The 71,628-nt window shown below is 35.4% G+C and overlaps 6 protein-coding genes across 8 annotated transcripts; 4 read left to right on the top strand and 2 right to left on the bottom strand.

Moving 5' to 3' along the window:
- Window positions 1-310: 310 nt before the first annotated feature.
- On the top strand, window positions 311-4,317 carry LOC109002938 (catalase isozyme 3-like). The gene is made up of 8 exons (XM_018980865.2): window positions 311-612; window positions 1,561-1,657; window positions 2,132-2,409; window positions 2,534-3,310; window positions 3,418-3,507; window positions 3,597-3,664; window positions 3,774-3,867; window positions 3,968-4,317. The coding sequence occupies exons 1-8, from the start codon at window positions 598-600 to the stop codon at window positions 4,025-4,027; spliced, it is 1,479 nt and encodes a 492-aa protein (XP_018836410.1). The 5' UTR covers window positions 311-597; the 3' UTR covers window positions 4,028-4,317.
- Window positions 4,318-5,043: 726 nt separating this feature from the next.
- Window positions 5,044-10,657, top strand: LOC109002940. The gene is made up of 4 exons (XM_018980867.2): window positions 5,044-5,253; window positions 8,106-8,498; window positions 8,616-8,699; window positions 10,306-10,657. Exons 2-4 carry the CDS (start codon window positions 8,132-8,134, stop codon window positions 10,404-10,406), a joined length of 552 nt encoding a protein of 183 aa, XP_018836412.1. The 5' UTR covers window positions 5,044-5,253; window positions 8,106-8,131; the 3' UTR covers window positions 10,407-10,657.
- Window positions 10,658-14,590: 3,933 nt separating this feature from the next.
- Window positions 14,591-19,052, top strand: LOC109002939 (catalase isozyme 1). The gene is made up of 8 exons (XM_018980866.2): window positions 14,591-14,725; window positions 14,952-15,048; window positions 16,148-16,425; window positions 16,861-17,637; window positions 17,804-17,893; window positions 18,304-18,371; window positions 18,474-18,567; window positions 18,706-19,052. The coding sequence occupies exons 1-8, from the start codon at window positions 14,711-14,713 to the stop codon at window positions 18,763-18,765; spliced, it is 1,479 nt and encodes a 492-aa protein (XP_018836411.1). The 5' UTR covers window positions 14,591-14,710; the 3' UTR covers window positions 18,766-19,052.
- Window positions 19,053-21,946: 2,894 nt separating this feature from the next.
- On the top strand, window positions 21,947-27,144 carry LOC109002941 (protein NLP2-like). Of its 2 annotated transcripts, none has more exons than XM_018980869.2 (5): window positions 21,947-22,609; window positions 23,002-24,027; window positions 24,655-24,702; window positions 24,785-25,622; window positions 26,036-27,144. In XM_018980869.2, exons 2-5 carry the CDS (start codon window positions 23,164-23,166, stop codon window positions 26,899-26,901), a joined length of 2,616 nt encoding a protein of 871 aa, XP_018836414.2. In that variant the 5' UTR covers window positions 21,947-22,609; window positions 23,002-23,163; the 3' UTR covers window positions 26,902-27,144. The 2 variants fall into 2 exon arrangements, with proteins under 2 accessions (XP_018836414.2, XP_018836416.2); XM_018980871.2 differs by having other exon boundaries at window positions 21,948-22,609; window positions 24,788-25,622.
- Window positions 27,145-30,336: 3,192 nt separating this feature from the next.
- Window positions 30,337-32,700, bottom strand: LOC109002942 (pentatricopeptide repeat-containing protein At3g24000, mitochondrial-like). The gene has a single exon (XM_018980872.2). The coding sequence runs from the start codon at window positions 32,634-32,636 to the stop codon at window positions 30,486-30,488; it is 2,151 nt and encodes a 716-aa protein (XP_018836417.2). The 5' UTR covers window positions 32,637-32,700; the 3' UTR covers window positions 30,337-30,485.
- A 1,721-nt stretch (window positions 32,701-34,421) lies between these two features.
- Window positions 34,422-53,777, bottom strand: LOC109002943 (NPC intracellular cholesterol transporter 1-like). 2 transcript variants are annotated; one of them, XM_018980873.2, is made up of 39 exons: window positions 53,607-53,777; window positions 52,974-53,050; window positions 52,556-52,655; window positions 52,148-52,255; window positions 51,730-51,846; window positions 51,068-51,218; window positions 50,055-50,302; window positions 49,717-49,905; window positions 48,915-48,991; window positions 48,718-48,835; window positions 48,448-48,531; window positions 47,979-48,074; window positions 47,725-47,826; window positions 47,015-47,083; window positions 46,353-46,448; window positions 46,157-46,264; window positions 44,457-44,570; window positions 44,178-44,261; window positions 43,894-44,022; window positions 43,380-43,578; window positions 43,119-43,262; window positions 42,916-42,959; window positions 41,748-41,831; window positions 41,564-41,632; window positions 41,398-41,474; window positions 41,010-41,079; window positions 39,589-39,738; window positions 38,845-38,910; window positions 38,555-38,699; window positions 38,334-38,398; window positions 38,174-38,239; window positions 37,780-37,873; window positions 37,088-37,124; window positions 36,905-36,962; window positions 36,682-36,792; window positions 35,977-36,044; window positions 35,534-35,600; window positions 35,369-35,437; window positions 34,422-34,892 (listed from the first exon to the last, which is right to left on the bottom strand). In XM_018980873.2, exons 1-39 carry the CDS (start codon window positions 53,676-53,678, stop codon window positions 34,806-34,808), a joined length of 3,909 nt encoding a protein of 1,302 aa, XP_018836418.1. In that variant the 5' UTR covers window positions 53,679-53,777; the 3' UTR covers window positions 34,422-34,805. The 2 variants fall into 2 exon arrangements, with proteins under 2 accessions (XP_018836418.1, XP_018836419.1); XM_018980874.2 differs by lacking the exons at window positions 34,422-34,892; window positions 35,369-35,437; window positions 35,534-35,600; window positions 35,977-36,044 and having other exon boundaries at window positions 36,697-36,806.
- Window positions 53,778-71,628: the final 17,851 nt, after the last annotated feature.

Genomic DNA, 71,628 nt, shown 5'->3' with positions numbered 1-71,628 from the left:
TCTAGTTATTCGAATTTTAGATGGGAAATTCTCATAATTTATAATATTCATTAATGAATCACAATGATTCTGTAATATCATATCATGATCGAATATCAGTACTTCTACCCAACTTTTATGATAATTTCTTTATGGATTTTGACAATAGCATGCACGTTCCATTCAAAAGCTCAAATATCCAAATCCTGTTCCAGTGGAAGAAACAAAAAAGGGAAAAAAAAAAAAATCTTGTGGGATGTCCGTCCGTCGAGAGAAACAGACAATACGGCAGACATACATCAGATGGACGAATATTGAATAGTCTCAGTGGACCAATACCTATTGCAGTAGCTTGGCAGATGTCATTCTACTTCAGATATTGATCAGCTAGCCTTTTAACCCCCCCGCTCGCCACTCTGCGGTGGAAAGATTAAGCCAATAATATTTGTACTTTCAATAATGTTACAGTAAAATTACACCAAGCACGTAGAAAAAGCGTCTGGGCCAAGGTTTTCTGTTTATAAATATTCCCAAATCAAGAGCCAGCCATTGCCACACTCGGTACTCTACATCTTTTCCTGATCATCTCTTTTTCTCTCTCCTCTAGACACTTGCACCATGGATCCCTACAAGGTACTACTCAAGCTAGCTCCCGTTTGATTCTGTTTTCCTTTTATATATCTGGATTAATTGTCCACTTTCTTAACTAATAATTCCAGGGGAGTTTGATCTTGGGTCTTTCTTTTTTTTGGTTTTTTTTTTGTCTATTTTTGTTTTGTTTTTGTTTTTGCGGATCTGGTTGCCAGAAGATCCAGGAAACAAAGATGCTATGAAAGCAAAATAAAATTATATATGGATAATGATTTTTTTTTTTAATGTATAAAACATTCAGACTGAGTGAAATGGTCCAAGATCATGTCACTAATTAATTGCTAGTTAATTAATATAGTATATGCATAAGCTTTCAACTTGAGCAGCATCCAAATACCATATTAAGATCTCCCAGAAAGATTCACTGGGGTGCTAAATTTTAAATTTCCCGAGTGATAAATGGTATCAAAGTTGACGATCATTCACTTAAAAAAAAAAAAAAAAGAAGAAGAAGCTGATGATCATTCGACAGGATATTTAAAAGGATCTGATTCTACGAGACTATGTAAGTAAGATCGATCTCGAATATGGAACACATCATCTATAATATTGTTGTGGGATCTCCTGAGATTCTTCTTGATCGGGCTAATTTAGCCGTACGTGATGTATAGAGACTACGTACTGGACTGATTAAAAGAAGCGTGTGGTTTGCACGCACAGTTTTGACCATTTGGCTCAGCTTGATGGTGACGCTAGATATGCTGTGAAAGACTTGTTTTTTTATGAGAATCGAATTAATGGTGTCCATGAGGCTGAGACATGTCAATTTTAGCATGTTTTTAATCTAAATACTTAGCAATCAAGCAGAGGAGTCTGTTTACTTGATTAATGTTTTGGATATTAATTTTTTTGTTGTTGTTTTTGTATGATCTTTGATCCCTAAGCTAAGAGGTTGTTGGATATGGTGTTTGTGTTTTATGATCATGGCAGTACCGTCCCTCGAGTGCTTTCAATACTCCCTTCTGGACCACGAACGCTGGTGCTCCGGTTTATAACAACGACTCCGCCTTGACCGTTGGATCCCGAGGTATTTTTACCGTCATAAAGTTGCTACTATTTTTTAGCAAAGTTGAACAACAAAGTCCAAGTAAAAGATTTTTAGAAAGTATAATGTTCTGAATTGGGAAATTTCTCGTCAGATCATATGTTATTTTTTTGTTGGGTGTTCATGTGACTTTCTTTCTTCTTGTGCGTCTGCCGCAAAGCCTAGCTTCAAGCCACGTAGTTCGATCCTCATGGTCGCTCGATCTTCTTCCTATTTCTTGTTTTTAGCTTCCTTGTGCCTCTGTCACGAGATTCCAATGAGATATAGAGACATTCACTATGGTCACTCTGCGTTCTAATGCAAATCATGCAATTTTGGGTCATATTGGTTTCTTGGTTTTTTTGTGTACACCTTCTTCATAGCTCATCTTCGTATGTCTCAGATCCCTCTTTTTGTGGAAACAGATCGAGTTGAGAAGCGTCATGTTAAAGTTTTGACTATATTTCTTTCTAACAGGTCCAATTCTTCTCGAGGACTATCATCTGGTGGAGAAACTTGCCAACTTTGAGAGGGAGCGGATCCCCGAACGTGTTGTCCATGCAAGGGGAGCCAGTGCCAAGGGGTTCTTCGAGGTCACCCATGATATTACTCACCTTACATGTGCTGATTTCCTGAGAGCCCCCGGAGTTCAGACTCCTGTGATTGTCCGTTTCTCCACTGTTATCCATGAGCGCGGCAGCCCTGAAACCATTAGGGACCCTCGAGGTTTTGCTGTCAAGTTTTACACAAGAGAGGTGAGGTTTTCCTTTGATGTTTCCTCGTATAACTAAGCAAGCAGATGCGTTTGACATTAATGATGATAGTGAATGGCGATGGCCTTTTTGTTAATATATTGATCATTTTTCCTTTGGCGCTCAGGGTAATTATGATCTTGTGGGAAACAATTTCCCCATCTTCTTCATCCGCGATGCAATGAAATTTCCAGACGTGATCCATGCCTTCAAGCCCAACCCTAAGACGAACATACAGGAGTATTGGAGGGTTCTCGACTTCCTCTCCTACCATCCAGAAAGTTTGAACACGTTCATGCTCCTGTTCGATGATATTGGTATTCCACAGGATTACAGGCACATCGAAGGTGCAGGTGTTCACACCTATACTCTGATCAACAAGGCTGGGAGAGTACATTACGTTAAATTTCACTGGAGACCCACTCTTGGGGTCAAGTGTTTGTTAGAGGATGAGGCTATCAGGATTGGAGGAACTAATCACAGCCATGCCACCAAGGATCTCTACGACGCGATTGCAGCTGGAAACTATCCCGAGTGGAAATTCTACATCCAAACAATGGATCCCAAAGACGAGGACAAATTTGACTTCGACCCACTTGATACAAGCAAAATCTGGCCCGAGGAAATCATACCCCTGCAGCCAGTCGGCCGCTTGGTCTTGAACAAGAACATCGACAATTTCTTTGCAGAGAATGAGCAACTTGCATTCAACCCTGCCCATGTGGTTCCTGGCATCTACTACTCAAATGATAAGATGCTCCAGGGTCGGATTTTTGCCTACTCCGACACTCACAGGCACCGTCTCGGACCAAACTATCTGCAACTCCCAGTTAATGCTCCCAAGTGTGCTCATCATAACAATCACCATGAGGGTTCCATGAATAACATTCACAGGGATGAGGAGGTACTTAATTAAGCTGGTTACTGCATGATTTTTTTAGTCAAATCAGCTTATGCTCTTTTAATTATTGTATATTTATTCTGATCGGATGCTATAATGCTAAATTTCAGGTCAATTACTACCCCTCTAGGTTTGATCCTGTTCGTCCTGCTGAGAGATTCCCCATTCCTCGTGATATACTCTCTGGACTGCGTGAGCAGGTTAGTTGATCCGTTCGTCTTTTGTCGAGATGTAACTTCGATATGTCGTTGAATGTTCACCTCTGATCATGAAATATTGGTTAATGCAGCGCGTCATTGAGAAGGAGAACAACTTTAAACAACCAGGAGATAGATACAGATCCTGGGCACCAGACAGGTACCTTCGGTTCCCCGTTGTTTTTACCATAGACGTGAATTAAGTAAGGCGTGTCAAACTAATACGTGCTTCGATCTTCTTTTGCGTCTCTGTTGGGATGTTTTCTCAGGCAAGATAGGTGTGTCCGCCGATGGGTTGAGGTTTTGTCTGACCCACGTGTCACCCATGAGATCCGCAGCATCTGGGTCTCATATCTCTCTCAGGTGAGCCTTTTATCTCGCTGTCCTTCAAAGGTTATATATGACAGGTCTTTAATGGTATGTTTTGCTTGATTTTTAACGTTCTTTCTTCGATTGGCTGCAGGCTGACAGGTCTCTGGGTCAGAAGGTGTCATCTCGTATCAATGTGAGGCCAACCCTGTGAAGAGTGATGAAAGCTGCTGCATCAATCTTTTTAGCTAAAGAGACTCGTCGAAATAAGAAAGACTACAAATGGGAGAGGAGGACCAAATCAGTGTTGATCCTATATTTTCTGTTTAATATCGTACATATACTAAAACCTTTGGCATATTGTTGTGTAATGTTTATGTTTCAATCCAATAAATGCATAGGTTGTATGTGCAGGTTCTGTTTATGTCCTGTCATTTCCCTGTAAACCGTATGGTTGGACTAAGTAATTATTTTTATGCTTAATATGCAAAGCGAATTCTACCATATGCCTAGCCTTAATGCTCCAAAGGTCATCACCAAGAAACGTTTAAGCTTTGTTCTCATAGAAAAATATTATCAAGGAAAGTTGAAAGGTTTCCAAGTTCTGATTCATACCCAATGAAATATATGTCCAAAAGAGTCAAACCTAATATGATAGCCCAATATGTAAGCCCAACTTTGACAAAGTAAATCCGAGACTGAGAGATCTTACCATTTGCATGCATTTCCCAGCGCAATGCATGAAAATAATTCGTAGGAAAGGATTTTACATAAAAATAAATTCACATATGGACACGATTTGATATGATATGATAAATCTATTTTATAATTTAGCATATCATATCAAATTATATTAATTTATGAATTTATTTTTATGTGATATTTTAATAGTTGAAACACTTCTATTCCAACATGTAAATTTTAAACAACAAATTTCTACCAACACGTGATTTTTAAGTTTTATCTATCTATTTTAATGTTTAAATATGTACGTATTTAAATAAAAACATAAAAAATATATATATTAATTAAATAAAGATGTGTGTGTGTAGGATTTCTATCTCTTCTTTAATTATAATGGCTTAAGCTCTTAGTTCAGTGACTTCGGTCTTGTATAGACTCCTAGGCATGACTTGGGCTCTTATTCTACTCTTTATACTTGGGTTCTTGAATTACTGTGATGGGCCTCTTTTTTATGTAATGGCTTTAAGATATCCCGAGCCGATACATTAGTTATTTCTCCGTCTACTCCTTTTCTTGTTACGATGGAATTCATATCAAAGGTCGAGGTTTGCGATAAGTTTTTAATTTTTTTTTAGAGATAACCCTTCACGCCGCCATTGGAGTCGACGTTTCCTGCCTCTTTCCGAATATACAAATTACAAATCTTTCTTTTTCTCGCTCCCCGGGGAAGGTTGCGAAACCTGCGCTGTTTTGATGGTAATTATTCTATCCAAACTTTTTTTTCTCTCTTAGTATTTTTCTTTCCGTGAAGCTCCTAACCTTTTGGTTCTCCATAATTATCTTACACCTTCGGTTTGGGGGTTTTCTCTAGGGGTGTCAAATCGTGTTAACGGGTCGTGTTCGTGTCGTGTCAAGACATGTATATTATACTATATAGGTCAACCCTAACCCGACCCGTTAAGCTTATCGTGTCAAAATCTCAAACCCTAACACGACCCAATAACATAACGGGTCGTGTCGTGTCAACCCGTTTTGACCTATTTATGTAAATGGATTGAAACAAACCCAAAATTAACCTCCTTAATCTAGTTAAGTTTAGCATATAATTTTATATAAATGTTAAAATCACAATATCTATACAAAATATAAAACTAACTACAAGTCCAAAATTACAATCTAAACAATAAAAATATCTAAATTAAAATCTCAACAATTTTATTTTTTAGGTATAAGGGTATAATTGTAATTTTAACTTTCTTAACGGGTCATAACAGGTTATAACGGGTCATAACGGGTTGACCCGTTATCAACCCGTTAAGCTATCGTGTCTTAACGGGTCAACCCGTTTTGACCCGAACCCGTTAAGAGTAAACCCTAACCCGCTTTTATCGTGTCGTGTTCGTGTTGGGTTAATGGGTCGTGTGACATATTGACACCCCTAGTTTTCTCTGACGTTTAAGGTAGAGCACACTACTGCCTACTGGTGCCATATAAGTTTGAATTCGTGAATACTGCATATAAGGTTCCTTAAGTTAGAAGTCGTTGTTTTCATTTTTGCTTTTTTAATGTTGGGGAACCTCTCTCCAAGCAGGTCCTTCGAACCCACCCTGCAGAATTTCGGTCCCGTGTACTGTACTCTCAAAAGTTTTTTTATAATTAAATTTATTTTTCACCAGGTGTGACTCCGTTTGCACCCATGAGGTGCTGAACCTTGAAGGGATTGTTTTCAACTTATAAAAAAAAAAGAAAAGTTTGAATTCATTATTTTCATCTTTTTAATAAAAAAAAAAAAAAAACCAGATGAACTGCAAGGCAGTATGAATATATTACCTAGTTCGAAGTTGAACTTTATATCTGTGTCGATATTTCCGCGTTTTCTAATTTAGAAAGTTGCACTTTACTCATATTAAGGATTTTGAATAATTCTTCAGCTCTAAATTATTGGAATTGCCAGTAAAATATTGTATCTTTGAAAAAAATTGAGTAGCATCCTCGTTATAATTGGAATACGTCAAAAGCAAATACAATCAGTCCTATGTTATGACGTAGGACAATTTTGGGAGAGATGTTTCATTTCTATCACTTCCGCTATATCAGATGGACAACTTGAACACAAAATATAACTTTCCCAGAAAAGAAATTTCATTCATGAGATTCACCTCATGCTTTATTTCTAATTCAAGATAGTTTTTTTTAATAACTATTTTACCACATCAATCGGGTAATGATGTTTGAAATGATACCATTATGAGTGAGTCCCACCACCATTAGTCAAGTTATTGAGCCAAAGAAAGAGTATTAATTGGTAGTTATTCAACCAAATAAAGAGTTTTAATTGATAGTTTTAAACTTTTTTTTTATAAGTTAATTGATAGTTTTAAACTTATTATACCATTTTTTAAAGTGATGTAAAATGGCTATCTTGGCAGCACCAAAGCATATATAGGGAATCTATTGATACCTCTATAGAGAATATCATCTCACTTAGATTTGATTCTTATTTCTTGGTCATGTACCTGTGTAGTCCTTATCAGTATGATGTATGAAGTACTTGGTGCAAGGGTATTTTCATATTTATTCATTAGGAATTTTTCCCAAGTGATTTCAGCTGGTTCCACAAATGATCAACTGTAATCTCAAAATTGGGTGTAATTGGTCTGGTCTGATCTGGATCACGGATCAAAAATTTCAGTCCATTCTTTTTCCAGACCGGATCAGACCGATTACCCTTAAGGACCGAACCAGACCATTCGGTCCGATTCGGTCCATATGAGCCAAGAACATTTTTTTTCTCTTTTTTTTTTGGTAAATAAATTAATATAAAAAATTAATTAGATTAGTAAATTCAAAATTAAGTGAGCTCTTTAATGTGGATCATGTAACTAACTCATTAAAAAAATAATTAATTATAATTATATTTATGATGTTAATAGTTACTAACTCAGTACTATAGTAGAGTATGTATCTACATATAACAACATATATTATCATATGATTTATTGTATAATATATTAGTTAATTGATAGCATATATTATTTTATGTTTTATATGGTCAATGGTGATAGATTAGAGAAATTTACATAATCAGCTTATACAACTACTGTATAAATAATATATTATGTATATAAAAAATATTTAAAAAATTTATACGTAACTGATTCAGTCAGTTTTGGTCCGGTTCGGTCTAAAAAAATCACACCCCGGGACCGGACTGAAAACCAAATTTTAGAGACACCATGGACCGAGACCGAGTAGGGGTGAATTCGGTCCAGTCGTTTTTTTCAGTCCGAACTGAAAATTTTTCACCCTACTCAAAAACAACGGGCTAGGAAAATATTGGACTGGTTTTCCTGTTCACAATAAACAATCACCAATTGCCATGAAGAAGATACCTTTAGAGATGTGCAGAATGATATTAGGAGCTCAACACAGAATGATCCCTTGAGTTCAAGGTTTCTGTGAATGAGAGACTTTTTTTGATAAGTGAAACGGTTCTGGGAATAAGAGACTTACCCCTAAATGCCCTTTAAAACTTTATTGCTTCAAGTCCTGGAGAAGTAATGGTGCAAATTAACACTTCACATATGCTGATAAGAGTTTTGTTGCAGAACTAGGCAAGAGTTGAGTACAAGAAATGCCTGTCAGAAAAACTGATTTTCTGAAGTCGAGAAAAGATTTCCCCAGCCAGCTGGAACTGCCCCAACAACATCCTGATGAGCAGGAAAAAAATACATCTTGTGTATCTGCATCTGCATCAATTCCTATAGCTTCTCTGATAACCGTTTTGCCCGGTAGACCACCAGTTTCTATTTTTCTTAAAGAGCCTGGCAATTGTTGTCCAGCTGCTGAATCCAATCACCTTCGGTTTACTTCTGAACACGGCATTCCTCATTCAGCTGATTCTAGGGGGAACACTGATAACGAAAGGAAAGAACAGTTACTATATATACAGAAGCTTTTGAACCTCCACGAAGAGTATGATAAGAGGGATAACATTCAAAGTAAGACACTGTAGCCCAGTGGTGCGGCTTTAGAACGTTATCCAATTATGTTCTCCATTTTTATTCTTTTTACTTGAGAGTTCTGAAAATGTTTTTTCTTGTTTGTGATTTCATCAGTGTTTTGTCATTTATCATCTGTTGAGCTTAGCAGATATGCCGTCGATTTGGAGAAAAGATCAATCCAGCTATCAATCGAGGAAGGTAGTTCTATTAATTTGAGACAAAATTTCAATTTTCAATGGGAGTCTGTTATTTTTTCAATACTATGTTGTCACTAAAGGTAAGAACTTGACAGATGGAAGTATAACATCTTATGCATGGAACTTTTTTTTTTTTTTTCCTTGTGGTACATCTGTATGGGTATGCATTTTTATTTCTATATACATGTGTGCGTTCAAGTGAAATCAGCATAGAATCTTAAATAGCACGAAGTTCACTGCACACTGCAAGTTAAATATGAAAGGGGCTTTTGAATTGAAATCTTTATCCTGCATTTACATCATTATATATGCGACTGCAATGTAAAATGTATCTTTTAGTTATGATAGAACACTACTTTGGCACTATCTCTAATGTTAATGAGTTATTTTATAACCAAAACATGATGTCCTGTATCACATCTTATCAACCTAACTTTCAAAGTGGTAGCGACACCCTTGCCCAAGCACCATATGTAATGCATGCATATTCTGCACATTATTCCTTAGCCTTGAAATACATTTTTGAGTTGCTCTTTATTTAGGATTGTAGATATATAGCAAGGCAGGTAAAATGATCATAAAACAAGGAGATTGGTTAACTTGCCAAAACCATCTAGTAAAATTAGACAACGAGAAGGGTTTGCAGGTGTCTGGTTCGTGGAAGTCTCCTGTACATATGAAATGTTAAAATTGCGATAAGTTACCTAAAATGTACAAGTTGAAGATGAGATGAAAATGTGATACCCCATTTTGATAAGTGATAAGGGTGTGTGGTGTATGGGATCCTACATTGGTTGGGAATGAGAAGTTCTTACTCTTTATAATGTTCCAACGAGGCTCTAATTGTATCATTGACTAGTTCTTTTAGAGTATAGACCATGTGACTTGAGCTTTCCATTGGGGTGTTACAGAGAAGATAACTAGAAATTGCATCCACTGACTATTGTATTTGTTTGATAGGATATTTCATTGATTGATTTTTTTATTGGGAAAAATAAAGTTTGTATAAATTGTATGTTGACTTGAGGTGTCACTTATCAAAAAAATGTTGACTCGAGTTGTCTTTCTTTTGTATGAAGAAAGTGCATTTTAAACATCTTCCTTCTAGGAAAAAAAATTAAACTCAAAAGGATTTTGCTCAAGTGATAAAGGCCGTAGTCTTGGGGTATCACTCCCTTCAAGCTCTAAGGTTCAACACTTTTTTTTTTTTAATAAGGTTCAAGGTTTAACATCTCATGGGTGCAAACAATCATTTGGGGCTACACTTCTGGTGAAAAGTCAGGGATTTAACTAGTTCCTTGTAGGGAAACTTCCAAAGGTGCGGTGCACGGGACCGAGATTTACTCTGTAGGGGTGGGTCCGAAGGGTCCTGCCTTGGAGAGGTTAAAAAAAAAATAAAAATGTATTCAACTTTGCCAAGACCACAGACCTCATAAACCTTTGTTCTGTTCCTCCTATTTTCTTTGCCCCATTTGATATTTGCTTGCTTGAATGATATTTTTCAATAAAGTTTAATGGAGTCTTTCATACCCAAGGATTTTAACAAACTATAGAAATCAATGGTATTTGGTATGATGAAAAATGCAATTAACTCTACTCCATTACAGTGAAAGAGATCAGAAGGATGAATGCTCTAAATATATTTGGAAAGTCTTCACCAACCAGCCATCCCTCGCCAACATTTCAACAAGTTCAAACCAAAAGGTGAATGGCGATTATATTTGTCAAATTCTAGTGATTTTGCTGATGACCAGGTAAATGAATCTGCTTCAATTTCTTCATTTTTCCTTTCCATCTTCTTGGTTGGCCTGAAACGAATCTACCTCTTTTTGGTTACTGAGAACCTTGCGCTTAGGATCGGAATTTACCAATTATAATCTGTCATCTTTTATCTTTGAGCGGTAGAATTAGTGAGGGATCGGGAATAATTTTCAATATGACCCCTTCTTTCATGGTGGATGAAGAAAGTCTTATCAATATCAGTCTCTGCTGTTTCCTTAACTAGAATGAATGGCGTATTGAAATGGTTTGAGGTAAGATATTTTAATAGATTTTGGGAAATGAAAGGAAAAAAGTTGAATAAAAATATTTTAGTTAAAATGTTATTAGAATATAATTTTTGTTTTGAAATTTGAAGTAGTATTGTATTTTGTATTTTGTTTGAAAGTTTGAAAAAATTGTAATGATTAGATAATGATTAGATAAAAAACTTGAGATTTGAAATTGAAAAGTGTTTGTGTTTGAGAAAGAAATTATGAGAAGTTTTAAGATGAGATGATATGAAATCATCTCTTTCCAAACAAGCCCTAAATCTACTAGCATTAGAAATCATGGGTTTTAAAAGAGTAATGTTACATGTAGTCGTGGAGTGTCGTGGAGTGTGGAGTGTGAAAGTATCACGCAATCGTTTTAAAAAAGAGATCTATTATTAAAAAATTAATTTTTTTCATATGTATTTTGTATTTATTTATTTTTTTTAAAGGAATTGTACAGTACTTGTGTATTTATGACTGTAAATATAATTTCTCGTATAACAATACATGCAAAAAAATACGAAGTGGGTCCAAAAATTATAGGCAAAAAGCTTCTCATGGGCCTTAAAAAAGAAGATTTTACTATATAAATGGTCCATGTCGTTGACCACTTATATATATAAAGAGAAATTGATAGTTTAATAGAGATATGATATAATTCTGATGGTCTAATTTTTCCTCATGGCCGCCAAATGTTATGTTATCCCAATCATAGGTATAATCTAGATTTTAAAAGCGAGCTTTCTCGCCCCCACCATGTTTCCACGCCGCCAAGAAATTTCCGACCAACACATTTGAAACGTAAATTAAAAATTCCCAAGCCACAAGGCATGCAACGATGTGGCAGATTTTGATTGTTTCATTGCTAGGACTAAAGTAGCTGAAAATGACCCATTGATTCGAAAGTTCATGTAATGTCAATAAAAAAATAAACCTTTTTGTCTTCCTCTTTCCAACGTGTGTTGTAGATTTCTTGTTTCCTCTTACCATAATGTATTTTTCATGACACGAAATAAATATGTTGACCCATAAATAACCACATTATTACTCACGTCTGTTTTTTTGTCTCGGCCAACTTATCATAGATTATAAGGAGAAAAATGAACATTTGGGTAACGAAATTAACTGTTTATTTCCCTTATTTATTTTAATTACATAAAAGTAATCTCACAAACTGATGTGGTTTCATGTGATCCGTCAGATCTGTTTTATAATAAAAGTAATTTTATAATTTGACAAATTACGTCAAATCATGTCAAATCACATTAGTTTGTAGGATTATTTGTATAATTACTTTGTGACTAGAGTATTTCTCTTTCTTTTTTGTCTTCTATTCTCTCCTCCATTTCTCCATATTTTTCACCCCTTACCTTTTTATTTCGTTTGTTTCGATATAATTAGTTGGACGTTGCTTCTCGCATATCCCCTAGCCAGCCATGATCCTGAGCCTTTGCTCCACTAGTTTTAGACTTTTGCTATGCTATCTCGACAACAAATGAGGCTTACATGCCGTTGTTGTTGAACGACGTGGGTGGCTCTTGCATGGAATCTATTTTCGCTGCCTCTCTATTTGCATGTTTTACTAATAACAAGACGGCTATTGAGTGATGAGGATTAATCGTAGTTGGGGGGCATGGAGAAGCGGTTGGCCATGCATTGTGGAGACAATAGAGATTGAAAGGAGCAGCAAACATCTCAAGATCGAGACTTTAGAAATGGAACGTGAAATATGAAAAATCCTAGCTGCTAAACGCAATTTATTTAAAATTTTAGTAATAAATATGACATCTTTTTATTCAATCCATCCTTGCCTCTCTTTTTTGAGAATTTAAATACTTACTCGTACGAGGGTGATGTATAAATCTCGTACATTTAAAAAAAAAATAGATAAATTTAAAATTCATAAAAAAAAAAATCTAATTTTTAATAATGAATTTTATTTTATTTTAAAAAAATATATGTAAAATTTGAACACTATAAAACTTCACGTATTATTATGCTTTATTAAACAAGAGAAATGATACTTGCAATCGTGAATGTATAAGTATTATGTAGTCATTTTGAAAAAAAAAATAAATATAAAATTTATACAAAAAAATTAATTTTTTAATAATAAATTTTATTTTTTTAAAAATAATTATATAGTATTTATACATTATTCATTAAATAAATAGTAAAGGAACATTGAATGGTGAACGAATTTGGCGAAAAGTTGACGTGGCAAGCTTTTCCACCACCAAACATTTGTGTTTAAGCATTCGGTGAAGTGACAGTCACGTGTTTGTCACGATTTTGTGGAGAAAGAGAATACAAATACAAATTTGATGCGGGCCCAGAAGTCTTAAGTCTTGTGGTTAACGCTAACCTCACGGTCACGGCCACGGCCCATTCTAATTCAATCGGCATAATTCCCAGAGCTTTCCTTTCACACTTGCGTTCCCGAAAAACTCCAAAACGGGGTTTTGGCTTTTCGAAGCAAATCCGCAGTATTTTCTGCGGCTGAGCAGGCACGCGTATCAAGGCATTTTTGGGGGCAAACGTGTCAAGTTATCAGTGGCCCAGACCACAGACTCCCATAAGTGGTTACGAATAAATAAGAGGAAGAAGCCAAAACCAGGATAAGGAAGCATCAGTCCTTGACATTCTCAATTTTCCCAACAAGTTTTATGATTTATGTCATCCTTAGAACATAACAGCCCCTATCTCCAAATGGGGCCCTTTCCCTTCCCCTTCCCCTTTCATTTTTTCGTTGATTTCAATATATCACCCATTCTTCGCGATAATTTCAGGTATATCATTTTGTTTTTCTAGCGGACCTGAAAAATTGATATCTAGAGTTTTTCAACAATTATAAAGATATCAAAAATATTTTTATAATATTTATTAATTATTTAAGATTATTTGGAAAATCCATATATACATATTTATTTATCTTATTCGTCATGAAAAGGGAGGAAAATGATATTCGCTAAATATTAATTGAAGAAAAAAATGTTTGTCAAATGAAATGCTAAGAAGCATGATCATTCACCAAATAAGGATAAATATTACATTCAAGATATCTACATCTTGACTTCAAAAAAAAAAAAAAATTAAAAGATATCTACCTCTTTAAATTACTTAAATTCGTGGAACACATCAAATGAAATAACGAGCTTAGAAATAATAACTATGGACGATAATAAAAATAATTTATATCATTTTTATTATTACTTTAAGCTCCATGTTATATATTTTGAAAACTACTTATTTGCTAAGTAACATATATTTTCTAGAAAATAGTAAAAATACCTTTAGCCTAATTTCTTTTTATATCATGCATGATTGCCTTTATGAATATTTTCAATATCCATATATAAGTTGAAAAAATTTTAGAAGTGTTAGATCTATAAACAGATCTTCTAAAAATAAATTTATAACTTGATTTAACTTAAAAATAAGTTTCTAAATAAGATGTATCAGATTTATTATACAATAAAAAATTATATGCATCAGTCATTATTTACTATTCTACATCTTATAAAAAATACTTAAATATCTTATAAAAAATACTTCACACACACTATAAAAAAATATTATAAATTTAGGATGTGAAAATAAATAATGGCCGATAGAATTCCTCTAATAAAACACACCAAATTAAGCCAATTTATTTTTTTCATAAGATTTTTGCTCAAACATTTCCGAATAATGTTGACGGATCAAGGCGCGAGACGTTAAATTGGGTGGATGTTATCTCTCGAGTCTCGACCGCATTTTTGGTTGTCTGTTGGGAAAACCGAGAAGATTTGGATTGGTGAGATGAAATTACGGAAATAGGCAAAAGAAAAAGAAAAAAACCAGCACAAAAAGCGCGAGCCTCGGGTTTCTCTATAAAGGTTCTGAATCAAGGTCCAGAGTCCAGACCCCACTAATTTGCCCACTGAAATTTCAATCCTACAGGAACTTCTTCCTTCTTCTTCCCTTTTGACCCATCGGCATGGATCCTTACAAGGTACTACTCTTTTGAATTTGATGTTCCTTTTCCTTTTATCATCAATCGCTTTGGTACCTCTTCTTTATTTTTTTCGTGTTGGATTCGTTTCATTTCTGGTTGATGGTTTTTTTTTCATCGATATTCTTAGCAATCGAGTGGAGTCTTATCGTTGCGGACATTATTTTTGTTGGATAATATTGTTTAATTAGCCTAGAGCTGGCTGAATACGTTTTGTATGGTGCAGTACCGTCCCTCAAGTGCTTACAACTCACCATTCTGGACTACGAACTCCGGTGCTCCGGTTTGGAACAACAACTCGTCCTTGACCGTTGGGTCCAGAGGTAATTGGCTCTGTTTTGCGCTGAATTTTCTGAATGATTGACGTGGCTGTTGTTGCTGCTATGAGGATATGATATAATCGAGCCAGCTCTGGATTAATTAACGTTATCTTTTGTTATTAATTTTTGTCAAATTGAAGTTTGTGAATACTTTCAAATGGGTTTTCAAACATAAATCTGATTTTGCTTTTTGGTCCCTGTGAAATTGACCGTACATCATCCCTATAGTTTTTTATTAATTACGTAGCTTTTGTAATTGTTGTTTCTTTCTTATACCATGATGAATATTGTTTTTGCTTTTGCTGTTATGTGGGTGTTGGAGTTTACGTGATGAATGTATTCAACGTTGTGAGATAAGATGAGGGTTTAGTGGATCAAAATTAAGCATCTTATGAATGACGGACCAAAGTTGGACCAAGTATGAGATTTTAGAATGTCTTGTGTTTCCAAATCGTGTGACTTTCTTAAATGGTGTGTCTTTGGCTTCATTATTACTGACAGTTATCTTTTTCTAAACAGAAGTATATATTCATGTTAACTCTAATTCTTCACATCACGTTATGTAATCCTCATTGGAAATTTTTTGTTCTTTTTGGGGATATAAAGACATCACAATAGCGCCTCTGCATCCTATTTCAATTTTTTATCATATTGATTTCGCGGTTATTTGGTGTAGGTATTTGTACTGGGTTCACATTTGTGGACTTGCAAAGATGAGGTTAGACAAAAAGGATGAGTTTGGTACTGATAGAAAAACCAGATCACTTTATAAATTTTACAGGAAAACGACCTTGAATAGACCTGGAAGAATATGATTTACATCAGTTGCCCAAATGATTAGATAGGCCGTCTACCTCTCTCTTTTTTTTTAGGTTGACAAACCTTTTTCATTTCTTCATGCGAATTTATTTCTGCATGTGTTCACTCTACAAAAGGCATAAAGTATTGGAAATTATGTATTATCAGCATGAAGCTGGTCATTATTAAACTTTGGTTTAGTCTTTCGAGTTTTTTCCCCATAAACAAATAGAGTTGGGAAGCTCTATTTAATTTAACTCTCTCTCTCTCTCTCTCTCTCTGTGTTTCTATTTCTTTTTCACAGGACCAATTCTTCTTGAGGACTATCATCTGGTGGAGAAAATTGCACAGTTTGATAGGGAGCGTATCCCAGAACGTGTAGTCCATGCTAGGGGAGCCAGTGCCAAGGGGTTCTTTGAGGTCACCCATGATATATCTCACCTAACATGTGCTGATTTCCTGCGTGCCCCAGGAGTTCAGACACCTATTATTCTCCGTTTCTCAACTGTTATCCATGAGCGTGGTAGCCCTGAAACCCTGAGGGATCCTCGAGGTTTTGCAGTGAAATTTTACACCAGAGAGGTGAGGTTCACCTAATATTGGGTGAGTTTAAAACGTTGACTGTATTGCATGGTATTCATGCGTCTGACACTAGCGATGAATTTTTTTTTTGGGGGGTGGGGGCACTTTTTTTCAAAGGGAATGCCCGAGCCACAAACAGCCACTTAATTATATAACCATATTACTACCATCTCAAATCTTTTTGGCCAACATATTTGTAGGGGGCTGCAAGAAAATGGTTTTTACAACATATTTAATTATTCTGTAAGAGAAAAAAAAATTGACGTTGTATCTAGGTGCAAAACATTTCCTGGAACTAGTAGCTGCTTTAAAATATCTCAGAAAGTTTATTTCATGCAACTGAATTAATTTCTCTCAACTCTATAAAGGTTAATGACTCTAAGCTTGTTCAAGCTATATTTGTTCCTATCTTGACCTTTTTTCTTGTGCGCTCAGGGTAATTTTGATCTGGTGGGAAACAATTTCCCTGTCTTTTTTATTCGGGATGGTATGAAATTTCCAGACATGGTCCATGCCCTGAAACCCAACCCTAAGTCTCATATCCAAGAGAATTGGAGGATTGTTGACTTCTTTTCCCACCATCCAGAAAGCCTGCACATGTTCACCTTCCTTTTTGATGATTTGGGTATTCCACAAGATTACAGGCACATGGAAGGTGCAGGTGTTAACACCTATACCTTGATCAACAAGGCTGGGAAAGCACATTATGTGAAATTTCACTGGAAACCCACTTGTGGGGTTAAGTGTTTGTTGGAGGACGAGGCTATTAAGGTTGGAGGAGCTAATCACAGCCATGCCACACAAGATCTATATGACTCAATTGCAGCTGGAAACTATCCTGAGTGGAAACTATACATCCAGACTATTGATCCTGATCATGAGGACAAATTTGACTTTGATCCACTTGATGTAACCAAAACCTGGCCCGAGGACATTTTGCCCCTGCAACCAGTTGGCCGCATGGTCTTAAACAAGAACATTGATAACTTCTTCGCTGAGAATGAACAACTTGCATTTTGCCCTGCCATTGTGGTTCCTGGTATCTACTACTCAGATGACAAGTTGCTCCAGACTCGGATCTTTTCCTATTCTGATACTCAGAGGCACCGTCTTGGACCAAACTATCTGCAGCTCCCAGCTAATTCTCCCAAGTGTGCTCATCACAACAATCACCACGAAGGTTTCATGAATTTCATGCACAGGGATGAGGAGGTACTTAACCTGGTTATACTGCATCTTTTAGTCATTGAGACCTCTATGCAACCTCAGTGCCTTATAACCTTGAATGGTATTAAGATGCTAAGGTGGTCTTGCAATTTTATGCTTTTCCATTTCATGTAGATTTAGTCTTCTTAGATGCTGTGATGCTAATTTTTAGGTCAATTACTTCCCTTCGAGATATGATCCTGTTCGTCATGCTGAGAGGTTCCCCATTCCTCCTGCTGTCTGCACTGGAAAGCGTGAGAAGGTCAGTTTTCATTAATTTCATCAACCTTTTGTCAAAATGAGACTTTCACATGTAGCTTGTTGAGGTTGTTGAGTTCACCCATCATGATGAAGGTTGTGAGAGCCTTACATTTTTATTTTTATTTTTTTGGTTTGGCAAAGCTGTTACCTTCTCGATAAGATCTGTCTAATTCTTACAGTAAAGCCAGTGGCTGATCTTCTTGATACGATAATGAGAAACATAACAATAACAATAGAAATAACAATAATAATTAATTGCCTTTTATTCTCCTTTTTCCCAATCGTTTCCCCAACTAACAGGAATGTTTTATTTTTCATGGATTTTACACATAATTATTAAGTAGATGGCTGAAACATGAGAATATGCATATTGGAATTCACACTGAATATGTTGGTTAATGATTAATGCAGTGCATCATTGAGAAAGAGAACAACTTCAAACAACCCGGAGAGAGATACAGATCCTGGGCACCAGATAGGTACCTGGGTTCCTCCATTGTCTTAACTCCAAATATAAATATGCCATATATCTCTGTTAATTTAATACTGTTTGTTTGCATTTATGTCGTGATATTTTTCAGGCAAGAGCGATTTATCTCCCGATGGGTAGGTGCTTTATCTGATCCACGTGTCACCCATGAGATCCGTAGCATCTGGGTCTCATACTGGTCTCAGGTGACTCTCTCTCTCTCTTCTGTTGCTTCCAAAATTATAGCTGTGATAGTTGAAAGGCCAAAATTGGAACGGTTTTGTGAAATGAATTTGTGATATTTTGCTAATTTGGTGTTCCTGCTGCTGGCAATTTCTACACAGGCTGACAGGTCTCTGGGTCAGAAGCTAGCATCTCGTCTTAATGTGAGACCAACCATGTGAAGTAGGGATGCAAGCTGGAACTTTTGAGTTGGAGAGAGGAAAGAAAGGAATGTGAGAGGATGCCTGGTCATTTGGAAAGGATAAAATCAGTGTTAGTCCAATGTTTTCTGTGTAATCATATATGCTAAAACTTTAATCTTGTGTCTCTTTAACCTGATGCTTCGATATAATAATGCCGGTTGTATGAGCAAATGCTATTTGAAATGTCTTCTGTTGATTTACCCTGTCATTTTGGGATACTGTTGTGGCTGTATGTTTAATATTATTTACCAATACATTATGCTTTATATTCTCGTTTTCCAACCATCTGCCCAGCATTCGAGGGTTTGGTAGTCTTGTGGATTGGCGTCGAGGCCCAATTGAACACCATGTGGACTAATCAACTACAATAAAATTCGATAGGATTTTGCAGTTTTTACTTCTGCAATACCACATCATAACATAAGCGTAAAGGGTACAATAGTCAGTTTTCCTTTTTCATGCTCAAAACCATTGTGATCATGAATAGCATTTCATCCCCTATTCCTCTTCCTAAAATCGGCCTCGTACCACCAAAGCCTCAAAACTCTCCAACTAATTACTCAAATGGGCCCCCCAAAATTTATGCAAAAAATAAGAAATAAAAGTTACTTTTGGGCCTGAGCCCAACGAGTTAAGAGGCTGGCTTTCCATTTTTTAAGAAAATGTTCAAAAACTTCATTAGAAGGGAAGAAAGAAACAGCTCTTTTCAGTTTCTTCCAATGCAAAAACACTGTACGAAATCTGGAAATGTTATGATGTTATCTTATGGTATAACATATGTAAGCTTGAGCTATAAAACATCATTCACTGCATGGCTCCGTTACAATCCTCCAGCCTCCTCCTATCTGCAGACTGTCTCTCATGCAAACTAGAGTGTTTGGGCAACCTTAAAATGATTTCCACTTGGGTCCTAAAAAAAATAAATAAATAATAATAATCTTGGTCGTGTGATCATAACTTGGATGGTGGGTTTATGAGAAAATGGAGACACTGGAGTGGAGTAGGAAACTTACAAAAAGTGATGGGTCCATGCCTTGTCGTCCTACCTTTTGCATTTGTTTGTCATAAAGTAAAGTAAAACTTTACCTGCAATTTGATCCACTTTGGTCGTTGAATTGAAAAATGAATGAATGTGTTCTACGGATTCACGTCTCTACTTATGCATTTAATTTGGTCAAACTACTTTTTATTTATTTTATTTGTATGACCTGGATCTGAGATTAATCAAACCAGAATATTCTATGATTTATTATTTATTCACGATGCTCACTCATATGCTACATTTTTAATTAATTTCATAAATTAACAATCTCTATAAAAAAATCGCTCGAGAAGATTCGAATTTTTCAGCTTTGAGTATTTTTATGGAATCATATTTCTTTGATAAAAAAATATATTCATTATTTATTTTTTTATCATCCCATGATGTAACATTTATCATCCCATGACGTAACATTAAATTATAGATTCACAAGTGAAAATAATAACCTCTAATCATTTAATACTACGTCATGAAATGATAAGAAGATGATGAGAATTTAAATTATGAATAATGTTACTCTTATTTTAATAAGCCATTAAGATTATTGTTCACATTTGTTAATATAAAATATAAATGATTAAATTTATTTTTTTATATTTGTTTAAATTTTTTAAATAAATGATAATTTTATATGGTATCAAAATGTAAGTCTTGAATTCGAATTTTGATTCTATATTTTATCTCGTTTAATTAAATATTTTATAACAAACGTAATAAAAAAGTTTCATGCACACGTAAATAAGAGTTATAAGATAAATATAAATGAATAATTTTATTATTTATTATTATTAACTTAATTTTTTTGAATAAGTATTGATTTGACCAAGTACTTTTTTTTTTTCTCATTAATGAATCCGTGGTTTTCTCACTAACGGTACGAAACTTCGTACTTTTCAGTAAATCTCAAAAATAATTTTAGATCATAATTAAGTTTTATTTCATATGAAATGTTTTCGTACATTTTGTGGGTCTAATTTTTAGTGAGTCCTCTCATTTCTATTCAATCTCAATCATGCCCACTAGAAACGAAAATAGAGTTATACTATTTAAAACATTTGTTAATTTGTCTATAAAAGTAATACGTCATCCAAGGGTATAAGATTTTTATTTCTTAAATTTAAAAGTACAAGTAGAATTCCAAGTCATACCATTAATAAGAGTCAAGTGTTTATTATTTTATAGAAATGAAAGGTTAAAATATAATCCGTACAATCCATCATAGAAATATCTCATCATCTTTATACACCACTCACTATATTTTTTTTAATTTTTTACAATTTTTAATTTATTTTATTTTTCTTAAATTTATTAAATTCTTCTATTCATTATCTATATACCATATATTTGATAAGACAAAAAAATAAAAAAAAAAGAGTAGTGTGTGGGAATGATTAATATAATTATTCTATTTTAGATATTATGATTATCAGCAAGAATAAATTATAGAAAGATAAAACATCAGTCCAAATATCTTTCTAATATTTTAGAAGGTCATTTATATCTCGCTTGATCACGCAGTTCATATGAGATATTTTTAAAAAGTTGAATTATTTATTATATTTTATGTAAAAATTTAAAAAAATTATAATAATTATATAAGATGAGATGAGATAGTTTAATTTCGTGTAACCAAATCAGCCATTTATCTTTAAATTATCAACCATCATTATTGATATACTTATTTATACCGTTAATACTAATATAATATTTTTTTTATAAACTAATTATTTAAATATAAAAATCACTTAAAAACATATTCGCCGATATTATTTTTGCCAGCATTAATGGATGTCCAACTAAACATCAAAAGATCATTAAACACACAAATTTTATACAACACTTTATATAATAATATTTAAAAAAAAGGATATTTTTCTTTATAAAATACCTTATAACTGGGTCAAATGAATCTTCACTCTGTCGTTCAGGTATCTTAACTCCATGGAATCCTGAAAGTCAATCTTGTTGGCCTTGAATCCAAGTAAAAGTTAAAACCCTATCACTATGCAATACAGAAGAGAAGCAAGAACAAAAAGATGAAGAAAAGGACGAGTGAAAGACAAACTAAATTCATTTAATCGTAGAAGCGAGCACCAGTGGTTGGCTATCTGTTCTTATTTTATATGCAGACAAATCAATCAGAGCATCTGACAGCAGTTGTGCAAAGTGACAGGCACAAGCCCCCCATTTTAGATCCACCCTAAAAAAACTAATATTTATTGCCGATTCCATCGCTAAACAACATATATATTAACAAAGCTATTATACTACTAATACCACGCCATCGGAATTCAGCAAACAGCAGCATAATGTATTGATTGCATCAGCGGTGATGGAGATCTCTCAGCCCCTAAAACGCTTGGCTGTTAGTTGACTTTCCAGGCCCAGGAGCCAGCCTCTGCGTGCGTGTGCAAGTGTGTGTGGGGTCGCCTTTTTGGAGAGAGAATCCTCTTCTCTAACAATGGATAGGAGTCATAAAAGACTGTGAATCACGCAGATTGTACTGCGAGCGAATAACTTTGGGGGAAAAAAGGGTTGTGTCGTGTCTTGTGGAGGAAATATCATATAAGAGCCAGAGCCAGGCTGTTAAGAGTTCGGTGGGGATGATATCACAAAGTGCAAGGCTCCTGAGAGCTTTTGTGAGTTCCGTTGTTTCCCATGTTGCTGTCTCTGAGTCCTGAGACAGTTTTTTCTTGGGGTATTTCAGGAAAAGTGTAAGAGTGAAGAGAAAATAAATAAATAAACCAACCCGACTCAAGAATCTCCTAGAATCTTTACATGGTATGGAGTTCTTATATTTATCCTTGTCCCTTTCTCTTGTTTTCTTTTCTTTGTCTTTCATCTGTTTTTGTGTTTTGAGTCGTAAAACTAGTTCGGTTCTGATTTCTTGAAATGCTATATTATTTTTTAATCTATTGATGGAAATGAATATTGGGATTTTTCTTTTGTTGAAAAATTGAATCTCGAAGAATCTATGCAGAGTGAGTTTTCATTTAACTCAAACTTTCAGGATATGGGGGTTTTCTGCTAGTTTTAACTTGTTCTTTTTTGTGTTCGGCTTTTGATTAGTGAAGTTTCTTGGTCTCCATTCTCTGAGAAAAAACTTGTTGGTTATTTATCCTCTAAATTCTAATTGTCTGTCTTGTTTGACTATGTTTCACCAATTTGAACAGAGTAGTGTTTGAAGTTTGAACTTGGACGAGTGGAGACTAGAGAATCCCCACAACTCCCTCAATTGGATATTCTACCTCCTTCAGATAATTTGCGGAACCTCGAACTTCTAAAATTCAGAGGAATAAAATCTCAAAGCAGTGGGGTTTTGAAGAAGGATCAGAATGGAAGATGGCGTTTTATCACCCGATACCATGCTGGATGCTCTGCCCGATTCAGGTATGGATTTGGACTTCATGGACAATATCTTTTTCGATGGATTCTGGCTGGAAGCGACAGATGGATCTGAATTCCTTCATCACAGTCCCTCTAGTTCCGGTGCCCTCTTAGTCCCTTCATTTGAATGGCCTGCTTTGGAGGCTAATGGCAACTTGAGAGCCAACCCATCCCAAAAGGACAATGAATCAAAAGAAAGAAGTTTGGTCAATGCCATATCTCTCGAACAGAATATGATTAATGTTGCTGGGTGGTCTCGTGAATCAGAAAACAATGTAATTGAAGGTTCTGAACGGGGCACGAGGTGGTGGATTGCACCCAGCGGGAATCCAGGTTGTACTATTTCTGTAGCACAGAGATTAATCAAGGCAGTTGAGTACCTTAGAGAACTAACAAGAAATAAAGATGTTCTTATACAGATATGGGTGCCTGTGAATAGAGGGGGTAGACGTGTTCTAACAACCAGTGATCAGCCTTACTCTCTTTATTCCAGCTGTCCAAGGCTTGCAAGATACCGGGACATTTCTGGGAAGTTTCATTTCTCAGCCGAGGAGGATTCTAAGGAGTCGGTGGGATTACCTGGTCGAGTTTTCTTGGGTAAGGTTCCTGAGTGGACGCCTGATGTTCGATTCTTTAGAAGTGACGAGTACCCAAGAGTTGGTCATGCTCAAGAGTTTAATATTTGTGGAACTCTTGCCCTTCCAATCTTTGAACAAGGTAGTAGGACTTGCTTGGGAGTTATTGAAGTTGTGATGACTACACAGCAGATCAAGATTCGCCCTGAGCTTGAAAGTGTCCGTGAGGCACTTGAGGTCTGTTTTCTTCCCTTTTTTCCTCTTCAGAATTTTGTGTTCTTGTTGTGATCTCCACATGAAATTCTATCCATCTTCTTGTGAAAGTATATTGGAATTTCCTAGGGAATCGTAATATTTTGTAATACTAACTATGTGCAGAAGAACTTTACCTATGCAATTCTGTTATAAGTTCTTTAAGGACGAAAATGTGAAGAAGACTGCAGAACTCACTAGAAGATACGGGACAGCTTAAGTAGTGATCTTCAGTTTAGCTTGTTTAGCTATGCCCAGTAAATAAGGACTTGTGTATTCTGTTGAGGTCGTGGCATTTAGGAACTTAAATCTAAAATTTGATCTTCAAAACATTTATGGTTGCAGATGAGTAAAATCTAGGAATGAGTTTGTATTCAATAGTTAATATCAGTGACTTGTCTCGTGTTGGCCATCTCCAGGAGAGAACTGTACTGTTACTTATTGTCTTCATTTGTGTTGTATTCTCTAAACCAAAGATAGGTCTCAATCTGAAACTACAGATAGATTATAGCTTCTCTTGTATAATTGACTGGTTTTTATGCCTAATGTGCAAGTTCAATGCAGAACTCACATTACTGTTTTTTCTGATTGGAGCAACTTGTTAATTTGCAGGCTGTTGATCTTAGGGGTTCTGATGCTTTGAGCACTGATAATGTGAAGGTACCGGATAATTGTTGCAAAAGGAAATTAGTTAATAGAAATATCCATTTTTTTTTAATGTCATTTTTGGGGTTCTCTTTAGCAGGCATGCAACACGGCCTACCAAGCTGCATTACCTGAGATTCAAGAGGTTTTGAGATCTGCTTGTGAGACACATAGATTGCCCTTAGCTCAAACTTGGGTTCCGTGCATTCAACAAGGTAAAGAGGGCTGCCGGCACTCCGATGACAACTATGTGGATTGTGTTTCCACAGTGGATCATGCTTGCATTGTAGCTGATCCCAATATGCTGGGTTTTCACGAGGCTTGCTCTGAGCATCACTTGTTAAAGGGTCAAGGCATTGTTGGGGGAGCATTTAGGACAAATCAACCATGTTTCTCAACTGATATAACATCATTTAGCAAGACAGAGTACCCTCTGTCTCATCACGCAAGGGTGTTTGGATTGCATGCTGCTGTTGCAATACACCTGCGCAGCATCCACACTGGTACAGCTGACTTTGTTTTGGAGTTCTTCTTGCCCGTGAATTGCACTGATCCTGAAGAGCAAAAGAATATGCTCAGTTCATTGTCCATTATTATACAACAGGTTTGCCAGAGTTTACGGGTTGTAACAGATAAGGAGCTACAGGAGGATACTTATTTGCCTGTTAATGGCAAACCTAGTACAGAAGATATGTTACATGAGAAGTCCAGAGAGTTTTGGCCATGTCAGCCGGATTCTAGCCTAAAACGAAATGTTGAATTTGGTGAAGAGTGTTCTGCATATGACGAGGGTAGCTTCCCAAGTATGGGTATGGGTATGGGTATGGGTAAAGCAGGAGAGAAAAGACGTACCAAGGCGGAGAAAAACATCACCTTGGAAGTTCTTCGGCAATATTTTGCTGGCAGTCTAAAAGATGCTGCAAAGAGTATTGGAGGTAAAGCTTCATTGCAACTGAAGCTATATTTCATTTTGAAGCTTTATTGTGGGTGACTTAAAATGTTAGAACAAAATACCAAACCAAAAAATAAAAAAAGAAGTACCACTTTTCCTCAATAATGATATGACTTTAACCCAATAAGGGAGAAGCAAGATGGAAGGCACACTATGAATCTGTTCTGCACCTATCCTAGGTAAGAGGTTCGTTGCATAAGTTGTGTGTTTGGATACAACAAAGTAACTTCTCCCATATATAGAATCACTAGTATCAGGTTTGTTGGCAGTTGCATTGCTCAATACTTTATTGGTGTTTCAGAATTCTAGATATTTTCCCCCCTTTAAGGTAGGTTGTGTCAACAAATTCCACTGTCAGTCTCGAGTTTGACATTTTTAACCATTATTTACTTCCAGTATGTCCAACGACTTTGAAAAGAATCTGCCGACAACATGGGATTAAACGGTGGCCTTCTCGAAAAATTAAGAAGGTTGGTCACTCCTTACAGAAACTCCAACTTGTAATCGACTCGGTCCAGGGTGCATCTGGTGCTTTTCAAATAAATCCCTTGTACACAAACTTCACAGAGCTAGGCTCTCCAAAATTATCGGGAACCTGCTCATTTACAGCTTCAAAGCTCAGTGATCACCTGCAGCCATCAAGCATAAAGGCTGAGGGTGAGTTTTTCAGCCCTGAAGCTGTAGCGTCAAAATCACCCTCCTCATGCAGTCAGACTTCGACATCAAGTCAGTGTTGTTCCAGTGGGGCACAGCAGCATCCTCTTATGTGTAACGTTGGTGGTTGTGAAGTGGTTGGAGAAAACCACGGTGATGGTGTGCTAAAGAGGATCAGTAGTGAAGCAGAGATCCAGGCCACAAATCAAGGACCAAAGCTCCTTTCAAGATCCCAGAGCCATAAATCTCTCAATGCCAAGAACCTTACATCCTCACGGAAGAATAGCGCTCGGGTATTTCAAGAAGGATTTGCTCAGAAAGTAAAAGTCACATATGGAGAAGAGAAAGTCCGTTTTCGCATGCAAAACAATTGGAGTTACGCAGATTTATTGCTAGAGATTGCCAGGCGATACAATATCGAAGACATGAGTAGATTTTATATCAAGTACTTGGATGATGATGCCGAGTGGATCTTATTAACATGTGATGCTGATTTGGAGGAATGCATTGATGTCTGCCAATCATCACATAGCCACACTATCAAACTCTCCCTCCAAGTTTCTCATCATAATTTGGGAAAGTCTTTAGGCATCAGCGGCCCTTCTTGATTGTAAAATGCCTGAGTAGTCATGACAAGGTCTGCAGAGTTTCAAGTTCAAAATGGAAGTTTCTCATCATTAGTAGCAAATTCCTTAGACTACAGTAACCAACCTTCATTGTAAAATGATCCGAGTATGATGATGAGGTCTTCGGAAATTCCAGTACACGATGGTTCCAATCCTTACAGTAATTTTGGGCTGGTGACTGGAATTAGTGGCCATAGAATGCCCGGAGGGAGGGGGGGGGGGGGGGGGGGGTGTTGATGGTTGGAAGCAGTGAATCTTGATTGTTCACTGTGAGCCACAACAGCTGTGGTATCTTCATAAGATACCTCAAGAGTCAAGACTCAAAATCATAGCATATCCTCAGTAATGTAGCATGTAGAATCAAACATTCTTCTTTTTTCTCTACCGAGAAAAGGAACTTAAATGTTTTCTCTTTACCAGTTGATGAGTTATTGTATATTTTAATGGAATGGTGTACTAGTCGAGAATTGAAATGAAAGTGAAATCTTTGTCCGTTTTGGGAAATGTAGACGGATGCAAGTGGAAAGTCCATCCCTTCCCCCCACTTTTTTCTCCACTCATTCTTACTTTTTAAAGTCTCCATGTTGCAGGTGAAGATTTTGTATGTGTAAGAACATGGAATGTGACCTGACAAGTGGTACACCTGGAGTGTAACTTGAACTCATATATATTTGTTTTCACTCTTACGTCAGCCCCTTCAATTATGCAGTATAGTGTAGGTGGGTCTGCCCTTTCAAGAAACAACTGCTGATGCTGATTAGCATTTTGCTTTCTGGGTCTCTTGGCTACCTTTTGTTTCCATTCAAAGCCACTTCTTAAAGAAGACCCATAATTTGATTGGTTGGTTGGTTGGTATAATATTAGACAGGGCGGTTTGCAGTTGGGTACTCATGAAAGTGATCTTCCAAGCCTGATTACACTGTCTTAGATCTTACAAATAACATAAAATAATGCTCACACGTCGTCAGAGTGCACTGCCTCACGCATAAACTATTTGTTTCCACACTGGTGGAACTGCTCAATTTTCATGATTCCGTCATCTTTTTGTCTGTTTAAAATGGGTCAATTCAATTTTTGGCAAAGGAATGGGTTAAGGGTATGAGTAAAGATTTTCTGGATGAGGATTTTGGGGGGAGACATTTTTGTGGCCTTGAGCGTACAGATAAATGGGGTCTTCCCTATATTAGGCGCTAGTGTCTTTCTGATTGTAGGGTTGTATAAGAAATAGGAGAATCGACCGGAACCGATCCAGACCGGCCGCTGAAGCTCGAAACCGGCGTAGAACCGGTCGACGAGCGGTTGAATTTGTCAGCAATCGATGTCCAGCGATTCGGTCCCAGTTTGATTCTGGGCCAGACCGTTGAACCGACCGAACTAATAAAATATATATATTTTTAATTATACATATATGAAACGACGCCGTTTCACTTACCTAAGTGAAACGGCGTCGTTTCCCTCTAGGGTTTAAAATTCCAGCTTTCTTTCTTCTTCCTCGTTTCTCCTTCGTCTTCTCTCTCTCTCTCTCTCTCTCTCTCTCTCTCTCTCTCACACCGAGGCTTCGTAGTTCGCACGCAGCGGCAGGATCACCTCCATCGCAACCAAAGATGCCGACAAACTGACCGTAGTTATGCCGAGACTGATATCGACGGTTTTGCCCCTCTTCATCGGCCAGTTTCGGTTGAGATTTTCATTATTTTAAGGGATCGGTGCAGTTTCGATTTTGAACCAAAACCATATTGAAACCTTCGGTTTTCACCCCTATCTAATTGTATTGATGGCTTTCCTCCGTCTTAGTGAGGTTTTTTAATAAAATTTAGGACTTATTTTGCCTCTTAAAAAAAAAAAAAAAGGGTCAATTCATTTGAGCTTTGAACTTTGGATGGGTCAAATAAGTGCAGGAGATCTTGAATAGAATATGAGGACCAGCTGTTTGTTTAGTCTCACGAAACTTTTGCTATCTCCAAGGAAAACTAAAATGGTCCAGCAACTGGAATCTGCCTCTACTTATCAAAACGTACCCAAAGGGCATCATTGATTTAAACCACTTATCCATAGTTGCAAGAATGACCTAATCAACATTAAACCCCAATCATCAGAAACTAATGTTGAGATTATAAAGAAATATAAATATTAATCCGAATTTGCCGGCAGTGCTCCGCCAAGGAGGGCATAAAAATATGATTATTAAAACTAATTACAATCACACAAGTCCACAGCACCAACTTAGAAAGGATATAGAACAACTTGAGAGAGAGAGAGAGCCAATTAAACTCATTCTTTCATCAATGTTATAACAATTTTTTTTTCTTGTTCATCTTAATTGTATATCAAGAAGTGCTCTAATGGCAGTCTGGATCAGTGCACATCACCAACATGAGCCGTACAGAAAAGAACCTATCAACCTTGATGGACCAAAAGCCAAACAAAAGTTATTTACTTCTCTTTCCATAGCTCACATTACTAAAGTGACATAAAGGAAGGCAAAATTCGATGCCTTTTTGTCCCTTGTTCTTTTTCAAACGTTGTACAATACGTGTCAGAAGCACTGGAGATATGTTTTTGCACCAATGATACATGCAATTTCAGTACAAAAGAGAAGAATATTAACCAACAAAAAGTCTGCCTATAGCTATGATGAAGAAGACGTATGATCTTCTAGCTGCTCCAAAAGGGTTGTTATTTTCATACTAGTATCTGAGAAATGAAGAATTCGATATTGGTGGTCACATTGTAACATCACCACCAAATCGTTATTCAACATATTTGATCCTTCTAACTTGCACTATCACATTCTTGATGCCTATATCTACAATAATGTAAAGGCTACCAGTTCCCATTCCCGCTCACGTGTTAGGGGAGAGCTCGGCTTATAAGTTTATATTACTGATTGCCCATCCAGAAATTCCTCTAATTCGAACCCATTGCCTAATAAGGATCCAAACTCAACTCATGCACATGCCCAAACAGTTCCAAGTGCAGTCAAGATATACGTTCCATCATCCCCCTAACCCAAATCACCAAGATCAATCTTTTGTTCCATAAGTTCCCCATCATTCACCCAAGTATGGGGCCAAGGAAATGAAAATGGAACCATGGCCTCCAAACCTAGTACTAAGTGTATGCAGAGGCGTCGTCCCGTGTAATGTAGTTTCATGCTAAGTGTGCTACTTGTCTATATAAACAAGTGCAGAGGTGTATTATGAAATTAGCAATTACCTATAAGAAAAAGTTTCCAATTTTTACTGTTTTTCTTTCTTAAATCATGATTGCATATTAAGGGTGAACTTGAACATACTCAAGACAAAGTAGCACACCAAGGAATTGCACCACAAACGTGGATAATAAGGTCTTAAAGGTTTCTTGGGAAAAATAAATGTACGAGGGAAATAAAAAGATACTCTAGGTGAAACACCACGATTAGATTATAGTACCAAAAGTTGAAGTAGCTGTATAAGTTGCAGAAAACATTAATGAAATTAATTTTTTTTCCCCTGAAAATGATAGTTGGGTACAGAGGGGAAGACAAGAAATTATGTTTCTGTCCATTCAAATTCTACAGAATTCATTCACCAGTAATCTTTGCAGGAACACAAACCATTAGTGAACCTGTGAAACCTATTGACATCTCTCAGAATAATCTCTCTCCCAAATATCTCTGAAGCAAACTTCATAACTGTATGACAATCGCCGCAAGTCCTCAGATTCTTTTTTATTATAATTGGAGCCCCAACTGGAAGGGCCAGTAGCCCAAGCGCAAGGGCAAGTTTCTCGCTGTGATACCATAAGCTTTGCTCTTTGTATCCTTCCACACTGTTAATTGCAAATTGCGTTTCAGGCTTATAACCTTTCCTAATCACCAACTCCTCCAACTTTCTCAACATCTCATATATCTCGTCTGTCCTAGAATGTGATCTGTCATGCACTGTAAATACAGATGTAATGTTCTTAACATCAATCCAGCTACATCCCGGTTCCTTTCTTACTCCATTGACCCCCATCAACCTCCTAACCTCATCAGCTTCCTCCATCATCCCTTTCCTCGTGAGCATATTAGCAAGCAGCACATAATTCCCAGGATTGTCTGGTTCCAACTCAAAAAGTCTCTTCGCAATCTCTCTTCCTATTTCAAGATTTCCATAATTCCTACAAGCCCCAAGCAAGGCTCCCAAAACCGATGAGTCAGGTTTGATTGGCATTGACTCAATAAACCTCTTAGCTTCTTCCAACTTACCGAGACGACCAAGCAAGTCAACCATGCAGGCATAGTGTTCAGGCCCAGGATTCATGCCAGGAACATCAGTCATGGAAGAAAAGTAAACAAATCCTTCTTTGACGTGACCAGCATGGCTACAAGCTGATAGAACAGATACAAACGAAATGTAATCAGGTTCAATTCCCTTACCAAGCATTTCCTCAAACAACTCAATGGCTTGGTTTGCACAGCCATGTTGTTGGCAAGCAGCAATCATCGCTGTCCAACAAACCACATTTCGTTCCTGAATCTCTTCAAACACACGATTGGCATCAACCAAGCTCCCACTTTTTGCATACATTGTAATCAATGAGCTTGCAACACATGCATTGTTCATAAAACCTGTTTTTATGGTCTGATCATGGATCAAAGTGCCTTGATTAAGTGCTGAAAGACTAGCAGAAGCATGAAGGACAGAAGAGTATGTAGCCTCATCAGGTGCTATACCTTCCGTCCTCATGAACCAAAAATATCTGCAAGCCTCCTCAAATTTACCACTGTGGACACACCCCATTATCACCACATTCCATGCAACAACATCTCTGTCTCCTATGGTCTTGAACAACTCAAGAGCATCACCAAACAATCCACATTTACAGTACATATCCATTAATGAGTTATTCACGTAAGTCAATGCTACCAAGCCAAGCTTGAAAGCAATTCCATGAACTTGTCTCCCAAATTCCAAGCAGCCCATATTAGCACAAGCACTCAGCACACCCGAGCAACTCACTTCATCAGGACTATCCGAAACCTGCCTACGAACTTCCCTGAAAATTTCAACTGCCCGATAATATAACTTTTTCTGCAAGAACCCAACAATCATAGAATTCCAAGAAACAAGGTTTCTATCAGGCATTTCAGCAAACACTCTCTCCGCTGAGGTCATATCAGTACACTTTGCATACATGTCAACCAGTGCAGTGCCAACAAATATATCGGTTTGGAACCCATGTTTCCAAATTAAACAGTGCATTTGTTCACCATGTTGGACCGTCATGGAGTCAGCACAAGCAGGTAAGATGGCAGAGAAGGTAAAGTGGTTTGGATAAATACCAGTGCTCCTCATTTCGTTGAAAAACGTCAAGGCCTTAAAGGGTTTACTAAAGCGGGATAAATGGGTAATAAGAGAGGTCCAAATGACAACGTTTTTAAACCCACCATGATTAGTTGAGAATAGCAGTACGCTTCGGTTGATGTTACCACATTTAGCATACAAGCTGAGGAGGTTGTTAAGGAGGAAAGGGAGACAAGTGTAGTTGTTCGTGATGATCTGGGTGTGAATTTGGGTGGCATGTTTGAGGTTCTTGGTGTGTAGAGTGGCGTTGAGGAGATTGTTGAGACGAGTGGAACTATGGGTTGACGATGTTTGGCGGTACGATTGGTGGGAGAGTCTGAGAGGAGATGGAGTGGAGTGGAAGATTGCGTCGATTTTATTGGATTTTAGACGGAATGGAACTTTCATAATAAGACTACAGAGTGAATGAGGGCCGCATCGTATGAGATATAATGGAACATGACAAGTTCAGGGCAGGGCTCTATGCTGCTTATTAGAAAAATTTTCTATTATACATAAAGTACACTTTATCAAATGTTTATATAATATAATTTCATCTTAAATATAAATTTTAAAATTTGAATCTCATAAATTAAATTTTATCATTTAAATGATGTGATTTACACACTAACTTAATAATAAAATAACTTTATTATATTTAGTACGAGAGACCAAACAAAACTAATGAATTGAGAAGCAGAAGAACAGATGAAGGGTCCAAATTGCTTCGTTTCAAAACATGAGGCCATTGAAAACAGTTATAAAGCGTGTACCTAAATAGAGAGATAGAGGAATTGGATTATCCGGATCGAAAATTTTTTTTTATCGGTTACTATTTACTATTCCACATCTCACATTTTATAAAAAATCACGTCTTATAAAAAATTTATAAGTATGAAATATGAAAATAAATAGTAACTTTTATGCATAGTATTTTTTTATCCGGACGTGTCTATTGCACGGGCAGGCAGATTTAGGTTGCGTTTGGATGTTGAAATGAGTTGAGTTGAGTTGAGTTGAGATAATAAAATATTGTTAGAATATTATTTATTATTATTATTATTATTTTGAGATTTGAAAAAGTTGAATTGTTTATTATATTTTATGTTGAAATTTAAAAAAATTGTAATGATGAGTTGAGATGAGTTGAGAGAAGTTGTGATTCCAAACGAAACCTTAAAAAGGAAAAAAGAGTAAAGTGGGTAGGTGTGTATCCCAGTGGTCCTGCTCGAGTTGTACGAGACTCGATTTTAACACTATTTGTGGGGTTGAACAGAATTTCTGACCCACTTGTTACAGTTCGAAATGCCATGATGAACATGGTTGCAATGATTGTACCCAACTCGATTAGTGTGTGATCATCATCTGCAGCCATCAAGCATAAAAAAGACTGAGGGTGAGTTTTTCAGCCCTGAAACTGTGGCGTCAAAATCTCCCTCCTCTTCGTGCGGTCAGACTTGGACCTCAAGTCACTGCTGTTCCGATGGGGCACAACAACATCGTCCCATGTGTAACGTTGGTGGCTCACACATGCACTTTCTTAGATCTTACAAACAACATAAAATAATGCCCACACTTTGTCAAAGTGCTCTGCCTCACGCATATCCTACTTGCTTACACAGAGGTGGAACTGCTCAACTTTCATTATTCCGTCACCTTTTTGACTGTTAAAATGGGTAAATTCATCATGAGTTTTGAATGTAATATTATAAGTGCAGGAGATCTTGACATGAGGACCACCTTTCCTCTCACGAGACTTTAAATCGGTTGTACAAGTGCTCTGTCTCAAAACCGATGTGTTTGACTACTTCACGATAATTTACAAACAATTCATTACTATACACAATTACAAACTATTCAATACTATTAACAGATTATTTGAGATCACCTTAACATCCAAACGTAGTGCAGCATCTGCCTCTACTTATTTAAACGTATCGAAAGGGCATCATTGATTTAAACCACTTATTCATAGTTGCAAGAATGACCTAATCAACGTTAAACCCCAATCATCAGAAACTAATGTTGAGATTATAAAGAATTGTTGATCCGAATTTGACCGTGGTGCTCCGCCAAGGAGGGCATAAAAATATGATTATTAAAAATAGTTGCGATCATACAAATCCATGCACCAACTCAGAAAGGATATAGAAAAACTTACAACTGAGACATGAGAGAGAGAGAGAGATTCCGGCCAATTAAACTAATTCTTTCATAAATGTTATCACAATATTTTTTTTTTTTCTTGTTCATCTTAATTGTACATCAAGAAGTGCTCTAATGGCCATCTGGGTCAGTGCATGTCACCACCATTAGCCGTACAGAAAAAAAACCTAATCAACCTTCATGGACCAAAAGACAAACAAAAGTTATTTACTTCTCTTTCCATTCCATAGCTCTCACATTACTAAAGTGACAAAAAGGTAAAATTCCATGCCTTTTTGTCCACTTTTTATTTTTCCTTGTCGAAAGATCCTTATATACCAGGTGTTGGAAGCTACTGGAGATATTTTCTTGCACTAATTATACATGAAATTTCAAAGGGAAGGATTATAACCTACAAAAAAAAAGTCTGCCCTACAGCTGTGACGAAGAAGACGTATGATCTTCTAGCTGCTCCACAAGCTCGCATCTTGACGGTGGACCAAATATGCTCAAAAATACCTGTGAACATAAAAAGCCAAGAAGAGACATGACTTCGTCGCATTATTCATCTCTCTAGATAGGTGTTTCACTGGAAATCAATAATCACTTCAATGGTCTGGATGGTACAATTGAGGTCGACTAAAGAAAAGTAGACTTCCCCCCTTCTTTCATGGATGATATGAGGGAAAAACTAAACTCATGCACATTTCATAAAAGCAAAACTAGAGGGACTTCCATGCGGTACTTATCAGCCAGTTAAAACAAGAAGTTAATTTTGGTATATTTTTTTTTAACTGTGGCTAAAATGATGCAACATGCATTTTCTCGTTGCTGTCTTTTATTTAAGTTACTTTTTGGTCCATCTATAGCTAAGCAATGCCAATTGGGGTCTAAAATTGTTCATGATTTCAATACTCCCCATGGGTAGACAAATGGGAATCACATCAGGACAAAAACATTGTGGTATTGTAATAAGGGGAATATTATGGACATACGGGTAAGAAAACAAGTCCATGCAAGAAACCGAGAAGGACCAATGCGAGGTACATTTGGAAGTAATAAACCTGCAATGACATAGGCAGAGAACATGTTAAATACACTGAAAAATATTGACCACACAAAAACATTAAGAGAAGCGAAGTTTAGAGAGGGATTAATACCACAAAAATTTCTGTCCTTGAGAAACAAAGAACGATCACCCCAACTAGCTTTGTCAGCGTAATTCCACTGCAAAATTATGTTGAAGACAGATTATTTAAATTTTGAGATAGTTGACCGAAACCTTTATGCTGGAATTGTGGCATGTAAGATAGGGCAAAACTCATTTGGCAGCAGTGTCAAGAAGACAACAATGACATTGGACCTGAAATTTCATTATCTGATAAACCATGGTTTGAAGGTAAAGGACAAAATAGCAGCTTAGATTACAATTAGAAGCTGAATTCATGCCTACAACTGTATTTTTTTTAAAATAGAAATATGGAATACTACAGTTATTTTGAGAAAGTACACAACAGTCCATTTATATATGTCAGAGAGTAATGCACAGTTCTTAGGGATCCTGGACATTATCTATGTTGCCACGGAAGAACAAAAATAGCACCTGAAGACAGATGCACCCATCGTACCCAGAGCCTCCTTAGTGCGTTGTTCCTTATCTCCACTGCTTACCTGCACAAGAAATATATGAGTAGACTACAGAAGAAATTTCCTTATCGTGGCAGTAAAGAAAACTGTGAAGCCGAAGAAAGAGACAATGTCCCAGCATTCAGAAGGGGAAGCCATCAATGACCCACCAACCATAACTCTCAAAACAAATTATTTTTTTTCACAACTACAAAAAAGAGTTAAAATATTCAAAAGTTCTGCTACTACACTGCATTTTTTAACAGTTTGTATTCCATGAGCAAAGAATGTGGTTGTAGCGATATTGAAACTCAAATCAAGTAAACCATAATCCCAACTAATTGTGGTTGATAAAAGGATTCTTTAGTGCCGCTTAGCTCCATCTAGGCCATTCCCATTTCCTTTCTAAGTGTAATGATATCAAGCATGGCGTTTTATTTTGTTCTGATTTTGTGGCTTATTTAAAATGGTACCAAGTATATGCTTGACCTCTCTCCCCTTGATATTAAGATTCATGTAAATCATGTGTGGGAAAAGGAATAGATTTCAACAAAATGTATTTTATACATTGAAACAAATACATAATGTAGTATGGAAAAAACTAAGTTTGCACAAGTCGATCAAGCACCAATGGGGAAATGTCTTTTACAAGCAGAAAGTAGAATGAAAGAGTGATACTGACCGAGAAAGCATGTGTCATATGCACACAAAACTCAACAGCAATGCCCACTGACATAACAAGGTTAACTACAGAGACTGCATTCAATTGTATATCCAGAATTGCCATCACACCCTGTACAGTGTAATCTTGTAAGCGAAGCAAAAGGAAAACAACAAATTAATTAAGCAATAATTAACATCACCATTTCAAAGTTAAAAAACCAGGTATAAAGGGAGAAAATTACCATGAGATCTACGAGAATCATTGCTAACACCAGAAAAATAATTGCTGAACTCCAAAAACTACAAATGATAAGCCAAGAACAAGAAACAGGATCTCTCAGTTATTTCAGAAAGAATAGAACATCACTGACAAGTAGAAAAGAAGGCTATTATCTAAAGCATAACCTAAAAGCATTAATACTGACCTGCATGTGATGACTAAGCAAACAATAAACACTGCACCTGTTTACATCAAACATATCTAATTAATTCTTGTTAGTCAAAATAACCATGAGTTGAATCATGTACATTTATGCTAGATTATTTAATATTCACTCTGAAATCCAAATCGCATGTAAAAAGTCAAATTATCAAAGAGAATTTAATTTTTTTTATTTAATTCAACAAATAAAACAATAGTATCCTCTTCAAAATCTCAGCCCCAAGCTGCCTGATGGTCAAAGGGGTCAGACAGCTAACCAAAAACTTTTACTCATCCCTTGCCTCATGCTTGTGGTTTTAACTTGAATAAAAAGACATGGAGTCATTATTCTATATGTAAAATCTACATGGCGGGAAAGGAATGATGTTATAGCCTACGAAACAGCCTCTTCCATTAAGCATTAAAAAGTAAAGTGAAATATACAGAAATCTACAAAAAAAGGGGGAAGTAATATTTCTTGAAACACAAATATGCCAAAGGTTATCTTGGCAATAATATACGTAGCAGGCAATTAAATATCCATAGCTTCTAGATGACCAACCAAGTCCTTTGTGCAAAAACAAATGAGACTATTGAAACCATAAACTTAGTAGCATAGCTCATAGATCACATTTATGTGTCCTGATAACATAAATACACGTCAGTTTTTCATTGACAGTCCGCAAGTTCACTAACCAATAGCTATAGCGAGATTGATCAGAGCCGTCCTCCATATATCAAGGTATTGCTCAAAAAACATATAAAAGACTGAATATGGGAAGATTTCAATCTGCAGCAAGAAGAAATGTCATTAACAGATGCAAGATAAACTAGTACACGGTGCATTCTGCAAAAAATATTTTTCTTGTATAAGGTGAAAAGAGGCTTATATGAAATGTTGTAGGGATTGTTGTTTATTGTAGGGGTCAAAGTGATTAACTATCATTGTATTCTACTGTCAATAGTATTGGTGAGAAGATCCGCCGGACAATGGTGCAAAATAAATTTAATACCTAACTAAGAATCTTTTTTTCATAATTAGTTCCAAAAATATATATGAAAGAATTGAGACAGGGAGCACTGATATTACCTTCAAAGAATCAGAAATCTTTGATGTGAACTCTCGAGCAGCCCTCATTGAATTAACATAGTCGATCTAAAATATAACAAAGCGAGGCCTCTCTGTAATACAGGATTAAAAAAGACAACAAAAAGCAGTCTGACTCTCATGATAAAAGACACCGTCGTACCTGCCTGTTGAGGGGTGTATGATACGTACGGAATGAAGATGCGGGAATAACACTATTCTCATATCCTGTTGATATGCAATTAATAACAATTATATAATTAATACCAAATTTAGATTTTGGGCCACATAGTATGAGCTCAAAGAGTAAACTATTACATGTCTAAACACTGGATATTTTTTAAAGAAGACAAATAATGGAAGAAAACATGCAATCCTACCTACCTTTCAGTTCCACACTACTAGTGTAAGCCCCATGGCCACCTTTGGCACAAGCAGCAGAGGGTAGGGAATTCAGGAACCATGGGAGTTTCTCCTTAAATTGTACTGTAGATGGACGGTCATTATGCAAATCTGAGTGACGAAAGCACTGAACAGCTCCAAAACCGTTAGTAACTAAGCCCCCTCAATTTAAAAATGTATATTTCACAAACAAAGACTGAGTAATAGGAAAAATCAAAGACGCAGAAGTTTCATTCAAAAGATTTTTCTGCAATCTATAGTCTGTAAATTACCGTGGTACAATCTTTGCATACTCCATCCAGGCCACAAGAAACTTCATTAGGAGAACAGCAGGGAGGCTGGAAGAGAACTTAATTCAGTGATTACAATGGTACGAAAGCAACACAGAACAAAATTAATAATAGTTGCCAAGTCCAGAAACCAACAGGAAAAGCATGATTTGATTTATTGCATGGTCACAGTTACCATGATGTGGGTCATACATAGTCAAGCAAGATATTTAATACAAAAGCCCATTGCTTTATAATTAAAAAATGGAGGCCTGTTACCAACAATGTTAGAAAACTGTGATCTATATTTTTCAAGTGGAAAGAATTTTCACTGTTTTGAGAGAACTAATTTTGACCTGAGCCTTTCAAACCTATTCAGTCCAAATTCCAATACCTCTGTGCATCAAAGTCTAATGTTATAGACATGAGTAAGCCTAACCCCTTTTTTTAAGTAATATGATTAAGCCTAATCTAAAGCAGTCTAGTTAGAAAAATAAAACCCCAAAATTTCATAGTAATGTTTGAAAAAAGAAGCGATAACTCGAAGAACAATTGACCCGTCAAGACGCAGCCAGTAATCAGAGGGTGGGATTGAGATGAGATGTAGACTTAGACATCTTGGGTTTGATTGCACGGTGGGAGTTCCCCTAGATTACTTCATACACGAATTTTGATGGGTGGGGGGGGCTACCTTGGTGAGATTCCACATCAACAAAAAAAAAGACCTGAGAATATTTGGATCAAGACCTGATCATCAGGGGGGCAATAACTCTGATTCGTGAACTTTCGACAGCACCCAAATGCTTCTGGAGACATCCACAGAAGAAAATCATCAAGCCATGAAGCAGCTGGCTTAGCAATGTAACTTGAGTCTGGTGTTAAGGATTCTCTGGCAATCTACAGAAGCAAAAAGACAAATAATTCAAATTAAGAGGATGAACTAAGTGGACAACCAAAGATAAATGACTAGCAAACGCCCAACAAACCAAACTTGTCAATATCTCACCTTTATAAAAGATTCATATTCACATGAATGTGCTCTATGAAATAAATAGTGTGGGTCATAACAATAACACATTGAACAATAATACAGTAATCCCATATTTTCATGGTCCTAGCAGATAATGAATAAATTAAAATGAGTAATATACAACCGTATTAACATGTGATATCCAATACCATAGGCCCTTAATATCATTTTCTAAAAAATGGCTATCAAACTTGTGCTTTTCCACCCGAGTTCTGATATAGTTGATAAATATAATATATACTCACATATATTTTTGTAGGCATACTTTAATATATATTTAATACGACATAATTAGCTAGATAAACTATATGTGTGTGCTATCTTCATCTCATATTGTCTATTATTCTGTTTTGGGATATCCCAAGATATTATCCACTTAGAAGAGTCAATAAACACAATTCTAATAACTCTCCTTACCCTTTCTTTGAAAAGTCAATAAACCTTTTTATTTGCTTTATTTGAGTTTAAATTAAGGGGGCCTGCTCATTTAAATTTGTGAATTTATTTCAAAGACAATGCATTAAATGATTCCCCTTAAAAGGCCAACGTTTTAAAGGTGGAAAAACAATACAATATGGGGAAATCTATAATAACTATAATTTTTCTTCAAACAATTGTTCAATACTGAAGATAAAGGATAAATTTACAATCAAACGAAAAATATGCCTCCCTGCATATATTTGTTTTTTTTTTTTATAAGAAATTTGGACCATTTCTCAATTTGTGCAATTATATTTGTTTAGAACTATATGGAAAAGTAATTTGCTATTGAGCCTCTAGAATAAATAAATCTTTGAAGAAACTCAGCTTCTAAAATCATACGGATAGAAAACCAAAGAGAGTTTAACATGAATATAAGAGGGAATTTTTTATTGAAAAAGGTGGAAGATATATTTTCTTTATAAGTGAGAAAGTGGTGAAAGAAATTGAGGAATATAAAAGATGTACCGAAAAGAACAGGATCAAATATTTTTTTTTTAATAAGAAAAGGCTCAAATAAGTAGAATAATATGAACCTATATGTCACCTTGCGCAAAAGTTTGAGGATCAAAAGAAATTATCAAAAGAATATGGGAGGGCATTTGATATGTAGATCGAATAGCACTCAAGACATTTGCGTCAAAAGAGGAAGGTTTACCTCATTTAAAAGGGAGTCTGAATCACATTGGCTGATGGAGCATAACTGGTTTGTATGTCTTGATTCTGAGCTGAGGAGTAGAGCAACATCAGTAACGCGATCTTAACATAGTGACAAACATCAATCAAAATCAAGTTTCATCCCTTGACACCTTTTCTCCCACAAAGGCACATCATGGAGATATACAGGTTAAAATCAAATAGTATCATGATTAAAAGCTTAATTTCTTCTTCATCATATTGTATAAAAACAAAACAGGCACCTGGAAATTGATCCCTTCCTCTTTTCATCAAGATAGAGAACCAATGGTACCATAACAAGAATAATGATAGAGCTACAAAAGAGATCAACTTGGCAGCAAAAGGGGAATATAAGGACAATAAGATACCTATAGTTATAGTTCTTCACAACAAAATATAGTGGGGGTCCAATTCTGAGATACTCTGAAACATCATTCAAATATCCCTGTAGAAATAGAAATGTAATCTTAGCATACCAAGTAAATACTTCTGCTCATGATTCATTTGTAATGAAAACATTTCAATTACTTCAACCTGAAGATAGGAGTCTCGAGGAAGAACAATCTTTTGTTCCAAACCAGGTTCAATCCTAGTGCATAATGCCTGAGATTCAGAGAGAAATAGTGAGGCTAGTTTCAGACGTGTAGGAGAAACAGACAGGTAAATCCTCATAATCTCACAGAATGCCAAAAAATGATCGAGGAAAAAAGAAACTTACAATACTAGCCAATGCATATCCAAGAAAGACAGAAATGACCACTATTTTTACTCCCCAAAGACTGAGGAAGGGTGCATGGACTTCCTGAAATGAACATTGGAACCCAACAAGATTAGAAAGTAGGGTAAGTAATAAACACCAAGATTGTAACCAGAAAAAAAGAAATTCAAACCACCAGGCAATAATGATCCTTTTTTAAGAGAAAAAAAAGTTAGCATGAACAACTCCTGGAATTAGTAGGGACAATGTGTAATTAGTAACTGAAACTACAATAACATTTAGCATGCTACTCAACAAAGCCTCATGCCCTTTCCCTGACTACCTGACCTCGAAGCAATCATACCCTTTCCCCAACTGCCTGAGCTCGATGCAATCATTCGTGATCTATTTGTCACCACATGAGAAAGCTGTAAACTTTTAGAGTATGCAATGCCTTTAGTGCTTGAGTTTGATATTGAATAATACGACTAGAATTAATGTTTAGAAATTATGCATTTTCATTTATGGTTCCCTACAGATATATAGTATAAGTATGTAAAGGCTTCCACATCTAAGTGAGGCACGCTAGCAAAAACCTCCACTAGGATTGGAAAATATCTTCTTCTTTTTTTTATAAGTAGAATTGGAAAATATCTACCAGCAGAAAACTTAATATTATCTTAAGGATACACAATAAATTCCTTTGAACTGCAAAATATTGATATGTTGAGCAATATCAGAAACTTATTACACGTGCCACACAAACTGAATGATCAACCAGGCATGAAAAGAGTTATGGCTTATGCTTAAGGAGCATGAAAAGCCTACCAAACTAGAGACAACTAACTATACTAGACATGCTGCAACCGTTCAAAATTTGACCTGGTTCCGTTTGGCCCAAGGATGGGGCATACATACCATGAGGCTAAAGAAGGAGAGGTAAGAGCGCTTTCTCCTCGGTTATAGGAATCCCATGTTAGCAAAAGATTTCTGATATATTGCAGTTCACAATGTTTTAAGCAACCCCTGAATATTCTCATTCTCTCCTATTACTTAATAAATAATTCCTTTCAATCTCAAATTTTATTTATTTTGGGGCACTATTATCTCCTATTTATACATTTAGATTATAGTTTAGCGCAATTTTATTAAATAAATACAATTTCAATAATTTTTAAAACCCAATTACCTTCATATAACGAACCAGCAATCCCGGCTTTCTCTGCCCAATGCCTATGTTTCCATAAGAAAGCCTTCAATTAGATTTAAGTGTACAAGAAGAGGTAAACCACTAAAAATGAAAAAGAATCTAATATTTTGCAATCTACAATCATCTGAGAGAATCAGGATAGTCCGTCAATTAATCATAAATTATAAAAGTACCAAGGATACCTTTATCGGAGTCCACATCTGATGAAGAAACTTTTATACAAGGAAAACAATCAACCCTCCTATCCTCAGCTCGGAGAAAGTCAAAAACAATTAAAGCAACGAAAGCTGTAACTTGCAGAAGGAAGTCGAGAAGAACAGCCAATGCTGCAGAAGAATGTGCAAACAGTGTTTAAACAATTTGCCAGGGATGAAATATCATGATACGATAAAATTATAAAAGCATACTCGCAGGTGATATTGAAATGCATGAATACTTTTAACCTGCAAACATGGAGAACACACGGCAAGCCGGCATAGGAATAAAACTTCCAACTGCAAAAGCTAAAACCTCCGAGAGACTGGCTAGTGTTATGGATGGCCCTACTTCCACAAGTGCATTGCTTATCCGTCCTTCTAAAGGCAACTCTAATGGTTGCCGCTTAACAGCATGCACCAGTATACACATATTATCCACCCCCACCTGATATTAACAAAAGATCGACCATATAAAGATGATGTTGGCACAACAATGGGGAGAGAAAAATGGTGGGGTTCATCACCATAAATGGATGAATTGTGGATTGACATTCAAATAACTATAACAAGGGAAAAAAATTGTATGGATACTAATAGATGAAAAGTTAATTGCAAGATGAGCAACAAATCTAATGAACATTTTGCAGCTACTGCACAACACAACAGGATTGAGTGTATCCTTCCAGTCAAGAACATGGTAATCACAATGTTGTAGAAAAAATGCATGAAATTTAAAAGATACAGGTGGGAAGGAACTTACAGCTAGAACAAGAAAAGGAATAACTTCCATAATGATCAGTGTCGATTTTACTCCAATGACGCTAAAGAATCCGACTGATGCAAGAACGGACAGCACGACAAGAATGACTCCAGAGAAACCAAGTAACATCTGGAATTCACTCATCATATGATATCAATTATATTAGAGAAAGGTAAGCTTCCTATGCAGATATTCAGCATTCCAAACAGTAAAGAGCAGGACTCCAGAATAAACAAAAATTCCATCAAGATAAAAGAACAATTAAACCAAGGATGAGAGCATACCTTGGATGAAATATAAAAAGAAGATAAACGAGGTGTATCACCCAAAGTAAGAGAAATGTAAGCAAACATCACGAGATAGCTTATCTGCAAAAAATAAAGTAATAAATATAGACAAGAAATTGTAACTTGATTAAAAAGTACATATAAAGATAATAGAAGAAAAATGGAGCAGCCACAAGACTATACAATGAAGAGAATAAATGAGTTTGGGAATATTTTGAAAGTTGTTTCCACATCTTTCCACGCTCAAGGAAAAAAAGGGGGGAAAGAAAAACCAACCAATATAGTAATGGCATCTGCGGTACTTTCTCTTTTCAATTCTTCCTCAATAGAGCTTTCCGAGGAAAAAGAAAGTGTTAAATTTTGAGACTGCGCCAACGGCAACAACTCATCCTAACAGAAAAAAAGTAAATAAGTAGAAGAGATTAAAAAACAGAACAAAAAGGAGTTCCAACCACCAACAAATTAGTAATGCTAATGTAGGAATACGTATCTAATCATATCACATCAACAGTTCAAAATCGGCAGCCTTGCTTTCTAAAGCAGCATAGCAAGATGATAACACTATCCCAACAACTTGGGTCAGCAAACTAAATCCATTTCCACTTATTTGACCACTTAGGGCCAGATGTTTTTATCATAGGCTGCCATGAATTTGCTCATAATCATGGCACATTTCCTTTTTGCAATGCAGAAGTTGGGATGTTTACATTTAAAGTGCAGAACTTGGCTACGTCCACACGTTCATATCTTGTGTCCAATTGCAGGCTATGATGGCACTAGCAAATCCAAGCTTTGTTGCTGCAATTGCTAGAAGCCATATTTATAGTCTTGAAAAAAGTTAAATATTTAACCTGGATAAACATGGTTTTAACTAGCTATTCTAACTTATTCTCGAAGATGACCTAGAAAGTCACTAAAAACCATATAAACAATAACACCCTCAACTAATAAATTTCTTAGACTAAGCACAAAGATAAATTAGGACTTACAGATATAGTATTACAATGCTAACACCCACATTTCGTCAGTTTTAAGGTGGGAAATTGATTGAAGGTTAGATTTTGGTATGATGTTTGGTATGGAGATCAACCTTCGAAGGTAGTATTCCCACTTTTGTTTAGCATTTCAAGCTGTAAGGATGCTTCGGTAGCAGAACTTATGCAGTTTTCTGACAACAAACCACAGTGAAATATTATTTTTATCAGATCAGCATATGATTAGGAGGTGGAGGAAATCTCTTCATTACGGCATCGAGTAATATTCTGTAAAAAAAGACGTTCGAGTTAAATTTTCTACCATGCACTCATCCTTCAAGCTGGAGGTTCATTCCTTTGAAAGAGGTTACGGAGGCATTTTTTGTTAATAGAAGCCCTTGAGAAGATTCTTATGGAGGATAACTTGAGAAAAAGACTGATCACCATAATGGGGTGGTGTTGTATGGGCAAACAAGGCAAAGAAAGCATCAATCATCTCCTAATTCAACATGAGGCGGTTATGGGGTTACGTTTTGATCTTTCATCTTTTGGATACAACTGGATCATGCCCCAGCCGTGTGGTGGAGATGCCGGCCTGTTAGAAAAACCTTTTGGGGAGCCACAGTAACATCAAAATCAGGAGGATTGTTCATTTGTGCTTAATGTGGTGCGTTTGGTAGGAGTGTAATAATAGAACCTTTGAGGATGGTGAGAAGATGATACTAGAGTTATGATTATGCTCAAATCTCTTCATAGTTGGGAATGGCTGCCCACAACAGTTTGCAATTTGCTAGCTTTGTTGAGTTTATGAACTCTTGTGTTCTTTTTCAACTTCAAGTTAGTACACTTCTCTGTAGACAGGTTGCGCCCCTCTACGCTATTATTAAGATTAACTTATTTAACAAAAGAAATAAGAAACCCAATACTTCAGCGTAGCACATAAGAAAAAACACTATTGCACAAGAAACAACCACTGAAGGGAAAATTGTACCAAGAACAAACCTTCACTAACTGAATAAAAGCCTTCTCCCAAGCCACTGCTCTTTGAGTTTCATTTCCTTCTTTGTCAATAGCATTATTTACTGGATAAGTAACTATGAATGCGGAAGCCTGTCACAGAATCATCACCGTAGGGTTATCACATGCTTCCACAATCCAATTAAGTTGCCAAATTAAACGGGATGAAAAGGATAACTACCTCGGAATAATTGTTCGCAGGGAAACCTCCTAATGCAGTGCTTGGATCTAAAGGAGCTTTAAATGCACTCATACATTTGTCTGCAGAGGAATAATGCTGAAAAAATAGAGGTACAGAATGAGCAAAAAAAAGTTTAGAGCTCTAGCCATGATGCCATATAATTGTTTCATCATAGCCAAGGATCAAAATCTAAGCACACTGACCCTACAAATATAATGTCAGCACATCAGTGTTTGAGGCTGGTCAATCTCACATTATAGCACTATTTAAGCTCATGAAGATCATAACTTAGATGTTCCATTCATCCCATAATCTTTTGTCACCTTTGAAAGCATCATGTCTCCAAAAGAAAGTTACTACTTTTGAACAACTAATATACTGTGTTTAAACACAAATGAAGCATATTCACCTATGCCTTCTCTCTCCCATGAGCTCCCTGCACCTGGTTTTTGGAGCATGTGTGTGCGTGTGTGCATGTACGTGTGTATTTGCTATGAAGAAAAAAAAAGATACGGATTCGCTAATAGTAGGTAAGTATCAGAAACAATTGGATTAAAAAGAGTTCATGAAATCGCTTGGAATGTAAGTGTAAACAGACAACAGCAAAGCCAAGCTCTACAGCTTTATACAAAATGAAGATGGAAATTACCAAAAAAGCATACCTGAAAACAATACTCAAGGTGTTCAACTCCCCCATAATTGTCATAATTTTCAGGATCCATTTTAAAATACTGTCACCAAGAAGAGAAGAAAACAAGAAAGTGTAGGTTAATCTCATACATTAGATATACTTGTAAAAAAAACCAATCATGACAGTAGATATAAAGGAGCTTTAGCCATAACTAGAATTAATATAACATGGCACTTCAACAAAAACAGATCACAACAGATGAAAATCTTAGCAAGATGCAATGCCAAATTGAAAAAAGAGATATGTTACTGTTACACAATGAAACAATAACACAGGCAATATCAGATGGAAGCCCAACAACGATTTGAAATAGCTACCTTATATTCTAAATCATAAATTAATTAATTAATTTTTGCTCACCAATGCCAAGTGTCCTACACAAAAACTTGCCAATGTATTAATAAGAACAGAAGGAAAAGCAAACGAATAAAGAAATAAAAGGCCTTTAGGTCGGTTCTTTTGGCATATATACATGTATAAAAGAAGAACTAGGTTAGTGAAACCATATCGAGTCTTTCTACTCATATTAGACTTCCTTTAAAGCACCCAATAACAAACATGGCAAAAAGTATTATTAAAATGGACTTTTTAACTACACAAACATAAAAAGAAAAAAGATTTTACGAGTTCCATCATTAGATCCAAAGTGTGCAGTACCCAAGCACAGACCACCAAGTTTACCTGTAAAACACTTTGAGTGGCACAATCCTGGTCCAGTGGTTTCATACAAATATCACTGAGGCTTATCATTGATCCTGAATAATTTGCATGAATTCCATCAACCTGGAAAAAAAAGTAACATTGGAAAAAATTACATGGCCACACTCACAAATGATTTATAAAGAAAATGAAGAAAAGAATATCTAGAAAGAAAAATAAAATAAAATCATAGTCCATTGCAAATCACATCTAAAAAGAAACACCGCAATGTATACCTTCTTTTGTATCTCAAACAGTAACTTAATGTTGCTTTCAGTCACTATACTTGGTGATCTACCATCCATAGCATCTGGGATTGTTGCTAATATAATCTGGAAAGAAAAATGCAGAACACTATTAGCTCTTTGAAGTGAAGTAAATACTACAATCCCCCACCACAGTGCTGTGTAAGAAATAAAAAATGGCCAGCACTCTTTGGTCAGTGGCGGAGTCAGGATTTTTCCACTTCCAGCAGAAGTGTTTTTTTTTTATAAGTAATAAAAGATTTTAGGGATATTATTGAATCAAGTAACCAGGCATTGCCCAAGTATATAGAGAGTATACAAAAGAGAACACCTAGTTACAAGTTAGGAGCTAGAAAATGATACAAGAAAGTCATGAAAACTAGATCCATTGAGTACAATGACAGAAGCCCAAAGAAAAAAGGTGTGAAAAAAGAAACTTCTAAGCTCATCAAAGTAGAACCTGTTCAATTCTGTAAAAAGGGGCTAGGTGGCTGTCAAAAAATTGCTTCTCTTCTGCAGCTCTACTCCCAGGCCCAACCCATAGCTGAAACAGTGCATATATCAAATTGCATAATGTAGACAACACAAATACAGTTATAACAGTAAAATACAAGTAAAAATTTTGTATACAGAATGAAATAATGAGAATATTAAATCCACAAATTCAAACAAATTTAACAAAGATGGTAGCCCACAGAAAATAAAGCTCATTTAAGTGCCAAACCAATACCTTCTCAGGCCGTGTCTCCACCTTGAAACGGATTAGACCTAAACAAAGCATAAGAACTATAGCCAATGATGAACACAAAACCAAGGTCGGATTTCTAGCAACCCATGTTCCATATCTCCTGAACATGAAAACATGTACACGATGTCAAAAATCATTCTGCTTTTAGAATCATAAGCATTAGTGGAAATGACAGTGACCTGTAAAAGTTTGACATGTATCCTTGAACGACTGAAAGCCGGACCCCATTTCCAATTTGAGGAGAATCTTCAAGCATCTGATATTCAAAGAAAACATGCGATAAGATTAGCCAACAAATGAAAGGAACAGAAAGTACACTTCTAAAAAAATGGAGCATAAATTCTTTTTGTAGGAAATAGAAAATGGAGGAATAATAGAAGTGAGTTATGTCCGAGTCCATCATGAGCCAGATAATGAGCATAGCTGAGCAGTATTGCGGTTGCTAGTACAGTACTTATTCAGTCAGACAAAAAAAGGTTAAAAAGCAAAAGTATGTAAATGAGGGTGGCCAGTGAATTCAGGTTCCTTTCTTTTTGATCCTTGGCTAGGAAAATTTATATCAATTAATAAATTAATGAGTCTAGAATTATAAGGTGGCAACTCAAAACTTTTGTTTATGCACCCAGTTTTTAGGATTTTCTCGTTATTCTCTTTTTCTGCTTAGGTGTACATCTTGTATACTTCCTGGGTATATATGACTTGAACCTTTTTCGAGTTTGGATAAAATCTACCCTATTTATCAAATATACACACACACAACACATACACTCCTCTGAGAGAAACAAGCCACAGGATTTTTTTTTATCAGTAAATAGGAATTTTATTAAAAATAGGTGAGGCCAATGAATTAGTATTTTTTCCTTTCATTGTTTAAACAGCTAGCGACCAATGAGCCTTGCACTCAAGTTATATTATTAGATCTGACTAATTTAGCGAGGATGATTATTTAATTACTGGGAATGGTAGGTAATCAGCATGTACCTGCATGGGGAAGTTCTCATCCTTTTTCCTGTTAACAGAATGGAGTTGACCAACATCCATTGCATTCAACACTGGTTTTGTTCTAGAATGTGGGTTCCTTTCTCTTGTATGATGAAATAAACCCCATCCTAAGAATATAGAAACCAGTACGACATACAGGATTGCTAATGCAAAGTCAATACATTTGGCCTGCAGTTGCCAAACCGAGAAACTATATTAGCGAAGTCATCTCTGTTATATGAGGTTACACGACTTAGTGCCAAAAAGAATTTGAATTGGAATGCATATAAATCAAAGCAGCTGCCAAGGTTTGGAACTACAGTACTATAGGCTCTCACCTTAAGAGACCCAATTCTCACCGAACAAGAACCCCTTTTGTGGGTAGCAGGAGGAGAAGTATTAGTACATACTGGAGATGAACGGCAATCACCACAAGAACAGCGCAGTGAAATATCACCACATGAATAAGAAGTAACATTCATAGGTTTCATTCCAGATGACTCGGCAGCATTTGAATGGAACACAATGGCATATGGCGAACCTGGCAAATTTAGCCCTGCCCGTCTACCAATAAATGCAAACCACTCTGCCACAAACATTATAGTATGAGCAGTACAACATATAGAACAGCATGAATAATTACAAAACATGTAAAAGCACTTAGCACCTCAAAGACCAAAACGTTCTTCCTTGCCACTAAAATGATTAAAACATAAACAATTTCGTAAGGAAGTAATGGCATGAAGGAAGAAGAAAACTTAAATGTCAATATTGCTCCTGTACATGCAGAAAAAGTTTTTAAAACTATATTGTACTTCCTTTCTAAAACCTCGCATATTTTTCTATTATAAAATGTGGGGGTTTCCACCATTTTTTCATCAATCATTTTGAGGAGAAAAAAAATAAAGAAATAAAAAACCCATCGGCAATAATTTTTCCTAGTCATGGAGGCCTCATAAAACCCAGAAACAAATACATCTCTTCCTTTCTCAATAATTATATATTTGCCTCTATATATCTAAGCAATCACATAAATCTTAAAAAACCCATTGATGAGATAGGATCCAATTACACTCTTTTAAAGAGGAAGTTGAGCAAATTTCCAATCTAAAATAAATTTTTCAGCAAATAATTTCCTTCTAAAAACTGTGGGATTTATAGACAGCAGCCAAGCTATTTACAATAGTCAAGGATATGGATACCCTTCAAGATTTCACATTCACAAACATGATTAATAGATTAGGCATCTTATTGGCTATTTGTTATTCAACCCCACTACGGTAGAAAACTACTGCATACAACGTATGGCACACAGAGAGAGAGAGGTTCCAATTTCAAAAGGATCAGATACCTTTAAAATTTTGAGCACCAGCACCAATAAATTCTAGAGCTCGGGAGTTCATGGTACCATACTTTACATCCTTGCAGGAGTCATATAATCCTTCACCAAAAGCATCAGTTATATAAAAATCAATCCCATCCACGGTCAAATTGCTATTAACCTGAAAAAAAAAATTAATAAGTTCACATAAATAGAGATACACTTTCATATATACCATTGTGTGCCTCTCCAATAAGATATATACACCTCTAGAAATCACTTCCTCAAATAAAAACCAATTGTTTAAAATTTGCTTTAGCAATTTCAAACTTGTATCCAATAGAAGATACTGCAGCGAGCAACAAAAAGATAGAAAGGGAAGCTACATGGATTACTATAGATATTGTACACGTCATTATCTATACCTAAGGAGAATATCAAAGATCATAGGATCACTGGTAAAACTGGTGCTTTGGCAACTCAAACTTAGTAAACAAGAAACTGTTTATAAATAACAAGATTCCAAGTAAGAGTGTAACATTTTGCCAATATTATAAAATGGTACTGTTTGCAAAATTATTATCCTTTCCAACGTTATGAAAGACAAGATTGCCTGATGAGGGGCACAACAGAATGAGAACAATAAGACCCTTTGCAATTATTACCAGGAAGGATAAGTGGGAGTTCCTGACCTTGGAAACAGAAGTCACGTTGATAAATAAACTCTGATTAGGAGAGCAGGTAAGCTCACAGAACAGATTCAAAAAGTTTCTCAAGCATGCTGGACAACCTACAAGGAAAGGAATTGCCTGCAAGAAAAATAATTGTTATAAAACACGACGACATTATTTTGGGGGAACTGAAGAGCTTGAAAAATAAAGAGCAAGATGGACAAACATATCTGAAGAGCTATAAAACTCAGCAGACCTCAGGCTCAATTACAAAAAAATTTACAACAAATGCTTCATGAACGAGTGAGAAATATGGATTATCACATTGAATACCAAATAATACAGTAGTGGCCAATCTTAGCCAAACTAACAAAATTGATTGAAAAAAGAACGAAAAATGAGACAGGGCACAAATGGTAGGATTCAATAAAAATCTTACTTGCTGGACTTGGGTTCGTAATGTGTCAAACTGAGCTTCTGTGCAACAAACATTGCCAGTGATTGTTGGGCATAAACTTTGGATCTTTGACGAAAGCAACTCATCTGGCTGGTAAGCATGACAACATATTACGTAATCATCAGGTAACTACAGCCTTCACGGCTTCAAAAAATATAGGAAAGAAAACTTGAACTAGCAGAACTGGAGGTAAGTTAGACTGGCAGCTACCCTGAAAACAGGGATCAACCCAGTAATCAAACAACGCCAAAAATGTTTTATAATAAAGCGAAACATATGCATACATATGTACACAAATAGATATAAGAAAACAATAGTTATATCGGTCGCTGTGGTAATAGTAATCCAGCCGAGCAAACACTGGGACGGAAATAGACGATTATACCATACCTTCACAGCAGGGGAACCGAAAGGACAGTTCAAAACTTTTCCATCCGTACGTTTTCCACAAATGCCATACATCGTACAATGGTCTTCAGTATGTCTTTCCCTGAACAACATCGAGAATTATAAATTCTCAAGCATCCAGATATAATAAAATAAACATAATGAAGTTCTTTTCATCAAATCTAGAAAAGTATACGGTAAGGAAGAACAATTCGACTTTTCAGAATCGCAAACAAAGAAGACGCTCGTTAGTTTCAACCGCAAATAATTCACTTCATGTCAGTATACGCAACACTGAGTATATGCCATACAGAAGCAGGGCGCGCCGGTATCGCAACTTTTTGTTATATCCTAAATCTAACCATTGTGATGTGATTGTATATAATCTGCGGTGATTGAACATAAGAAATTATCTCCTCACCCTGATGTCGCAGTGGACGTCAAAAGAAACCGCGCGTCTGACATCTCTGCGTTCACTACAGATAAAGTAGTTAAGACCTGCACATAATACCCATATTCGGACAAATTAATCAAAGAGAACGCCCCATTCCCTTGCATATCTACATCTTATGAATAACTCTATATCTATATCTTATACTTAAAATCAAACCTGCCTAAATTAGACAGTAAGGAGTTACACATAATTTAGAACTTCGTTTGGTTGCGAAGAAGAGAAAAGAGAATAGAAGAGGACGAAAGAATTCTAAAAATACATGAAACTTTGGCAAATTAGAGAGGAAAAGAAGAGAGGAAGGAAAAAAAACTGGCTTCTGTCCTCCGCTTTCGCTTAAAAATTCGAGTAGGAGGCTTGGCGGAGGTAAGATTTTCCGTTTCCTTCAAAAATAGGAAAAACATCTTCCAATATAAGAAATAAGAATTTTTAATTTCCTTCATAGTTTCCTTTTCCACCATATCCTCTTAAAACGAATAAAGGAAGAAAGCTACGAAAAGAAAAAGGAAAAAAGATCGAGGCAAAATGGGGGAAAAAGTTGGGAGAAAAAGTAAAGGAAGGGAGAGAAAATGGAGAAGGGAGCATGAACAGAAGAGTTCTTGCCTGGAACAAAGAAACAGAAATGAGAAACCCTAGAAGAAGCCACATTGTCCTACTCCTGCACCAGAGTTCCATCTGGGAGAGAGAAACCGCGAGCTATGCGTATCCTTCTGTATCTCTTTGCGAGCAAGAGAGAGTGTCAAGTGCGTGAGACTGAAGTAAAAGCGAAGAGCCGTTGCGGTTGTATTCAGAGTGGGAGAGTCAAACTCCGTATTTATAGTTACCTGCCGAAGCAATTAGCTGCCTTTTGACGTAGGTATATTAATTCATGTCTTGCTTTCCTATTTACGGATTCAATTTCAATAAATATTGAACCTCTCTAAGAATTGAAATCGAAAATAGGTTGAGATATCAACTTCATATTTAATAATAGATTTAATAAATGAGTAATAATACATATCCAACACATTTTCACATTATATTTTATAACTATATCATAAGATAAATTATTTTATTCTCAAATTAATATTTATAATATATCATTCACGTCGCTTAAATAATAATATTTGATTTAAAATATTTAAATTTAAAAATTTATTTTTTAAATTAAATTATGCTACATAAATATTTTAGTAAATATGTTATTAACACTGACTTGTTGCATTGATGTGAGAAGTCAAAATATGAATTTTTTTTTATAGTCTTATTTGTTAAATTAAAAATGACGTAGATAAGTCTTTATTAGCCTTTGCTTTCAGACGTTATGTCGGGGTGGTTTATTGCTGTAATCGACCCTTGATTGAGCTCTTTGAGTACTATGGATTGTCAATTGAAGGGTGTTCCTGTAATTCGGGGTAGTAGTAATGGTAGAATTTTTCTTTAGTAATTTACAGACGACAATTAGGGAGACCGAAACTATGTAGACAGAATCATGCGAGCTTTAAACGGTGCAGTGCACTACGTGGCACAACAGTACTCTCGCACGGGTATAAAAATATATAAAAAAAATAAAAGATGCGGCTACACACCAACCGATGAGAGCCACGCCAAAAAAAAAAAATTTGTTTTATTTTTCAAACATTTTTTAAACCCTTAAACATTTTCAAGAAAAATCACGAATTTATTAAAAAAAATTCTGAATGATTAAATAAAAAAATATATAAAATCGATAGGTTTTATAGATGGAAATATCATTTATCTTAAAAATAATTGATAAAATTAGTTGTATACATAAAATTATAAGTACACGTAGTATTATCTATAAAAAATATAGATAATATTAGGGTGCATATGAAATGTGCCGCCAAATATTTACATCAATGCAAATGACTTTTTTCTTTTTGATTTATTTTTATTTTAAGTAATTTTTAAACATTCTTAATTATTAAGAAAAAAATATAAATTTAGTAATAATCTTTTTCTTAATTATTAAGAAAAATTAGAAAATTTTTAAAAAATAAAATATATAAATGAACACATTTAAAAGTTACACTATCATTTTCCTAAAAATATATAGGATAATGTTAGGGTGCATACCAAATGTACACCATAAATATACACACTAGTATAAATGAGTTTCTTTATTTTCTTTTTCTTTGAGCATATTTTAAAAATCCTTAACCATTTAAAATAAATAAATAAATAAATATACAAATTCATCATTAGTCACTTTCTTAATTATTAAGAAAAAATAAAAATATATGAATAGATACATTTAGATCCCGTTTAAATAGTGAAATAAGATGAAATTATTTTAAATCAAAGTTAAAAGTTAAATAAAATTTTATTTTTTAAAATTAATATTATTTTAAATTTTAAAAAAATTATAATAATAAGATCAAATCGATTTTATATCCCAACCGAAGCTTAATATATATATTTAACAGTCATGCTGTCAATTTCCAAATATCTATACGCTCGGACGGGATGGTGACTTGATTTAAACGATTTATAATACCGATCGAATGAATCTCAAAATAAGACGAATCTTATAATATTTTAATATTATAGTTCAATCAGATAATCAGAAACGATTACAATTGCCCATCTCCAATCGTTGTCATTAGGAAGTAATTAAATTAATTAATTAGTGTGGTCGGTAAGCGAAAAAGACATGTCCACACGGCCACGGCAACTTCGAAGCATCATTTTACATCCATTGTCTACAACATTAACATCATGAAAATTCGAGAATCTATCACACACAGAACCGGTTTGTGTCTTCATTTTCAAAATAAAATCACAAGAAAACGAGCTTTCACACATAAACAGTCAAACAAGTACGTGCTAAGTTCTTTTCGTAATTGAATTAATTTCCCATTTCACTATTTACTGAACAGAGTTTGTAACTAAACGACATTGAAATCGACCGAAGCAAGCTAGTCATTAGATTGTCGTCCAAGATCATAGGCGTCATGATAAAGATCAAGTACCAGCCATCCACCACCATAAGTACCCACAGATTGAGCTTCGTTGTTGCGAGGAGATTCCTGGCTGGACTCCAATTAAGAAGTGGGTCGATCTCAACCATTAATTAATTCAACCCATTTTCCTGATTTTTTGCTAACTTAATGGACATTCTTAATTATCAATTATTCATGTTTGGATTTAGACACGAATTTATAATAAAATTTGTCTTAATTTCCAGAATTAAAAACACATGAATTTACATAATTATTTACTTCAAGCAAGAAACAAATAATAATATGCCCGACTTAAAGGTATCCCATCACTGATAATGTGTTAGCAATATTGCCATTCCCAATCATTGAAGACACTCACATCCAATATCAAGAAAAAATCAATGTTAGACATAATTACACATGATTCGTTTTACAGTAGAATTGAGCAGAATACTTCCTTAGTGTTGCCATTTTCACACTGGCCTAGCTTGTTTTTTACTCATTTAGTTTTTTAAATGAGATGAGTTGAAATAAAATTTAAAATTTAAATAAAATATTATTAAAATATATATCTTTTTTTAAAATAATAATTACAGTCGTGAGTGTGTAAATGTCACGTAATTATTTTGAAAAAAGTTAATATATACGAGATCTACATAAAAATAAAAAATTTTAATAGAGACCCTACTCTTTTTTAAAATGACTGCACAGCGCTTACGTACTCTACGACTATATATAATATTACTTATTTTTTTAATATTATATTTGTTTTGAAATTTAAAAAAATTGTAATAATTAAATTAGATGAGATGAAAATGATTGTAAAAATAGACAGGACTCATTGAACTTTTTTTTTTTTTTTTTTTGTTTTAGGTATTAGGGTGATGAGGATGCTCAATGTGTCTCCGCCTGCTCCTTTTTGTTCTTCTCAAACAGAATATCTAAAATGAGCAATTCGATCACGTCAGTCGTCACAAGGATTCTCCGTCTCCTTTCCGTTTCAGATTCTTCATCTGGGTCATGCACATTGGCTTTTAGCTAGCTTGTCTTTTTCCCTCTTTATTTCTTTCTTAAGTTCTTTCTTATCGGCCACAAATGAAAGCATTGATTTTCACACCAGAATCCAGACAGGACCAGATATATTCCTGCGTGTCGGAGTTGTCTCCGGTTCACATGCTTTTGTTCCCTCCCGTAGACGAAAATGAAGTAACGAAAGGTATTTCTACCCAACATATATTTTTGAAAAATAATTTGTCTGCAATTTTTCCCCATCCCATTTAAAAAATAAACAAATATAATTATTATAAAATTAACATAAAAATCTTTTTTTTTTAATCATAGACTCTAATTTTTTTAAAAGGGGCATGAAACATTGAGAGCTCGTTTTAATAATAAAAATGAGATGATATGATTTTAGATGAATTAAATAAAATATTGTTAGAATATTATTTTTTAATATTATTATTATTTTAAAATTTAAAAAATTAAATTATTTATTATATTCTGTATTAAAAATTAGAAAAATTACAATGATAAAATTTGAGTATTTATGTATTCAAACGGGACCTGAAGCTTACACAACCTAATTTCATATTTACTATTATTTATTTTGTACAATTTTGTTTTAAATAGATGGAATTTTTTATAAAACAGAATTGTAAGAATATTTTATTGTTAAAACAAAGTAGTAAACAAATTATAAAATATTTACGGTTAACAAATGTAATTTAAAAAAAAGACCGAAAAGACAATTGTATGGAAGTGCTGTACGTTTCTTTATATTTTTCAACCATAATCGGTAGGAAACTAGCACGACCAGATGACGACTAATAACCACCAAACCTCGCCTTGATTTATTATTTGTTTAAGGAAAACACTACTTTGTTACTATCAAAGTGACTGCTTGATTTTTTTTACTTAATAATTAAGAAATTAATTTTAAATGTATTAGTATATTTTTTATTTTTTAAAAATATTTAAATGTATTAAAAAAATATTTAAAAATAAATAAATAGACAGTACGCCAACGATAAAAATGGAATGGCAGAATAGTCACACCCTTTGTTCAAATGATGTCTCCAATGAAACAAATTATTCTCGGTCTAATGCCCCCCCACTCCGAGAGTGGGTAGTTGGATTTGCTGTCGTGTGTAGCTAGGCCTGCATTGAAGTGGGTTCAAGAGTCCTTCACGGCTTCTAATAATATATAAATGAGGAAAAGTCAAATATAGACATTGAAATCATAAGAGTTATATCCCACGGCAACTAAATACCCATCATTGTTAATAATCTTTATATCCCCCAGAATATCATTTGCACCAACTTTTGTTTTTGTTTTGTTTTTTTTTATTTGGCCACATAGCAATATCGATTCTCATAGCCCATAGGCATAGCTATCCGAATACAGTCACAGCTATCTGAATATAGTCACCCAAGAGGTGTGCACAGAATGAGTCAACCGCTTTTCATTCTTCCAAGCCAAACAGTTTCCCTCTTGCAATGATGGAAGAATATTATGAATTAATTACTATTTATTTTCATATTTTATGTTTATAATTTTTTTTTATAAAATATGAAGATATTTTTTATAAAATATTATTATAAAGTGATAAATCCTGTGATGGCAAGTAAGGAAGCTACGCAAAAGAACACTAGTACTAAAGAAGGCAAGGGCAATAATTCATTGGATCTTAACATTTGATTGCTCATTTCATGCGTCTTTTACCTCGAGAACAAAAACATGCACAATGCACCCCATTTAGATGTTTCGATCTGAAATAGGAGAATTCAATGAAAACAGTCGCTTTATCAATCATTTTGAGCTTTTAGTACGATATATGTTTTTTTTTTTTTTTTTTAAAAATTTATGGGGACGGGAGTTTTAGAAAAATAAGAAAGAAAAGCTGGATGCAATTGAAGAGACATATTAAATGGGGGGTAATTAGAAGTTAGGGGTTAAGTGAGTGGGAGTAATGATGGTGATTGTGATGGTGGGGACTAACTAGTATACAAAAGTCATTGGGGAAGAGATTCTAGACGTGGGGCCTGTGGGCAGAAGAGGCACCTCACCCACCGTAGAACACTCCCCCGCGGGGCTTGGCCTTTTGGGGTGGGGTGGGGTGTCCTTTAGATTAGCCTAAAGCGAGAGAGTGAGAGACCCCCATCCATTGTCATCATTGTCACTCATCTGCTCTCATCATCATGCTCGGCGCCACGCCTCGATCATACAAAACTGCCACACGCCAAATGGACATAGACATGGTCGTAAAAAATAAAGCAGATTCTCTCTCTCGCTCTCTCTCTTCCAAACGGGTCTCAGACTCTCAGTTTCCACTTTCACACACAGTGCAAGTCAAAAGTGGGAATGCCAGACGGGTTTTTTTGTACGTACTCTTATTTTTTACGAACTTCCCAACGAAGATGGATTTAATATGAGGGCATGGAGCTGTGATTATGTAAACTCATCCAAGTCCACATGTATACAGTACTTAAAATCATTTATGAATTGCCAGAGATTATTTTTATAGTTATATTTCCTCGCCAGCAGAACCCATCCATGCACCCACCCCACCTTTAAACCTTTACGACTCTACTCCATCCAGGAGAGGAGGGTAAAATTATTTCAAAATTATTTCGTGAATTACTACTGCAGTTTCAACCAAATCCGATCGATATCTTTCATCACTCCACATTTATGATTTATGAGATATGTGCAGTAATATTGTGTAGTACTAGTGCTTTTACCTCTCTATGCTTTAAGAAAGCTCTAGTTTTAGATCCGCAATTTCTAAAATTCAGACCCCCCTTTCCTCTCCAGCCCAACGTCCTTGTCTAGCAGTTTAACACCTTCACATCGCCCCTATCTCTCCCCTATGAACTGTCGTTCTAATTAATTAAAGCCTGCTGGCACGACTTCTGTTCTAACCACCGCATTTGATTATTTCCATTTAAGTTTTTCTATTCGTCTGTATCGTATTCAGTTTTATTTTTTAAAATTTTTAAAATTTTATTTTTTTCAAATTAATTGAATTTTTTCACTCATTATTTATATACTATATATTTTATAAGAGAAAAAAAATTAAAAAATAAAAATTATATATAATATATAATATATAATAATGAATAATGAATAAAATTTTCCTTTCGATTTTCAAACTATCTGGATTTTGACTCTGAGTGCTTCACTTGGCTCGTCACAAGAGAAAAGACTTGGGAGTACTTGTAAGAATATTACAAAATTTTTATAAGAATAAATTTAAAAATTTATATTAGATTATTTTATAATAAAAATAATTTTATAATTTGAGTATCAAGTCACATTATTTTATAAATTTATTGTTGTGAAATGTATTTATAAGCTAAATCATTTTTCGTTCATTATATAATTTTTTTTCCTAGAAATTAGTATTATTTAAAAAAATTATTTAAATACCATCCACAGTTATTTATAAATTTTAATTGAAGATCTTGATTGTATGCAAGGCCTATACATTGGCACGAAGGGTTCGAAATGGAGACTACATTTCCTCGAGGCCCAACCATCCACATTTATGGTGGTCACCGTACGACTTGACCATTCATATATCATTCTATGATCTTAATATTCGTCATCGAGGAGATGAACATAGAGGCTTATAAATCTATTGGACGACAATAATCAGGTCATGTCTTTGTCACCCACATTAACGGTGGTCATCCTGTTTTGGTATACGAGATAAAATGAAATAAATTAAAAATTAATAGAATATTATTAAAATATTTTTTTATTTTAAAATTTTAAAAAAATTAAACTTTTTATTTTATTTTTTATAAAAATTTAAAAAATTTATAATGATTAAATAAAATAAAATAAATAAATATGAAAAGAAACGAGTACGGCTGTAAGAAAGAAAAGTACTTGGTCGAATGATACGTAAAATCAAAGTACCTGTGTTTGGGAAGTGTCAGTTTGTATTTAGAAATAGTTTATTATTATTTATTTTTTTTTTTTAATGTTCACAACATCCAACTTGATATAAATTCAGAAGAAGTCGGAGAAAATAATATTTTTCCTCGTATTTGATGGAGGTGGGGATTACACAGAACAGAAGGGTCCCCTGCATCATCAATTGCACGTTCAACCGTGACGACTTTGACCAAACGTAACTATTAATTTTACAGAGTCTGTACGCAGTAACGCAAATGAAGACAACCGGCCCCCTTCTCTGCACTGCTTTAAAGTGGTTCCCTGACCCGAGGCGATTGTACGTACACCTTTAAAATTTCCAAGGATTTTGTTTGAACTTTTATTTTTATTTTGGCCTTAAAAATGATCACTATCCAAGCCGGACGGACGGCCACGACAGACCGAGGACAACTGCGCCACTCAACTTGACGCAGTAGCCTTTATGACAATAACAAGTCAACGTACTTCCCAACAACCTGAGAAATTTCTTCACAAATGATAAATAATATCCATGAAATCACATTTCATATCATATTTCAAAGAGCTTTACTACACAACCTCCACCACACTCTACACTTTTTTAAATTTTTTAAATTTTTAATATTTTTTTTAAATTTTTTTTTGAGTTTATTCTTTTTAAATTATTTCAAATTTTTTATTCATTATTCATATAATAAATATTTAATAAAAGAAAAAAATAATAAAAATTAAAAATAATATGGAGTGTGGAAGTTATGTGAATAGTAGGAGGTTGAGTAGATTTTTTGTATTTCAAATAGAAAAGCTTCTTTATTACTCTGGTTGGACCGCTAGTTGACAGTTGGTCAATTTTTTTATTTATTTAATGATTAAAAAAATAATTTTAAGTATATTAGTTTTTTTTAAATATTTAAATATATTAAAAAAAAAACTTGGAAGGTGTGCCCAACAGTAAATACTGTTTGACATAGTAACCTTATCCTATTTCAAAATACATATATATCATATTTCAAAATACATTTTATAAAATAATAATATTTTTGTAAAATGATATTATCATTATAAGTTATTTTACAAAAATATTTTTTATTTTAAAATCTTATTGTATAAAATGTTATATGTTTATCATTTTTTCTTCGCGAATACGTGCTAGCAGGCTCCCTTTTAGCTGGGCGACCACTAGCACGAATTTATAGTTTATCATTTTGTTTTAAGTATTTTTTTTTTAACATTTATTAAGAACAAATTAAAAAATATATAAATTTATTGATAGTTACATCCGTAATTATTAAAGAAAAAAAATTAAAATACTCGAACTGTAATATTGAGAGGATTAAGAGCACTAATATTGTCTGTCAGTATATCTTCAAAATTTAAAAAAATATAAATAGAATGTTCTACGTTGAAGTAGTCAAATGATAAAGACTTTAAATATGAGCTACAGTATTTTTAAGTATTTTTTCTTATTTAAAGATGTAATATTCATCTTCAAAAACAGTCTTTTATTCTAAAATATCAGACCAACTTCATCTTCATATTTATAAATGCAAGCATTAAGTTCAATTAATTTAAGATTGATTGAAAGCCTTCTCTTGCTTTTAACAAAGAAACATGTGCACCCTTTCTTGTAGCTTTGAATTCTATACAATATGAGTTTTATACTTTATTTTTAAAAGGATTCACAAAAATAATTTCCTTCTATTTAAGATATAATTTTTATAAATTTAGTTAGAAAACAATAATTTCAACATGGAGTTATGATTTGGATGGTTTCAAATTTATGAAAAACATGTATTTTAAAAGAAATTTTGGAGACAAAATTGATGAAATCAATGATAATGTTTAAGTAGCATTTTCCTATTTTAGATAGTGAGTTGAAATGAGATGAATTGAGATAAAAATTAAAAGTTAAATAAAATATTATTATTATTTTAAGATTTAAAAATTTTAATTAATTTATTATATTTTATATAAAAATTTAAGAATATTATAATCATTAAATAAGATGAATTGAAAGCCTTTTTATATTCAAGCCGGGCTGTAGCACGAGACATTTCACCGATAAGGCCGAATGACAGTTTTTCATACATTTTTTTAAAAATATTTCAAAAAATATTTTTTTGAAAAAATTATAACATCATTAAAAAAAAACACTTATTTAATCCTTTAGTAAAAAAAAAAAAACCACCATTGGTGGCTTTTGTCTGTGGCTGTAGATTTATTCTTAGATTTAACTTAGCGTCCATATACGACAGATTGCAATTTATTTTTATAAAAATCTTGAACTTTTATTGTCGTGTGACAGTTTTGCAAATTTATTTTTATAAAAATATTTTACGACGGTATCATTTTTATTTTTATTTTTATTTTTACAAGCTTCTAAATTGAGACATCGTACTTCAATTTCTATTTTATTTAACTTGTGAAATCATATTAAATTAATTCCAAAAACAAAAAAAAAAGTTTCATTCTTTCAACTATATTTTAAAATTTCGGAAGATTTATTTACAAAATTACCCAATAGCCGAAATACAACACATAGGTTAAAGAAATGGGTGATACCTCGTTAATTTTGACATATATGGGCCAATGGTCAAGAAAGATTCCAAACTTATCTAAAAGAGACAAAGATGCAATGAGACATATAAACGAATTTCTTACACAATGCACCGCACATGGAGACCAAAACTCCGCCAACGTTGATTGAAAAGAAAAGTACCTTTGATAATGCTTGTAATGGACAAAACTTCCCTATCCTGTTAGAATATTCGAAGAAGATAAAATCAATTTTTTTTTTTTTTGAAATAAAGATAAAATCAATTTGCATCCTCGTAAATCCTACTCAATCCTAGTCATGGACAAAAAATCTTTAGCCGTGAGATGATCGGTAGCATTATTCATAATTAAAAAATTTAATAAGGAAAAAATAAAATAAAAAATTATAATATTAAAAATTATAAAATATATAGTGTAAAATGACGAGTGTCTAGCCATGCATCAACATCGCGCATTAAATGTGAATAAGGTAAGTTGGTGAAGTCATTACTATATGACAACTAATTTGCAGGTGCAATATGTCAAATCGGTTGAGACTTGAGAGGACTGAGCTTCTTTTTGTTTTGTCAAAATGATTTAACTTTTACGTCCCATATTATTCTAATTACGTCGTATGGCCCAAAAACTAAGGTCCAAATGGATAGGACGAAGCATGCCATACAAGGAGAGGATTTGGACTCTGTAGTAGTAGTAGTAGTAGTGTGGTCCTTGAAGTTAAACTTCTTGTTATCTTTTGTTCAATCTTATTTATCCGCTCATGTTCTTTTTTAAAAGTGATTGGCCCGTTTGAATTTAAAGATGAATTAAGATAATTTTAAATGAATTAAATAAAATATTATTTTTTAATATTTGAAAAAATTAAATTATTCATTATATTTTATGTAAAAATTTAAGAAAATTATAATGATGAGATGAGTTGAGTTGATGTAAGTTTCCAAACCAAATTTGGGTATTGAGGTAGCTCGGGAATATTTCATTATTATTTATTAATTTATAATTATTTATTATTATAATTATTTATTACTTAATATTTTATCATTATTATTTTTTATTATTATTTACAAAATATCTAAAAATATCTCACTACCAAGCTAATCATCAACTGTTATGAATTGGTCCCAGCACAGTTTGCAACATGGGATGGCTAATTTGTTAGAGATCCAAGGACTCGGATCCCGCGCACCTAAAAACTTTATATAGGGTTGCGTGTATATTCATCGATCTTGAGCCCCGGGAGTCCCAATATTACATGGGAGGGCCTTCTAGCTGGTCGGACTGTTTTTCTTTGTTTAACAGCCTTCCATACATATACTGTCAAATCACAAATTACATCAAATTTACAATACACTCGTTCACATGGGAAAGAAAAGAGACTCATTCACGATAGGAAATTACTTCCAATTTCATCGTTGCACGATAAAAAAGCAGAGTTCCACCGCCACCAATCTAACACCATCTCAGTTCCACCGTTGTGCGCCACCACCCTTGCCATAATAAAAAAATAAAAAAAATTGATCCACCATGAGACAACCGAGCATTGCATGGCACTGCAAAAAAAGCACACTGCGAAGCCCCGTGTCTAGCCTCCGAAGCAAGCTTTGAACAACCATTAAAATTAGGGATGTAACCGGTCCGGTTCGGTCCGGTTTTAGACAAAATCTAAGACCGAACTGGTATGTACCGGTTTTGTATTTTTCAAAACTGATTAAGCACCGGTTACCCTCCTAAACTGGTACTTCTGGTTTTACCGGTTTCCGGTCCAGTTTTCCCATTTTTTTAAGACTATTGGTATAATTATAAATTATATATTAATATTAGTTATAAATTATATATTTAATATTAGTATTAGTTATAAACTTTTAGTAAAAACTTTTAGTATTAATTATAAGTATAACTATAGTCTATAGTCTATATTAGATTATTAGTATTATTTATAAACTTATATATTGTATTAACATTTAATGTAATAATTTATAAATTATAATATGAAATTATTTCATATATGAATGTATATATATATATGAAATTATAAATTAACATTTAATGTATAAATTTATAATTATACATTATATATAAAACTTATATATTAATATTTAATATATATAATATTTTGTATAAAACTTATATATAAAAATATTTTTTTTATATTTTTTTTATCAACCGGTCCGGTCTAAAAAATCCCTAAACAGGAACCAGACCGGAATTAGCTGGTTTTCACATTCTAAGAACCGGTCCTAGACCGGACCGGTTCAAAACAGGTAAAACTGGTCCAGTCCGGTCCGGACCGATTTTCCGGTTTGAATTTACACCCTTAATTAAAATAGCCCAAATGCCGCCCAAAAAACCTCCAAAAACATAGCACAATTTATTCCTAACAACACCACCGATAGCACCCAGCACCACCGTAACACACAAATCTTATTTTTTTCATACAAAAAAAAAAAAAAATTGGCGAATGGGGTAGTATCTAAAAATAAGCCCGTCGTCACCATGAAAATAGCCCAGATGCTACCCAACAAACCTCCGTTTTTTAGGAGCAAAAGCAGAGCACAATTTCTTCCACCATCGCCGATAGCACCTAGCACCACCATAACACACAAATTTCATTTTTTTATACAAAAAAAAAAAAGGGAGTGTTGATCACCCTATGAAAACCACTGCCATTTTTTTAGATTTGCATTGCTCAGCTAGCTGCCATTTTCTCGCTGCCTTCGACTCCACCGTAGGTTGCTCTCTCGGTCTCTGTCCCTGTCAAAGGTCAAACGAACCAAAAAGAAAAGAAAAAACTCAGCTAGTGAATGAGGCAGTATTCTCGAATGAGACACTTCAAGACCCTTGGGTTTGGGATGGGTGCTTGGGGGTCGCGAGATCAGCTCGTCGCGGCTCGAGGGGACGATCTCCGTCCTTCTTGGCTTGGCAGGAAAAAGCTTGTCTTGGCTCGGCAAGGTGTTTTTTGGATTTGGTCAGGGTGGAAGACGAAGGGTCACGGCACTTGGTTTTCTCTGGGTTTGTCTCTCTTGGTCAAGGTGGAAGATGAGGGCACGGAAGTTTTTGTGGAGTTTGTGATCTTCTATAGGGTGGATGCAGGATACATAAATTGAACCACTTACGTGTAGGGTTATTATTGGGGGGCTGTTATTTGGGGATAGACAGTCGGACCGGCTGGAAGGTATTCTCATATTACATGCATTCTATTTTTGTTTTTTAATATAAGTGGTGTTATGTTCTGAAGCTGGTAGAACACAATCCATATAACACTTGATAGTGGGATTTAAATTTAAAATCGAATTTTTTAAATTAAATTATAAACTTTATTAAGTGCTTATCTATACTTAATAATCATTTTCTTAATTATTAAATAAAAAAAAATCGAGCGGTCAAATCAGTGGTACAAGCTAGGCAGTTGACTATCATTTTTCATATAACAAGGAATATATATATATATATAAAATAATTTTACATACAATCGTGAAATGTATAAACGCAGCGTAATTACTTTGAAAAAGAATGGGATCCACTATTAAAAAATTAATTTTTTTTCATGTGGGTCTCATATTTTATTCTCTTTTTTCAAAACAATTACGCGACAGTTATACAATTTATGGTTACAAATATATTTTTTGATATATATATATATATATATATATATAAGTTTTTACCACAGGATTTAAGAACTCTTTTACTCTTAAAGAGAATAATTATTGATATAGAATATATGTGTTTGAAAGTCAAATATTTAAAAGTTATTTCCACCTTGGATAGGCAGACATAAGGGCAATTTTTCAAATTAAAACAAAAACTATAAAAATAAAAAATTAGCAGCAGAATCTCAACCAAGCACAAAACATCACCCAACGAAAAAAAAAATCGTAAAAAATATGGGCTATTCTAAACTCGCATGAACTGTGGATTAAAAAGAAAAGAGAATCAGATTATTTGTTGCACTAGATGATCAATACAAGCACCTAAAAGTTTCAACCCAATTAGAACACCTATGAGATTTTCAGTTTCCCCACAATTAGCAGTGGTGTCACCATCCCAAGCCAAGTGATTGAACTTTGCAGCAAATATTCAACACATCTATTGAAGCAACGACAAATTCTACAGCCACAATACAGGGTAATGCGCATGGCAAGGCTCACACCCAAACTGCTGTACTAGACAACACAGACCACAGTCAAAAGCAAACAACAGACTCATGCACAACGGCTACAAAAGAGCCTTTGCCAAAAGCATCTTCAAGAGAACCAATGAAAGAGCTACAAGTGTCCTAGGTCAATTCTTGTGTAAAATTTGCACCATTGATGTAATCTGATTCTTTGGATGGTTCTCTGATATAAATAGCACATGGATGTAATGAACAGTAGGTTGGTGAATACAAAATAAGAAGGAAACTTTTCCTTTCTGATTGTGTCATTTCCTCAAGCACCTTGAGTGCATTATCACTTGTTCTTTACGTGTTTGTTTATGGTATCTAGAGCCCTCTAGGACTCGCGTCCCCCATCCATGGCCAACTCAGGACATTCTTCTTCTTCTTCTTCCTCCTCTCCTTCTTCTCCCCCCCGCCCCCCGCCCCCCCTTCCCATAACCCCACCACCATTAACTCCTTTACCCATTTCATCACCATCAAGTTAACGATAAAGAACTACTTATTGTGGAAAGCACAGATGGAACCGTTCTTAAAGGGACATCGTCTCTTCGGCTATGTGGACGGGTCCATCTCTGCGCCTCCCTCCACCATTGCCAGTTCTCCCAACCCCGCACACACCAACTGGGTCTTACAAGACCAGTTGATCATATCGGCCATAAATGCCTCTTTGTCCAAAAATATTCTTGCCCAAGTCTTAACGTGCACCACTTCCTTTGATGTTTGGTCTACTCTTCAGACTATGTTTTTGGCTCAATCATTCGCTCATATAATGCAAACCCAATACCAGCTTGCTACCTTGAAAAAGGGATATGACTCCATCTCAACTTACTGTCACAAAGCAACCTCCCTAGCCTTTACTCTTGCCACTGCTGGCTAAACGCTCTCCAACTCAGAGCTTATTATTTACCTCTTAGCCGGCCTTGGAACTGATTTTGATTCCATCATTACTTCCCTAACCACATGGCCTGAACCACTTACTCCTCCTTAGGTATTCAGTTATCTCTTAAACCATGAAAGTCGACTTGCTCATCAAACTAATGCTCTGCTTTCAGGTACCTCTCTTGCAGCAAACTCCACCTCTCGACAGGCTCCTCCCAATACATTTTCAAACTGAGGCAGGGGAAATCATTTAGGGGTCTACGTGGACGCGATGGGCAACGTGGGGCCTTCAACCAGCCCTCTAATCGTCCCTTTGACCGAACGATATGTCAAATATGCAACAAACTTGGTCACTCGGCAATATCGTGTTATCAATGTCTGAACCTGGCTCATCAAGCCCCTGCACCTGCCTCATTTGCTGCTCATTATACCTCTCTGCCTCAGCAAGCTCCGAACTCCAATATGTGGTTCCCAGATACAGCGGCGACAAACCACTTTACCAATGATTTCGCCAACCTCAATCTTAACGCTGCATCATACCAAGGCCCTGACCAAGTTAGCATCGGGAATGGTTTTACTCTTCCAATACACAATATTGGTTCAACTCACTTCCCCTCTTCTTCTAGAAATTTTATTCTTAAACATCTCCTTCATGTGCCTTTTATTATGCGTAATCTAATTTATGTACGACAATTTTGTCTTGATAACTATGTGCTTTTTGAATTTTACTCTAATTCTTTTTTTGTGAAGGATTTGAGCACCCGGGCAACACTCCTTCAGGGCACCGTTAGGAATGGTCTGTATGAACTCCCTACTGGTGTTTCGGTGCATGAGATGTTTCCACAAACTTCCCTCTCTCCTCAAGCAATGATCGGTGAACGAACCTCTACTCAAACATGGCATTCTCGTCTTGGCCATCCCAACCCACAGACCACTACGTTCACCATAAAAAAATTCAACCTTCCCCTCACCTCTCACAACTGGATGTCCCCCTGTCACTCTTGCCCTCAAGCCAAATCACATACCTTACCTCATCCGCCTACTCCATCCCATTCTACTAGGCTTTTTAGTCTTCTATTTTTAGATGTTTGGGGACTGGTGCCTGTGCAGTCATCTCATGGTTGTCGCTTTTATCTATCTATTGTTGATGATTATTCGAAACACATTTGGTTTTTTCCACTTTTAGCAAAATTGGATGTATCATCAATGTTTCTTGCGTTTTACAAATATGTCATCAATTTCTTTTCCTCCAATATTGCTTCGGTTCAAACCGATGGGGGTGGCGAATTTCGGCTCTTACACAAAAATTTTCAAACTAATGGCATTCAACACCGTGTGACGTGTCCCAACTCTCATGCCCAAAATGACACGGTTGAGAGGCGACACCGTCACATTGTTGAAACCGGCTTTGCACTTTTGGCCCATTATTTTGCTCCGCAAAAATATTGGGCCGAAGCCTTCTCAACCGCGGTCTTTCTTATAAATTGAATGACTACACCAACACTTCAAAACAAATCTCCCTTTCAATTAATTTTTAATCAACCACCCGACTATACCTTTTTACGCACATTTGGATGCCTCTGTTGGCCCAACTTAAGGCCATTTAACAGTCACAAAATGGACTTGAGATCCAAATCGTGTGCCTTTTTGGGTTATAGTCCCGATCACAAATCACAAAGGGTATTTTTGTCTTCACATACCTACGGGTAGGCTCTATATTTCACGAGATGTCCAGTTTTATGAAGACACCTTTCCATTTGCCCCTTAAAACTCACGATCCACTCTCCCTTCTCACGGCAATACTCTCCCAGCTCCCTTACCAGGCCTCACTCTAAGCCCAGGCCCACCTACCTCACCTCTGACCCCTCTACAAAACACACTTCCAACCCCACACCCGCCCAGGTCTCAGCCCACTCTAAACCCAAGCACACAAATACACTATTTTCCTCACAGATCAACCCAACCCGTCGCAGCATCTTATTCCCGTGAGTCATCTCCTTCGCACATATCAAACTCGGCCGCATCACCTCCTCCCTCTATTATTCGACAATCATCCATTTCATTTGCCACGTCCCTTCCCGCGGCAACTCCTATCCATCCCATGGTTACGAGGTCCCGCAACAACGTCCATAGACCCCTTCGTCGACTCGATGGCACCATCCCCTGGCCTGCGTGAAACACCTCCCTCCACCTCACCACTTCCGCTCCCTCAATGGAACCTTCCTCCTTCATTGAGGCCACTAAATTTCCCGAGTGGCGAGTTGCTATGTCCTCTGAGTTTGATGCCTTGCTCCTCAATCGCACCTGGGATCTCATCCCGTATGATTCCAACCTCAACACCCTCGACTGCAAATGGGTTCTACAGACCAAACGTCTTGCAGATAGAACTCTTGAACGGCGAAAAGCTCGCTTAGTTGCTAAAGGGTTCCATCAGCAAGCGGGGGTCGACTTCACTGAGACCTACAATCCTGTAGTCAAACCAGTGACCATTCGAACCATCCTATCCATTTATGTTACCTTGTCTTGGCCCCTATAGCAGTTGGATATTCAGAATGCGTTCCTGCACGGTGACTTGGAGGAAGCTGTCTACATGCAACAGCCGCCGAGGTTTGCAAATCCTGATCATCCCACACACATTTGCAAGCTACGTAAGTCCCTCTATGGTCTCAAACAAGCCCCTCGGGCTTGGTTTTCAAAATTAAGCAACAAACTTTTGTCTCTTAGTTTTTTTGCCTCTAAGTCAGATTCCTCGTTGTTTATATATTGTCATGGCTCTGATTTAATTTATGTTCTTGTTTATATCGATGACATTATTGTCACTGTCTCTAGCAGTAAGTTATGTTCTGAATTTATCTCTGCCATGCCAATTCGTTTCCAGTAAAAGATCTAGGTTGCTTGGACTATTTCCTAGGAGTTGAGGTTATCAGAAACTCTGGTGGTCTATTCCTATCTCAGCTTAAATATATCTCAGATCTCCTAAAGAAGCCAACATGCATAACTCAAAGGCTGTCTCGACTCCTATGTCTACATCTGAAAAACTCACTGCCCTTGATGGGTCTTCATTTGAAGACCCACAGCTCTACCATAGCATAGTAGGAAGTCTTCAATATTTATCTTTTACCCGCCCTGATATTTCATTTGCTGTTAACAAAGTTTGCCAGTTCATGCATTGTC

Source organism: Juglans regia, chromosome 11, assembly GCF_001411555.2.
Source record: "Juglans regia cultivar Chandler chromosome 11, Walnut 2.0, whole genome shotgun sequence".
In the NCBI taxonomy this organism is placed as follows: Eukaryota; Viridiplantae; Streptophyta; class Magnoliopsida; order Fagales; family Juglandaceae; genus Juglans; species Juglans regia.
This window is presented reverse-complemented; position numbering and strand designations above follow the sequence as displayed.

Coding starts and splice junctions, on each gene's coding strand:
- LOC109002938 (XM_018980865.2), top strand. Junction 2,410..2,533: donor TCAAGTTTTACACAAGAGAG/GTGAGGTTTTCC, acceptor TTTGGCGCTCAG/GGTAATTATGATCTTGTGGG. Junction 3,665..3,773: donor AGATCCTGGGCACCAGACAG/GTACCTTCGGTT, acceptor ATGTTTTCTCAG/GCAAGATAGGTGTGTCCGCC.
- LOC109002940 (XM_018980867.2), top strand. CDS start 8,132: ATGCCTGTCAGAAAAACTGATTTTCTGAAGTCGAGAAAAGATTTCCCC. Junction 8,499..8,615: donor TAAGAGGGATAACATTCAAA/GTAAGACACTGT, acceptor TGATTTCATCAG/TGTTTTGTCATTTATCATCT. Junction 8,700..10,305: donor CCAGCTATCAATCGAGGAAG/GTAGTTCTATTA, acceptor ACTCCATTACAG/TGAAAGAGATCAGAAGGATG.
- LOC109002939 (XM_018980866.2), top strand. Junction 17,894..18,303: donor GCACTGGAAAGCGTGAGAAG/GTCAGTTTTCAT, acceptor TGATTAATGCAG/TGCATCATTGAGAAAGAGAA. Junction 18,372..18,473: donor AGATCCTGGGCACCAGATAG/GTACCTGGGTTC, acceptor GATATTTTTCAG/GCAAGAGCGATTTATCTCCC.
- LOC109002941 (XM_018980869.2), top strand. CDS start 23,164: ATGGAAGATGGCGTTTTATCACCCGATACCATGCTGGATGCTCTGCCC. Junction 24,028..24,654: donor GTGTCCGTGAGGCACTTGAG/GTCTGTTTTCTT, acceptor GTTAATTTGCAG/GCTGTTGATCTTAGGGGTTC. Junction 25,623..26,035: donor TGCTGCAAAGAGTATTGGAG/GTAAAGCTTCAT, acceptor ATTTACTTCCAG/TATGTCCAACGACTTTGAAA.
- LOC109002942 (XM_018980872.2), bottom strand. CDS start 32,636: ATGAAAGTTCCATTCCGTCTAAAATCCAATAAAATCGACGCAATCTTC.
- LOC109002943 (XM_018980873.2), bottom strand. CDS start 53,678: ATGGAACTCTGGTGCAGGAGTAGGACAATGTGGCTTCTTCTAGGGTTT. Junction 41,633..41,747: donor GATATGCATTGGCTAGTATT/GTAAGTTTCTTT, acceptor TCTGAATCTCAG/GCATTATGCACTAGGATTGA. Junction 35,601..35,976: donor ATGGGTGCATCTGTCTTCAG/GTGCTATTTTTG, acceptor ATAATTTTGCAG/TGGAATTACGCTGACAAAGC.